The sequence below is a fragment of the Haemaphysalis longicornis genome, unplaced genomic scaffold, assembly GCF_048455015.1.
Source record: "Haemaphysalis longicornis isolate Haplotype H1 unplaced genomic scaffold, Haemaphysalis longicornis Haplotype H1 scaffold_173, whole genome shotgun sequence".
In the NCBI taxonomy this organism is placed as follows: Eukaryota; Metazoa; Arthropoda; class Arachnida; order Ixodida; family Ixodidae; genus Haemaphysalis; species Haemaphysalis longicornis.
In genome coordinates, this window is record NW_027526278.1 from 86,248 (window position 1) to 154,440 (window position 68,193).

Here is a 68,193-nt window from a genome sequence, read left to right on the forward strand (position 1 = left end):
CAGCAGCAAGCAGCAACATCAGCAGCAGCAGCAGCAGCAGCAGCAAGCAGCAGCAGCAGCAGCCGCAGCAAGCAGCAGCAGCAGCTGCAGCAGCAAGCAGCAGCCGCAGCAAGCAGCAGCAGCAGCAGCAGCAAGCAGTAGCAGGAGCAGCAGCAAGCAGCAGCAGAAGCAGCAGCAAGCAGCAGCAGCAGCAGCAAGCAGCAGCAGCCGGAGCAAGCTGCAGCAGCAGCAGCAGCAGCAGTAGCACGAGCAGCAAGCAGCAGCAGCAGCAGCAGTAGCAAGCAGCAGCAGCAGCAACACGCAGCAGCAGCAGCAGAAAGCACCAGCATTAGCAGCAGCCGCAGCAAGCAGCAGCAGCAGCAGAGCAGCAGCAAGCAGTAGCAGGAGCAGCAGCAAGCAGCAGCAGCAGCAGCAAGCAGCAGCAGCTGCAGCAGCAAGCAGCAGCCGCAGCAAGCAGCAGCAGCAGCAGCAGCAAGCAGTAGCAGGAGCAGCAGCAAACAGCAGCAGCAGCAGCAGCTAGCAGCAGCAGCAGCAGCAGTAGCAAGCAGCAGCAGCAGCAGCGGCAAGCAGCAGCAGCAGCAGCAGCAGCAGCCGCAGCAAGCAGCAGCAGCAGCTGCAGCAGCAAGCAGCAGCAGCAGCAGCAAGCAGTAGCAGGAGCAGCAGCAAGCAGCAGCAGAAGCAGCAGCCGCAGCAAGCAGCAGCAGCCGCAGCAAGCAGCAGCAGCAGCAAGCAGCAGCAGCAGCAGCAAGCAGTAGCAGGAGCAGCAGCAAACAGCAGCAGCAGCAGCAGCTAGCAGCAGCAGCAGCAGCAAGCAGCAGCAGCAGCAGCAGTAGCAAGCAGCAGCAGCAGCAGCAGCAGCAGCAGCTAGCAGCAGCAGCAGCAGCAGCAGCAAGCAGCAGCAGCAGCAGCAGCAGCAGCAAGCAGCAGTAGCAGCAGCAGCAGCAGCAGCAAGCAGCAGTAGCAGCAGCAGCAGCAGCAGCTAGCAGAAGCAGCAGCACCAAGCAGCAGCAGCAGCAGCAGCAGCAGCAAGCAGCAGCAGCAGCAGCAAGCAGCAGCAGCAGCAGCAGTAGCAAGCAGCAGCAGCAGCAGCAGTAGCAAGCAGCAGCAGCAGCAGCAGCAAGCAGCAGCAGCAGCAGCAGCAGAAGCAGCAAGAAGAAGCAGCAGCAGCAGGAGAAAGCAGCAGCAGCTAGCAGCAGCAGCAGTAGCAGCAGCAGCAAGCAGCAGCAGCACCAGCAGCAAGCAGCAGCAGCAGCAGCAGCATGCAGCAGCAGCAGCAGCAGCAGCAGCAAGAAGCTGCAGCAGCAGCAGCAGCAGCAGCAGCAGCAAGCAGCAAGCAGCAGCAGCAAGCAGCAGCAGCAAGCAGCAGAAGCAGCAGCACCAGCAGCAAGCAGCAACAGCAGCAGCAAGCAGCAGCAGCAGCAGCAACAAGCAGCAGCAGCAGCAGCAGCAGCAAGCAGCAGTTGCAGCAAGCAGCAGAAGCAGCAGCAGCAGCGCCAGCAGCAAGCAGCAAGCAGCAAGCAGCAGCAGCAGCAGCAGCAAGCAGCAGTAGCTGCAGAAGCAGGCAGCAGCCGCAGCAAGCAGCAGCAGCAGCAGCAGCAGCAGCAAGCAGTAGCAGGAGCAGCAACAAGCAGCAGCAGCAGCAGCAGCAGCAGCAGCAAGCAGCAGCATCAGAGAGCAACAGCAGCCGCAGCAGCAACAAGCAGCAGCAAGCAGCAGCAGCAGTGTAACGTTTCCCTTTATTGGGTCGAGTTCACTGAGTATTTGACATTGCTCACAGACCAGGTGACAAGCTACCGGACGCCGATGCCATGTCACGACTCCACATAACTGCCCCATGTGATGATCACCACGTGAGCGCGCTCTGGGAGCGCGCTATGGGATGGCACAGAGACGATGTCGCTGAAAGATGGTCGTTTACAGGTACCGAAGACTAGTGTACCGAAAATCTTGGCTCTTTACCACGATTCACCTCATTCTGGCGGACATGACGGATTTTGGCGCACATACTGGAAAATCAAGCAAAGATTTCATTGGAACACCATGAAGCAAGACATCTCTGAATACGTACGGACCTGTCACCAGTGTCAAATCTGCAAAGCCAAGTTCAAACCCAGAGGTAGTGCAATGATCATCGCAGAACATTCCAAAGAACCATTCGCAACGATCCACCTTGATTTCGCGGAGCTCAGGAAAAAAGGCGAGGGGAGAGGCAGCACGCAAGCGTTCCTACTGGCAATTGATGAGCGCACGCGAATGGTCGCGTGTAAAGCCGGAAAGGAAGATGCAAGGAGCGTCATCTCTCTCTTGAACCGGGATATGTTTAAAGACACCAAAACAATTGTGGCCGACAACGGACCAGCCTTTCGGAGCGAGCAGTTGAAGAATTGGGCTCTCCAGCGCAATGTGAAGCTATGTTTCTCAGCGCCGTACCACCCTGAAGCCAACGGTTTAGCTGAGAGAGCTATACGTGACATCAAGCAGTTCATTTCCCTCTATCCAGATTTCAAAGGGGGCTGGAAATGTGCTCTAGAAGCCGCTGTTGCACACCACAACCACTCGCACACAGCCGCTTTAGGATGCAGTCCATACTTTGCATATCATGGGAAATCTGAGTGGCTGCATGCCGATAACCTCCTGGGGATTACCGATTCAATAGTGCTCCGTGAACAAGAAAGGTCCCAGAGAGAAAATGAAAGGTACCGGATCGCAATGAAGAAGCATTACGACCGTCTTCACACGGGCAAGGTTCCGAACATTAACGTTGGGGATTACTTCCTTGTCCGGAAAGGCTTGCAGGGTTCCAAGGCTCCTTTTTCAGGGCCCTACATGGTTGTGAAGACTGCTCGCAAACAAGGAATTTTGAAGTACATATGCTACAATGGACCTAATAACATCGTGGAAGCTGCGTCTATGTGCAACGTAGTGCCGTATCAACCCAGGAGGGTTGACAACAGAGGGGCGGCCTGTGTAACAGGAATAGGAAGAGGTCGACGAGGAGCCGGGCAGCAGCCGGAAGAGGAAGAAGAAGAGGAGGTGAAAGGACAGGGACCGGACTGTTGTTTGACTACTCAGTGAATTCTACCCAATAAAGGGAACGCTCAACGGGGTTCAAGTCGAATGCGCGGATGAAGCTGGCTCGCCAGTCGTCCCAGGGCTTGTCAGCGTTCCCTGCCATCCGCAATTCATACCACTTCTTCGCGTTCCCCGAAAGGTATACTCGTAGGTTATTTATCCGATCAGTCTGTTATCCAGTGATTGTTGGAGCACGCGTATTCGTAGAACTGAATCCATGCTGCTGGACTTGACGTGGTACCATCAAAACAATCAGGCTTAACTTCCTGTCTGTACCGGGACGGATCATGACTCAATTCCATGAAAGACATAAATTGCTGTTGCTGCTGAAGTTGTTGTTCTTGCAAACGCACAATGTGTTCCATGATACGCGTGAGTCCCTCTGGTTGGTCTGACCTTGCGTTCACTGATTCACTTGGCTTAATCACCCAAGCTTGAAAATCAGCGGCGCGCATGTTCACCTTGATGTTACTCTTCAACGCTAACTCGTCTAGCGTCAGTTTAGCTTTCGTGGCAAGGAAAGATATGAAGTCAGGTGTGCTGACCTTTTCTGGGAGGATCACGGTCGAATCATCCCCGTCCTCTTGGTAACCGTTGACCACCAGACGACCATCTTCACGCTGGGTCAGATTGAACAACACCCACATTGTCCGGAATAGTCGGCTGCGCCAAATGTAACGTTTCCCTTAATTGGGTCGAGTTCACTGAGTAGTCAAACAAACAGTAGTAGTTTGACAACAGTCAAACAATAGTCAAACCAGCAGCAGCAGCAGCAGCAAGCAGCAGCAGCAGCAGCAGCAACAAGCAGCAGCAGCAGCAAGCACCAGCAGCAGCAGCAGCAAGCAGCAGCAGCAGCAGCAGCAACAAGCAGCAGCAGCAAGCAGCAGCAGCAGGAAGAAGCAGCAGCAGCACCAACGAGCAGCAGCAGCAGCCGCAAGCACGAGCAGCAGCAACAGCAAGCAGCAGCAGCAGCAACAAGCAGCAGCAGCAGCAGCCGCAGCAATCAGCAGCAGCAGCAGCAAGCAGCAGCAGCAGCAGAAGCAGCAACCAACAGCAGCAGCAGAAGCAGCAAAAAGCAGCAGCAGCAGCAGCAAGCAGCAGCTGCAGCAGCAGCAACAAGTAGCAGCAGCAACAGCAAGCAGCAGCAGCAGCAAGCAGCAGCAGCAGCAGCAGCAAGCAGCCGCAGCAACAAGCAGCAGCAGCAGCAGCAGCAGTAAGAAGCAGCTGCAGCAGCAAGCAGCAACAGAAACAAGCAACAGCAGCAGCAGCAAGCACCAGCAGCAGCAACACCAAACAGCAGCAGCAGCAACAAGCAGCAGCAGCAGCAGCAGCAGCAGCAAGCAGCAGCAGCAGCAGTAGCAAGCAGCAGCAACAGCAAGCAGCAGCAGCAGCAACCAGCAAGCAGCAGCAGCAGCAAGCAGCAGGAGCAGCAGCAGCAGCAAGCAGGAGCATCACCAAGCAACAGCAACAAGCAGCAGCAGCAGCTGTAGCAATCAGCAGCAGCAGCGGCAAGCAGCAGCAGCAACAGCAAGCAGCAGCAGCAGCAAGCAACAGCAGCAGCAGCAACAAGCAGCACCAGAAGCAGCAACAGCAAGCAGCAGCAGCAGCAAGCCACAGCAGCAGCAGCAGCAACAAGCAGCAGCAGCAGCAAGCAGCAGCTGCAGCAGCAGCACCAAGCAGCAGCAGCAGCAGCAAGCAGCAGCAGCAGCAGCAAGCAGCAACAAGCAGCAGCAGCAGCAAGCAGCAGCAGCAGCAGCAGGAAGCACCAGCAGCAGCAGCAGCAAGCAGCACCAGCAGCAGCAGCAGCAGAAGCAGCAGCAAGCACCAGCAGCAGCAGCAGCAGCAGCAGCAGGAAGCACCAGCAGCAGCAGCAGCAAGCACCAGCAGCAGCAAGCACCAGCAGCAGCAACAGCAAGCAGCAGCAGCAGCAGCAAGCAGGAGCAGCAGCAGCAAGCAGCAGCAGCAGCAAGCAGCAGAAGCAACAAGCAGCAGCTGCAGCAAGCACAGCAGCAGCAGCAAGCAGCACCAGCAGCAGCAGCAACAAGCATCAGCAGCAGCAGCAGCAAGCAGCAGCAGCAGCAGCAAGCAGCAGCATCAGAGAGCAACAGCTGCAGCAGCAGCAACAAGCAGCAGCAGCAGCAGCAAGCAGCAGCAGCAGCAGCTGTAGCAATCAGCAGCAGCGGCAACCAGCAGCAGCAAGCAGCAGCAGCAGCAGCAGCAGCAGCAACCAGCAGCAGCAAGCAGCAGCATCAGCAAGCAACAGCAACAAGCAGCAGCAGCAGCCGCAGCAAGCAGCAGCAGCAGCAGCAACAGCAAGCAGCAGCAGCAAGCAACAGCAGCAAGAAGCAGCAGCAGCAGCAAGCAGCATCTGCAGCAGCAGCAGTAGCAAGCAGCAGCAGCCGCAGCACTCAGAGCAGCAGCAGCAGCAGCAGCAAGCAGCAGCAGCAGCAGCAGCAGCAGCAGCAGCAGCAGCAACAAGCAGCAGCAGCAGCATCAAGAAGCAGCAGGAGCAAGCAGCAGCAGCAACAGCAGCAGCAGCAAAAGGCAGATAGAAGCAAGCAGTAGCAGCAGCAGCAAGTGGTGGAGTTTTGTCAGCGTCTCAAAGGGAAGGGCTAATCACTCTCATGTGCAAGGATGAGTCGAGGAGCTCCAATCTGCGAGCCTGGCGCCCCATCACGCTGCTCAATTGCGATTTCAAGTTAATTGCCAAGTGCCTTGCCACAAGACTCACTGCTGACAGATGCAAAAGTCGGTCCGTACCAGGCGTGCTGCGTGCCATTTCGTTCGGCGCAGCTGCACGGCTTTGCTCTCAGAGACTTGCTAGAATGGGCCAATAATAAAAATCTTTCCGGTTTGCTTTGTAGCTTTGATCAGGAGAAGGCTTTCGATAGTGTTAGCCACGAGTATATTTTCCAAACTCTTGCCAAGGCGGGCCTAGCAGATAACTTTCAGAAAATGGTTCTCGCTTTATATAATGGGCCAACATCCGCACTTTCCATCCACGGCCGTGTCTCAGATAGTTTTTCAATTAATCGTGGGGTAAGGCAGGGTGGTCCTCTTAGCACTGTCCTGTATGTTTTGGCTATTGAACCGCTTCTACAGAGACTCGCGTCCGATCCACGCATAGGTAATTTTCCGCTGCCGCCGGGTGCCCCGCGCGTCCCCATTTTCGCCTACGCTGATGACCTGCCGATCGTCGTTCCAGACGGGAGCTCTCTTTGCTTCACGCTGGACGTGATCTAAGGGTACGGCCGGGCCAGTGGGGCGCGGCTCAACACCGCCAAGTGTTCGGTGATGTACCTTCGGGATGCACCACCGCAACCAAAACATGGGCTGCCGGTGGCTTCGGAAGTTAAGATCCTTGGTTATCGCTTCGCCGCTTCTGGTCCCGCCCCCAGCAACTGGCATGGCGCGTTAACGAAACTACAAATGAAGGCTCGTAATTCTGAAACCCTGCGCTGCCCAGTGACTGCTCGCGCCACGATCGCGCGGACTTTGCTGTTTACGCTGTTAAGCTACATCGCCTCAGTCATGACCGTGCCCGCGCGAACCAAACTTGAGGCGGAGCGCATCGTGTTTCGTTTCCTCTGGGGCGGCAAGCCGGACAGGGTCAAGAGGCAGATAGTACAGCTGCCCAGAAGCAAGGGAGGCCTCGGCCTCACCGATGTGGGAGTTCTAGCGACATCACTGCACGTGAAGTGGACGCAGGTGGCACTGGGCTGTGACATTCCACTTACCAGTTGTCTCGCGTCCTATTTTCTTAGCACTCGTCTTGGTTTGTTTATGAAGAGCTCCATGCGCAATAACGTCGTTCGTGCTGGTACCCCTTCGCTGTTTTATAACGGGGCAGCTAATGCCCTGTTTCGCCTACAGCAAGCGGTTCCCGATATCAACGTTTTCGCGTCGCCGCTGAAGGACCTGGCAGAGATACTGTCCCCCGGGTCTAGGAGAACTCGTCAAAAGTGAACTCGTCGCAGCCAACTCGTCATAGGCGAACTCGTCACATAGGGCAAGTCGTCATAGGCCATCTCGCACTAGGAAAACTCGTAACCTAGGGCAACTGGACACTCGGCCAACTCGTCACAATTTACGTTTAGAAGCTTGTATAATTCTCACCTTAGGCGTAAACATTCTTACACTCCTCCTTCTATTCACCACCCTTAATGTTTCCTTTGTCGCCTTCGAGGAACGCGCCAGCCCGACAGCGTATCTTACTTTTTTCTCTGTGGGCAGCTAATTACGTGAGTCTTTTATATTAGATTTAGTTTGCCCGCTCTGTTTTTTCTAATACGTTTTTCTTATTTTTGGTAATTAAGTGACGGCGCTGTATTGGGATTTGCGATTTCGTTCTGTGTTTTCGCTTTTTAGTATTTTGATCTTTTGTTTTCATTCCTGTTGACAAACGATGACTGTCAAGCTGGGTAACTTTCGTTTTGTTAGTCTTCAAATCACATATATATGGGAGCGAAAGTCAAGACTCGACCTAAAAGTTGCCCCCCACCCCGCAAACACACACACACACTCACACAAAAAAGTGTGACGAATATTTTTTAGAAGGAGAAGAAAAGCAAAAGCAGAAACCAGAAGTTGTGCTGAAACCGAAAAGCCAATTTCAAGCACCACCTGCAAACACACAAGAGGCCAACATTTTACCCTATTTATAGATATATACACAAGCAGGCAAGAAGCTTCTAAATATACCTCAAAAAAAGAAAAGAAAGAAAAGAAAACGCAAAAGAAAGAAAAAGTCGACCCCCCCCCCCCCCACAGAAAAAGTGTGACGAATATTTTTTGGAAAGAGAAAAAAAAACCTGAAAAGAAAGCCCTACCCAGTAAAAAGGTGTGAATTTTTTTGGCCACAAGAAGGGAAATAAGAAGGGGACAGAGGAACATGTGTTAAAATAGAAAAACCATTTCAACCACCACCTGCCAACTAACAAAAGTAGAGGACCCCCCCGAACTCTGAAGAGGTCAACCTGGGAGTAAATATAAGATAGATGTCACTAACTTCCTCTCCCCATTTCCTCGACATTGGCCAAAAATGGAACCGCGAGACGACTTTTCCTAGCACGAGAAGGTCAGTGCTACCACTTTTCCTAGTACGGGATCCCCTAGAACGAGATGCCCTCTTTGACCAGTTTCCCTATGACCAGTTTTCCTAAGACGAGTTGGCTGCGACGAGTGGGCCGGTTCCCCTGTCCCCCAGCCTCCCGTCTCACTTGAAGCAGTACACGCTTGTAAACTGGAATCCAAAATGGAAATTAATTCTGGCAGATTTTCTAGAACCCCGCAGGGCATCTTTCCAATGGCTTTTGGCGCGCGGGAGCCTCTTTTTCTACACCAGGCGCACTCGTGCACCTGTGGGATTGGTTCTGGCGCAACGCAGGGCACTTTGTTCTGTGGGGCGGCCGAGTCCACGATGCACATCTTTTTGGAGTGCGGAATTCCGCAGGCGCTCCTACGCAAAGTAGCCCAAATATTTGATGTTTCTGGTATCCCATACGAGACAGTGCGGTTCCTAAACCCACTCCCGCGCGCAGCAATCAATCAGTTCGTCTTGCTCTTGGTAGAATGTTCATATCAAGTATGGCTGGCCCGCTGCGCTGTCACTCACTTTGAGCGGCGACCAGGCCTCCATGAAGTACTTGCAAAAGTGCGGAAAGAGGTCTGGTTTCACCTGCAAAGAAAACAGCGGCGGCTTGGGGCCCAGGGCTTCATCTCCACTTGGTGTTCACCGGCAGTTTTTTTCGAGGAGGCTGGGGGAAAAATTTCTGTAACATTTTAATGCTTCTCCTTTCTTGCAGATTGACCCCATGTAAGTATCGCGGTAGTAATGTTTTTCCCCTTTCGTACAGAAATGAAGAGACGGCAGACCATCGCCCCCCTATGCCCAGGGGTAAGGGCCGCCACTCAGAAAAAAAATATACTCCCCTTCGGGGGGGCGCCTACACTGAGTTGTGTAGTAGTTGAGTGATGATGGTTGGCTGGGTTCTGTAGCCCTGGGGTGCGGCACTCATGTGCCAAACCCTCCACCATCTGACAATGGTAGGCAAAGCACAGAAGAACGTGCGCGCCACGGACAAGAAGAAGAAGAAGCGCCGCAGGAAGGAGAGCTTCTCCATCTACATCTACAAGGTGCTCAAGCAAGTGCACCCCGACACTGGCATTTCCAGCAAGGCCATGTCCATCATGAACAGCTTCGTGAGCGACATCTTCGACCGCATCGCGGCCGAGTCCTCGCGCCTGGCACACTACAACAAGCGATCCACCATCACGAGCAGCGAGATTCAGACCGCCGTGCGCCTGCTGCTGCTGGGCGAACTTGCCAAGCACGCCGTCTCCGAGGGAACAAAGGCTGTCACCAAGTACACCAGCTCCAAGTAGGCCTTCGGAGGAGCCCCCAATCAACCAAAAACGGCCCTTATTGGGGCCAACCAATTGCGTGCAGTAGCTGGAGATGATGCTGCTGCCACCAGCCACCCACCCTGCTCTGTTCTCTCTTGGAAAATAGCTGCTGCTGCTGTTATTCTCTTGTCAGCATCGCATTTCGGGCCGCTGTTGACATGGCCGACATACCAGCTGTGCAATGATGGCAAAAAAAAAAGTAAAAGTCAGCATCAAAAAAAAAGAAAAATAAGCACACACGCACACACATACATACAAACCCATCCTGCTGGGAGCAGTAGCTTCACTCTGTGTTGTCAAATTGATGCACAGATTTCGTAGGCTAGTAGGAAACCTCGCGATTCAAGCTTTATTTATTTCTTGCGAGGGACTGTATACCCTCAGGGTGGCAAGGTTCAAGATTTAACAGCAGGGATAAGTTTTATTCCTGCAAGCACTGGTACAAGTGTTTGTATGGTTTTGGTGAAAAAGAAGCAAACTGAATCAATATTCTAACATTTGGCTCGAGTTTTGTGACCGAAAAGAAAAAAAAAACGATGTCCAGATACCGACCACCGTTTTCCAAATGCAATGCTGCTGTTTTGGAATTGCTGCTTGAAAAACTCGTGTAGCGAGTGTTGTAACGAACCAGGCAAGCTTCTCGCTTATCTGTTGAGGTTCCCCACGAAAGGAAAGCATCAGAGAAATTACTGAGTGGTTCAGTTTAAAAGGAAGAAAAAAATAGACTGGTGATAACAGAAACATCAGTTGCGCCAGCGACCTGCGTGAATCCATTTTCGCAGCAACAACCGCTTTCGGCGTCCCCACTAGACGCCGCGAGCACTCTATCGCTGCAGCCGCCTCACTGGCTAGTCCCCTAGCCAATCAGGCCTTGCGGAACCTGATGGGGGGTTCCCCCTCCTTCAGTTCGCCTCCGCTCGTCTGTCGTGCGTACGGTCGGTTGTTTTCTTTCATCGTCGTCGCGCTCGCTACTACCGCACTCGTCATGTCTGGTCGCGGCAAGGCATGCGGGCGCGTGTGAGCGTGAGATGTTCGGAGTTGTGAACTAATCCATGCTTGTGCTTTGAGCTTGCTTTTCAGCCTCCATTCTTGGATAGGATACAGCAAGTCTGAAGTCGACTCGGTGAGTCTTGGGGGTCTGTTGTTGTTTTGTGTGGTTCTCTGTCAGGCTAGCGTAGATAGGAGTGTTTCCTTATCTGTTCGCGGGCCGCGATGGCGAGCCAAGGTGCGCGGCTGCGGCCGTATACGTTTTTTGCGCGACTCCCACGTGGAGTGACGAATGTTGAGCTGGTGAAGCTGCTCGTGCAGCGCTTCACAAAGAATGAGTTGAGCGGCGTGCAGGATTTTTCGGCAGGCAGGTTCGAGGTTGTCTTTAAGACAAAGGACGCGGTTGATCGCTTTCTTGCCGATCCCGTCGTTGAGGTGCGAGGTGAGCAGGTTCGGTTTGAGTATCGAGGGTCGCGAGTGAAGATTGTGAGGGTATACAACTACCCTCTCGAAGAGCAGGACGAAGAACTGAGGCGCGTGTTAGGCGGGTACGGAACCGTGCACGCCATGCAGCGCGAGACGATCACAGGCTTCGCGGATTTCCTGTCAGGGACGAGGCGCGTGCGCATGGACATGGTTCGCCCTGTCCCAAACCTGGTGAAGATCCTGGATCGCTACGTCGCGCGTTTCGAGTACGAAGGCGTGGTGCATCAGTGCGTCCGCTGTGGTTGCACAGGCCACTACACGGCCGCATGTACTACGCCCAAGTGCTCGCGCTGCGAGCAGTTTGGGCACGAATCGTGCGAGGCACCGTGCCCGCAGTGCCAGGGCGACCACGCGCGGTATCAGTGCCGTGTCCGCTCGTTCGCGGTCGCAGGGCGGGCAGCCGCTACTACGACTGAAAACGCGGTACAGGTCGAGGAGAAGCGCGCCGACAACGAAATCGCGAGCGCAGACGCCGCGCGCGACGACAGCGTGGAAGCGGGAAACCACGTGGCGCCCGAGGGTGACGAACACGCCGCGCCGAAGGGCGATGACCCCACACCGGCGCCGGTGCCCGCGGAGGCCGCTGACGCGGCCGCGAAGACGGCAGCGCCATCTCTCGCCCCCGCCGCGGAACCTGATGCGGCCGCGAAGACGGCGGCGGCATCTCTCTCCCCCGCCGCGGACCCTGAAGCGGCGAAGTGCGAGGTGGTGGCGCCGCTCGTCGGCACCCCAGTAAAGAAGAAAAACAGGCGCAAGGGGAAGCGCAAGTTGTTTCAGGAGCGCAAAGAGGCAGGTTCAAGGAGGGGGCTGCGCAAGGCTTCGGAAAGTGAAGTCGAGCCCGATGCTGCGAGCCCTGTTCGCAGGCGCACAGTGTCTCCTGGCGCAGAGCCTAGCAGCATGGATGACGCTGAATTTAGCAGCACCGATGACGAACCCGAGATGGATGCGAGCGCGACGAAGTAGGGCAGTATATTAGAGTGCATCTCCTGCTGAACCATGTTTAAAACCCGTCAGTCCGCTTTTCTTCTTTTTGCCACTGTTTGTGCACTATTCGGCCGTAAACTGAACCCCCTAACCACTTTAAACATGGGCTACTCCCTCACCATTGCAACCTTTAACTGCCGCGGACTGACGAAGCCTTTTAAGCAGGCTGAAGTAATCGAGTTAGCCCGCTCAAAGCACATTGATATGTTGGTTCTACAGGAGACCTACATCCACCGAGTAGGGCAGATTAGGCAGTTCGACAGCAATTTCGGCACCAGATCTCTCTGGAGTTTCGGAGGGACGGGCTCTCGTGGCGTTGGAATTGTTCTAATGCCACAATACAAGGGCTCGATCCTACGTCACTCCCGTGACTCTGACGGTCGTGTGCTCTCGATCGACCTAGACTGCGGCACGCGCATCGTAAATATTTACGCCCCGAATAGCAGGCCGGCTCTACCGCAAAGAGAGTTCTTTAAGACGCTTGATTCCGAGCTCGTAGGCCCATCGCGACTCGTTCTCGTGGGCGACTTTAACTGCACGCTTCTCGCGTCCGATCGCGTTACGCGCGGAAGGGCGAACAACACTGGAGACCGGCGGGGGGTGCAGAGAACTTCGCGTGTTGGTTGACGAGCTAGGACTGGTTGATGCCTGGTCTTTACTTCGGCCGGGCCAGTCAGGAATGACTTGGACCGGCCGGGGCTCGCGGAGCAGGATAGACCGGTTCTACGTTTCTCCGTCGCTGATCCCGCGTCTCCATTCCACTTAGAAGATGGCCTCTGCACTCTCCGATCACGAGCTTGTTGCGTTGCGCTTCGCGGATTCGGACTTCGTGCCATCCTCGCGAGGGCCTTGGCGTCTGAACCCGCGACTGCTCGAAAACTCGTGCGTTATGGCACAGGTAGAACACCTCGTGCCCAGAGGGCGTCGGGCTTCGATGCAGAGCGGTGGGATGACTTTAAAAATGAAGTGCGCGAGTGCCTCAGGGCGTGGGGCAAGCGGCTGGCACAGGAGGAGCGCGCGGCGATTCAAGTCGTGTCAGACGCGATCCTCCTGCTCTCGTCGCCTGTTTCCTGCGGCCCTGGGGTAGCCGCTGCACTTGGTGAGCTTCGAAGAGAGCATCGCCGCCTCCTTCGTATCCGATGGGATGGCCTACGCGCTATCGCTCGCGCCGAACGTTGGGACTTAGAGACATGGTGTTCTCGCAACATTTTGAGGCGTAGGTAAGCGCGATCGTCCACTTCGCTTTCGTCCGTCATCGATCCCCACTCAGGCACCGTTGTGAGCACACCAGTCGCGGTCTTGGACGCAGCGCGCCGGTTTTACATTGACCTGTACAGAGCCGAGGCAACAACACCCGAACTGCCCCCTCGAAGGGCCGCAGGAACCACCCGCCGTGAGTGATGACCCAATCACCGAGGGCGAACTGCTCGAGGCACTTAAGAAATCGAAACGCAACCGCAGCCCAGGTTCGGATGGCCTACCTCCGGAATTCTACCTGAAGTTTTGGAAGCAGTTGGGGCAGCCTTTCACAGCCCTCGTAAACAGGCTGCTCAGTTGTGGGATTCTGTCAGCATCTCAAAGGGAAGGGCTGATCACTCTCCTGTGCAAGGACGAGGCGAGAAGCTCCGACCTGCGAGTCTGGCGCCCCATCACGCTGCTGAACTGTGATTATAAGCTGATTGCGAAGTGCCTCGCCTCAAGGCTGACTGATCACTTAAGCAGCATCGTAGGTCCGTACCAGGCGTGCTGCGTGCCCTTTCGCTCGACGCAGCTGCACGGTTTCGCTATTACGGACTTGTTAGACTGGGCAGACATTAGAGGCATTCAGGGGCTGCTTTGCAGCTTCGATCAAGAAAAGGCATTTGATGTAGTTGGCCATTCGTATATTTTCCAGACTTTGGCTAAGGCGGGTTTAACCCTCAACTTCCAGAACATGGTTCGTGTACTCTACAATGGGCCCACTTCCGCGCTTCTAATTCACGGCCGCGTCTCAGATAGCTTCTCTGTTGAGCGCGGGGTCAGGCAGGGCTGTCCTCTCAGCCCTGTCCTGTATGTACTCGCTATCGAGCCACTCCTACAGCGGCTCGCGTCTGATCCGCGCATTGGTAGTATTCCGTTGCCGCCGGGTGCCCCGCGTGTTCCCATCTTCGCCTACGCCGATGATCTGACGATCGTCGTGCCAGACGAGAGCTCTCTCTGCTCCGCGCTGGCCGTGATCGATCGGTATGGCCAGGCAAGTGGCGCGCGGCTCAACAAAGCTAAATGCTCGGTGATGTACCTTCGGGACGCACCACCGCAGCCCAAACACCGCCTCCCGGTGGCCTCGGAGACTAAGGTCTTCGGGTTTTGTTTCTCCGCGACTGGTCCATCCCCTAGTAACTGGAATTCCGCCATGACTAAGCTCCAAGTAAAAGCGCATGATTATGACTCGCTCCGCTGTCCAGTCACTGCCCGCGCCACGATCGTGCCGACTTTGCTGTTCTCGCTGTTGAGTTACGTCGCCTCTATCATAGCCGTGCCTGCGCGAACCAAACTTGAGGCGGAGCGCATCGTGTTCCGTTTCCTCTGGGGCGGCAAGCCAGACAAGGTCAAGAGGCAGATCGTGCAACTGCCCAAGAGCAAGGGGGGCCTAGGCCTCACCGATGTGGGAGTGTTGGCGAGAGCATTGCATGTGAAGTGGACACGGGCGGCGCTGGATTGCGACATTCCTTTAACCAGCTGCTTCGCGTCCTATTTTCTAAGCACCCGGCTACGTCTGTTCGCGCGAAGTTCCGTCCGCAATAACGTCGCCCGCGCGGGCACGCCATCGTTGTTTTACACAGGTGCGGCCAACGCCCTGTTCGACCTGCAGCAAATAACTCCAGATATAGACTTGTTCGCGACTCCATTGAAAGTGTTGGCGGAAATGCTGTCCCCCAGCCTCCCGCCGCATCTACAGCAGTATTCACTCACACGTCAGAAACCCAGTTGGCATTTCATATTGGCACAGTTCTTAGAGCCCAGTAGAGCAACTTTCCAGTGGCTGTTTGCGCGCGGGAACCTTGCTATCATTCCCACACGGAGGCAGTTTCCTGTGGGGTTGGTTCCAGCGCTCCGTAGGGCCTCTTGTTGGTTCTGCAGGGCGCCCGAGCCCACGGCGCATATCTTCCGCGATTGCGCACTCCCGCAGGCACTCCTTCGAAAATTGGCACAGTTGTTTGACATCCCTGGCATCCCGTATGAAACTCTGAGGTTTCTCAATCCGCTCCCGCGCGCAGCAGTAAACCAGTTCGTTTTGGTCCTCGTGGAGTGTTCCTATCAGGTTTGGGTGGCCCGCTGCGCTGCCGCTTACTCTGAGCAGCGGCCAGGCCTCCACGAAGTGCTTCCAAAAGTGTGGAAGGAGGTCTGGTTCCACCTGAAAAGAGAGCAGCGCAGGCTTGGGCCCCAGGGCTTCGCATTCACCTGGTGTATTCCAGCAGTAATCTTAGAGGAGGATGGTGGTGGTGTAAGGTGGTGTACTAATGGTTTTCTTTGTTTTTCAGGCTGGCTAACGTTCTTTCCTTCCTACGTAGCCATGGGCATTCACACCGCCACCCTTGCGCCCAGGGGGAAGGGCCGCCACTCTAAATCAAAAGATTCCCCCTCGCTCCGGGGGGCGAGTGGCGTTATCGGAGTTGAATGATGATGGTTGGTTGAGTTTTGCTGCTCCGGGGTGCGGCACATTGGTGCCAATCCCCCAACCATCTGACAACGGTAGGGACTCGGAAAAGGTGGAGCGAAGCGTCACCGCAAGGTTCTGCGAGACAACATCCAGGGCATCACCAAGCCAGCGATCCGTCGTCTTGCGCGCCGAGGCGGCGTCAAGCGCATCTCGGGACTCATCTATGAAGAGACCCGCGGTGTCCTCAAGGTGTTCCTCGAGAATGTCATCCGCGATGCTGTGACGTACACGGAGCACGCCAAGCGCAAGACCGTCACCGCCATGAACGTCGTGTACGCGCTCAAGAGGCAGGGCCGCACCCTGTACGGCTTCGGCGGCTGATTCTCTCCTGCTCGCTTCGTCTTGCCACCGCGAGGAAAGAAAGAGATCCCAAAACGGCTCTTCTAAGAGCCACATCTCACCCTACAGTGGGTGCTGCTTGACTGCTGCGCCGCGTGCCCAATCTTGTTCTCTTTGGTGTATGTGGGTGCCATCTGTGCTGCGTTTACGTGTCTGGTGCGAGCCGTTTCCTTCTCAACGTGTTCTGCAATGGCGTCAGTTGGGTGAGTGTTTATACCAGCGCTTTCTGCATCTGCAGCCGCTGTTTTTTGTCCCACCAATGTGCAGTGGCCGATTCGCTTTCTTGTCGCTGTGTACGCCACTGCCATCGATGTTCAAAGCGGGCGCCAGGGAAGTGCATTGTGGGGGATCGCAGATGGGCAAGGGCGAGCGCACCTCTCTCCCTCTGGGATGCGGAGCAAGCTTTGGCTTGTTCTCGCGTGCTACTGAAACCGAAACCGCGTTTCTCTCCTGCTTGTTGTTTCTTTCGCCATTCTCTGCTGCCAAGAGTAGGATTGGGAGCTTTCCGATGTCGCGTGTTACAAGGTGTAGGCATAATTCGTTTCTCCTTTTTCATGAGATGGCTTGGCATTTCTGTAGGCAGATTTTTTTAACCTTGACACGGCAGCAGCCCATGATGTCTACGGTGTGAGGAGCACATTTGCCATTTTAGCTTTAGGTTGTGGCTAATCACTTTTATTTGAACAGGAGCTCGGATTACTGCTGTGTGAGTTCAAATAAAATTGAACAAAAGATAGCTGTTGGTCGCCCACTTCAATTTTCTTGAACTTCTATTTATATATAATTGCCTACCGAGTGTTAGGTAGACATACGCTACGTGAAAAATATTACAGTGCCACAAGGCAGGCACCCACTACTGCCTGGGAAGTGGCCAATTTCGGCGTCATTTACCTGAAGAAATACTTGCTTGAGCACACAGGTCATTTTGCTGCTGAAATTAAACCTACTGTACATCTTGCTGAAAAAATTGTGTGGCTGACAGAAAATTATTTGTTTTGTTACGGCTTGTCAAACTTGGCTCCGAGACCAATTTTTTGCCAACTGTGTGGCTAAATGGTAGGAGCAGTGCAACTCAAGTTACAACCTTAATATTTAACCACAGCTTCCCATTAAAGTTATGCATAAGTGATTTGCATGGTATATTTATGTAAAATAAGGCCCAGTACATGTACTGGCGAACGTCTGGGAAGCATTTCTGCAAAATCCAAAATGCTTTTTTCTTGTTATGCAAGTTCTTTGACTTTGCGTGCGTCCCAATGTTTGTAATCGGGTTTTATACTATGAAATTCAGTGCGTCTGTGTGAGCAGTGTAAGCGTCAAAATTCGGTAAAAATTCGAAGGTTGTAACTTGTCCTACTATTTTGGGGCAAAGTTGGGAGCACATAGGCCTCTGAGCCAAGTTTGCCATTTTCTAATGGCCACTCTGAATTTTTGTCACGCAGCCAGACATGTTTTTCTGTTGGTATAGTAGGCGTAGTTTGGCCACAAAAATTACCAATTGCCTCTGATGAGTATTTGTGTAGATAAACAGCACTACATTTGGCCCTGGTGAGCGTTCGCATGCCATTCTGTGCTCATTACATGAATACAGAGCTCTGTCCTTGCCCTTTGCTGTCTGCTAGTGTTTATATTGTGTGTTAAGTGTCTTGTCTGTTGAAGTTTTTTAAAATTTCCATGCATTAAAGAAAAAAAATAAAAAGAGGCTCATCCTATATGCACTCGTAAGCTAGGCATTGCACTCAAACGTTATGCTTCCCTTTTTGGTTTCCACCACTCGCACGACCCAGGTTCGAATCCCGCAGGAGACGTTTTGTTTTTTTTTTTTTTTCATTCCGTGGTTCACCTCGCCAACATTTATTTTTATCGCGCCTGGTATCTGTTTATGGCAGATACCAGGATTATAGACAGAATTCAGGTGGCTTTGAGCCAGCTATCTCTTTGTGCCTGTCAGATCGTTTCGTGCCATCCCCTAGTTTGCTTTGCAAAGGCTAGCTATGGTGCTATGGCGCGACGATTTGCTACCTCTCCACAGCCTGAGAAGCATTTGTAAACAAGTGAGAACGCGCAAGAATGACGAAAAACGTATCTTGGACGCCCCCTAAATGATTTACTAAACGGTGCACACGCCAGCGGCGCATGTTTTCCAATTTTACAACTCCTGTTTTCTCGATTAAAGCGTGTTTCGACTGGCTGGGCTTTAATTAACGACCCCTCAGGGCGCCGCAAAAGTCACTGGGCGCGCTTCGTCCGTGCAGGCAGATCAAGGCTCTTTCGCAGCCAGCTCCAAAACCAAGACCGTCAGGCCAACTAAAATTGCACTGAAACGTTTGCCAGGGCCTCTACTGTACTGTCGCTGCTCGTTCGGGACTCTCACTTGTACGGAAAGGGCTGTTAAAAGGGTTACAACCCGCGCGGTAGGCCTCGCGCCGACCATTTCGGTCGCGCCGCGTCGGAGTTTTGGCGCTGGCATCGCCACCGTTCGTCAAACGAAAACGAAAATTGCACCATCGCGTAGCTCAAAGAATAAGCTTTCCAACAAGTGGTCTCACGACGCCGTGAGAACGTTTTTCGGCCCGCCAGCGAGCGGTGGAGGAGCGAGAACCACGCCTGGGACACTGAAAAGTCGCGTTCGACATGTTAATCGGCTTGCAGCTGAACTTTCCTTATCCTCACGTGAAATTCATGCATAGCATCGTGTTTCTGTGGCTCGCAGTAAAAAAAACGTTAGCTCAGCATGGCGAGACGATTTGCTACCTCTCCACAGCCTGAGAAGCATTTGTAAACAAGTCAGAACGCGCAAGAATGACGAAAAACGTATCTTGGACGCCCCCTAAATGATTTACTAAACGGCGCACACGCCAGTGGCGCATGTTTTGGAATTCTACAACTCCTGTTCTCTCGATTGAACCGCCTTTCGACGATCCTAGGCCTTAATTAAGTACACCAGAGCGAGCGCAAATGCACCGTGAACGATATATGAAGGACATGCTTGGAAAGCGAAACCGAAACAGAATCGGAACCATAGGGAATGTGGCGCGAAAAGCGCGCCTGGAAAGCAACATAATGAATTCTCAAAAAAAAGGCCAACACGCTGATGATGATCGTGTGTTCGCGCATTCTAGCGGGGGTTTAGTGAAGCAGTGTTTGATTTCATTACGAATATGCCAAGTAGATGGCGCCGCGCACTGCACCCATTTTTTATGTTTTTATGATTTTGTTGGTTGTGATTTATTGATTTCGTTTTTGTATTTTCATTCTTTTGCTTTTTATGCTGAATTTGTGCTTTCTTGTTCGTATTTTCAAACCTTTGCTTTTTTTGCTGAATTTGTGCTTTTTTGTTCGTATTTTCATTCCTTTGCTTTTTGTGCTGAATTTGTGCTTTTTTTATTGTATTTTCATTATTTAGGTTTGCGCGCGCGCTTTGCGTGGCAATATTCCACATATAGTTTCAAAAATTTCTGCGCGGCCCCTGCTGAGGTTTGGTTGACCAAGCCGCTCCTGCGGCCCCCCCCACTCACACACACACACAAAAAGAAAAAAACACACACAAAAAAAAAGAGAAAAAAAAACACACACACACACTAAATTAACCAAGCCGCCCCTTCCCTCCCCCGCACGCACAAAAAAAAAACACGCACACTGTACTTCGCGCCTAGCAGTGTATCCTCAGCTTAGCAAGTGCAACTCACAGCTATACCACTGAGCTTAACAACACTTAATTTAAGCTAGCGCCAATTATTATTTCTAAATTAAGATAACCAGACCTGTCCAAATTAGGCTGAAATTCGGATGCTGCAGATGCCTCCTCCAATAGCCCCTGTTCAGTTGCAACACAGTGCTCAATTAAAATTAATTGCTGCTACAAGACGACCCTGGCCTGATTATTTGAGTAACAATACGATACGAGCTCTCAAACTGCAACAATTTAACAGCAGAGAACCGTTATGCTCCAGTACAGATTGTTTAACTTCTTGACAAGTATGCAAAATGAGCTCATTTTAAAGGAGCAGTACCAACACCCGCGCCCTGCCGACTGCACGAGCACCACGTGCAAGCGACTGAACAGGGGGCTATTTTTCCTGACCTACACACGCAGCAAACATGTCTCAAACTGCACTGAAAGAAACACAAACAGCAGCAGCACCCACAACACTCAGGTCACTCACCATCCTCTTCGCTGGCAAAAGCAGCAGCTCGATACAAGTGAACGAACAATAGTGCGTCTTTGCGTTACACTGTGGTGCGCCGCGAAGATGAACTTTGGGACACTCGCAAGCCCGCGTTTAAACAAGTAGCAGCAGCAGCAGGCGTCGTCAAAATTCACTATCGCGAGGCACCCATAAGAGAAACATTTTGGCAGCCCCCATGTTTTCGTTTTGTTTTTATTTCCGACGAACGTACCTGCGTGCGGGAGCAACCATACGCACGCGCCAGCTTCGTCCGCCCCCAGGTCGGAAAGCTGCTGCTGCAGCAGCAGCGCCTGCACGAGAGAGACCAACACTTATTGTACTAATTAGCAGGAGGAGTGTGTTGGACAACAAACGCAGCACCGCGCGGCGCACGCAATTCGGCCCACATTTGCAAGATAATCACAGCCTCCTTCTTCTCTCCTCTGATAGATAACAACACTGTCATGCCGTTCGAGCATCTCAATAAAACATCAACGCTTTGCAATGAAGACTCCGTCACATTAAAGACTGCGTTAGCACTGTGACATAAGGCCTCGTGCTGCACACGAAATTACCAACACATTTTGCAAAACGCGCCCAAAATGCGGCCACCACAAGCGGCGTTTTTTTTTTCTGCTATTCAAATTTCCATTGTTTGAAGCACCTGCCCGCATTTCTTTTTGTAGCGCCCCGTTCGCACACGTGCGCTATCTGTCAAGATGAAAGCATAATGATAAGGAAACAGCCGCTAGATACTTTAAATTACACAAACAACAGCAACGAGCCACCGCGTTTCAAATTATAGCGCGCTAGAGCTGCCCCGTTAAGGAGCTGTGAAAATAGCACTGTCACATGAGTTCTTAAGCAGTGTCACCATAATAGGCTGCCGAAGCATAAGAAATGACTTACCGGCACCGTCGGCAGCACACACGGAGACCTAGCTCGCACCTCGCGTTACGCACGTCCGACTCCTCCGAAGGTTGGCGCCCAAAAGACAATGCGACATCTGTTCGCTGGACAGCACGGAAACGCCCGCACGCGATTGGCTGGAGACGGAGCGCGCTTCTGATTGGTTGCGCCGCAAGCGCCTCTTCCCCTCTTTTCGCTCCAAGAATGCTGGAATCTGCACTTTTTTTCCGTGCCCCAAATTTGCGCCCCTACAGTTACCGAACGAAAAGAGCTATCGATTTCATTCAAACGCTGTGTTGTTGCGCGCAACGTTTTCTCTTATCTGTCCAAAAATGGTAAACCTGGCCCAAACTGCGGTCCGGCTATGACGCGAAATGTCCGACTGACCATAAACGAGCGGTCCGGCGGCCAGTCGTGTTTTTCCACCGTTCCCCACTTTTGTTTTCACTGACTTACGATGTAATTTTCTCTCCCCTTCAGTTTATATTAGAATAGGCCGCGCCCCGTGGCAAGCCCTTCTCAGGGCTCATTAGGGAGGGCTCTCTCTTCCCCATACCTCTTTAATAGTTTACCACTACTCTCATCACTTTCGCACTCACCATGCTCCTTCCAACCTCCTAACACCCCATGGCAAACTCTGTCCCCCCACCAACTCCCCGTTCCCAACCTGTCCGCACTCCTATCCGCACTTCCGCACTATATCACCTGCCTACCTCTTAGCAATTGAGTGTGGAATGAGAGCGCTCAGCTCTATGAAAAGGGCCGCGCCGCAGGCTAGCGATGGTGACGGCGAGACGACCCAGGATTCCGTCTCGCCGTCTTCCTCGTCATCCGCCTCATCTAGCAGCAGCAGTGACTCCAACAGCAGCTCTGGTGAGTGCTCGCCCCCCGTTTCACCCCCACAGCGCCCCTCGCGAACGACACTTGACCATGATCGCCTCAGAACCCGAGGGCACAGCGCCGATAGCCCACTACAGCGAATCGCCTTCTGCCGCCGCGCTTGGACCCAACATCGCGAGCTAACGGCCTGCACGATTCCCAAACGGCCCGCTGCGACGCAGGAACTACCCCCCACCCCCCCCCCGCTCTTTCGCCTACGAAAAAGCGTACGCCAGGGACGCGTCCCCATAACACCGAAATTGCGCCGTCCAGCAGCACGACGCAAGCGCAACCAACCCCCCCCCTGAGACGCCTCGAAGGTCCCGGCCATTTTCTCACCAGCCTCCCGCAGGAAAAGAGTCGCTCGCGGCCATTTCTGAGGGCCCCCCGTCCCCCGCAAGTGGCAGCGAAGCAGATCTGGCAGCCGAAAGGAATGCAGAAGGCCCCCAGCCCCCGGACGTTGGCAGGGCATCACTTGGGGACCGACGATCCCAGCGAGAGCCGCGGCGATGGGGCGGAGGGTGTCCCCCTGGCCGCTACAGACGATCGCGAGGCAGCCCCAAACGGCACCTCTGGGCGGCTGCAGGAGAACACGAGAGCAGCGCCCGCTTCCCAGAACGTGTGCCTTCCTCCCCCCCCCCTAAGACGACGAAAACAGCGCGCGGCCCCCCGAGCGCGAACTCCAGCACCTCCTCCCCTGCCAACTTCGAGAGCAACGAGAGTCCCAGCCGCCCCCACGCGGATGACGCGGCCGACGAGCGCCTCCCTCCCCCGCTAAGACGACGCAAACAACGCGCGGCCCCCCGAACGCGACCTCCAGCTCCTCCTCCCCTGCCAACTCCGAGAGCAAGGAGAATCCCAGCCTCCCCGATGCGGCTGGGATTCTCCTTGCGGCGCCCTTCGGCGATGCGGCGCCCTGCTCGGGCTTCGCTCCCTCGGGGGTGTGCTCGTGCAGCCTTACCCCGCCTCGAAAGAGGGGCGCACGCGCGCGGTCCTGCGGGGCATAGACGCCGCTGGAGAGGCCGAGGAGCTGATCGCCCGAATAAAAACGCCGGTGCCCATCATCGGGGGGTCGCGGAAGGGACAGCTGCTCTTCATAACTTTTCTGGGCCGCCAGCCACCCACCCACGTGCACTTATCGCACATCCGTGTACCGGTTGAGATACTCACAGCACGAAACCTCCAATGCGGGCACTGTTACCGCTTCGGTCACATCCGGACGGCCTGCAGGAGCGCGGCTCGCTGCGCCAGGTGCGCTGCCGCCCACCCCACGCAAGACTGCGCGGCCCCAGGGCTCCGCTGCTGCAATTGCGGGGGGACCCACTGGGCTACGGCCACAAGCTGTCCCGCGCGCCTTACCGTGACAAACATGACGCTGACACCCCCCCCCCCCCCAGAGCAAACGACCCTCCCGCCCCCCCCCCCAGCCGTGAGGGAACGGCCTGCTAGCCCCCGTCGCCGGAGGGACCAACCTATGCAAGCCGACTACGAGCGCCAGCCCCCTCGGCTGCGCTACTGGACGAGGCGCGCAAGACCATCAAACACCTCACCAGCTACATTGAACACCTTGAACATGGGAAGTAGCGACCCCAAACCAAACACCCACGCCCAAGCAAATCAAGACCCTCCACCCTCCAGTGGAATTGCAATTCCCTCCGCAGACGCCACGACGACCTCTACGCGCGGGTCCTGCAACACCCTTACGACATCTTGTGCCTCCAGGAGACAGACACCCTTCCAGAGGAATGCCGACTGCCTGGTTACGTCGCCTACCATTGCGCGACAAAATGCTCCGAGCCGCACTGCCCGCTCACGCGTTGCGACAACACCGCGCACGCCCCCGGCCGCACGAGAGCAGCCTTATACATAAAAAAGTCCATCCCGCCCGCTCGGGTCGACCTTGGCGGCCCCCGGAGCGATCACCTCGAATGCGTGGCCGTCATGACGCGCATGGGGAACGCCGAGACGACGGTGGTGAGTGCCTACGTGCCACCCAACCGGGACTCGGACCCTGCCGAGCTGTGCTCCCAGGCTGCTCTCTGCACGCGTGATAAGATCGTGTGCGGCGATTTAATAGCACACCACGCCAGCTGGGGGAGCAGGCGTGCCAATAAGCGCGGCACTCAGCTTATTGACGCAATTACCACCTGCGGGCTCGCCCCCATCAACACCGGGGAAACAACTTTCGCAAAGCGCAACAACCGACAGTCTTGCATCGACGTCACCTTCACGTCAGAACACCTCAAGTACTCCTGGAGGCCGCAGGCCAGCACGTGGTGCTCGGACCACAAGCCCATTGTAATTGAGCCCGAGAGCAGCGGCGCCGCACTTGGCCGCGTTTACTCAGTGACTCACTGGGACCGCTTCTGCGAGCTGCTCACCGAATCTCAGCAGGATGACTTCCTCGGCGCACTCGAGCGGTCCCTCAAAGCGGCCACAACAATGGCCCACGCAGCCCCCTTCCAGCCGGCCCCGGACCTGAAGCTCATCAACCTGCGCGCCGCGAAACAGCGAGCGCAACGCCAGGCCCTCCGCTCCGGCGCGCAAGGTGAATGGACACTCTACAACCGCATCGACGCTGCACTTCGCCGCCACGCGAAAAAGCTACGGCGAGAAAGCTGGGTCTCCATCTGCGCTTCTCTCGAGAGCGCAGCGGGCACGGCGAGAGCGTGGCGGCTCCTACGCGCCCTCACCCAGCCCCCCTCGCCGGCAAGCTCCCCCTCCTCTCGCTGGCCATCGCCCAGAAGAAGCCACTCGCCGAGGTAGCCGAGGCCTTCGCCCCGCACGTCACCTCCTCCTACCCCCGGCCCCCGTCGGCCGCGCGCCGCCGATTGTAAACAAACCATCCCTCTCGGCTCCCGACGCGCGCGCGGCCGAGGTCATGAATGAACCTTTCACGGCGCAGGAGCTAGAGCGTGCGCTGGCGAAGGCGTAGCGAAAGAGCGCCCCGGGCCCCGACGGGATAACCTTCCAGGCCCTTAGAAACCGGAATCAAGACCAGCGCGCAAGTCTATTGGCCTATTTCAACATGTTGTGGGAGTGGGCCACGCTGCCCGATTCACTCACCCTGGCGTACGTCTGCCCCATCCTAAGGCGCGGCAAGCCACCAGCCGAGCTCGGCTCCTACCGGCCCATCTCCCTGACCTCTGCAGTAGGGAAACTGCTGGAAATGGTGGTGCTGGCAAGGCTGGAATGGCTCGCGGGGGAGAATAAATGGAGCCCCGAGCAGCAAGTCGGCATCAAACGGGGACGTAGCACGGCGGACTGCAGCGCGGACGTCGTCTCCACGTTCGAGCAGGCCAAGGGGAGCAAACACACCATGTTTTTGGTCCTGCTCGACGTGGAAAAAGCCTTCGACGCCCTCCCCCACACGACGATCCATGCCGCGCTTGACTGCTGCCGAGTGACGGGGCGGATGCGCGCGTACCTGGATGCCTTTCTGGGCAACCGCCACCTCCAGGTGCGCGTGGGGAAAACACTTAGCTCGGCCCGCCCCGTCACAGCAGGCGTACCCCAGGGCAGCGTTTTGTCCCCCTTCATTTTTAACCGCGCCCTCGCAACCTTCCCTACTGCATTCCCCCCCTCCGACTCCATCCCGACCCACATGATGCTTAATGCCGACGACATAGCCATCTGGAACTCCGCCCACACGGGCAGGCGGGAGGCTGCCCGCCAAGCCATCCAGGTGGCCCTGAACATCGTCGGCAGACAGCTCGAAGACCTTAGCCTGCGGGTATCGCCCACCAAAACTGTGGCCCTCACCTACCACCCCACGGCAGGAATGGCGAAACGAACCCCAGAGCTCTCACTGAATGGCATAACCCTGCCGTGGAAAAAGAAAGTGGTATACTTGGGATCCACACTCGACAACATGCTCTGCTGGCGGCCCCACCTCAAATCTGCCCGGGCCATGGCCGCCACGGCTCTGCAAGCCATAAAGAAAATCATGGCAGGTGGGCGTGGCTGCACCCCGGAACTAGCCGTGCGCATCTACACGGCCACTGGCGTCAGCCGTATACTGTACGCGCTCCCGCAGGCCAAGTTAACCCCTGCTACCTGGAGGAAGCTCGAGCTACAACACCGCGCGGCCCTGTGCCTCTGCCTCGGCCTCCCCAACCACTCCCGCATCGTTGAGACCCTCGCCGAGGCCCGATCGTGGCCCCTGCAGTCCCTAGCTATGCCCTACGGACTGAACTTCATAGCGCGTCTGAAACTCGCCCCAGACGGCCACACCCTCGTCGAGCGGTTCCGCCAGCTACCCCACTCGCAAGTCTTCCAGCTCCTCAACACCTACGAAGAGCTCGTGGGTTCAGACCCGCCGCCCATAGACCCGCCCCCCCACCGCAGCGCGACGCGGGTGCGCGCATCACCACCACGGTCCCCGGCGTCAGGAGCAAGCGCCTCACCCCCCCCCCTGCGCATTACAACAGGAAGAAGCGTGCCTGCTGCACGAGCGCTACGCAGGCGCAGTCAAACTGTACACAGACGGATCCGTGCTGCCCGGCCCCCCAGGCTCCGCCGCCGCCGCTTGCGCGGCCCCCGAGCTAGACCTGACGGTGCAGGGCCGACTCAGCGTTTGCCTCCAGCTCAACAACAGCCGAGCTGGTAGGCCTGCACCTGGCGGCGGACGCCCTGACGGAACGCCGCGACATCAACCAGGCTGTTATCCTCTGCGACAGCCGGGCGGCCCTCCTGCGCCTGCAAAACCCAAACAAACACGGGCCGCTTGTGCGGCAGCTCGCCAAGAAACTGCGCGACCTCCATTCAGAGGGGAGGCGCGTCTCGCTCCACTGGGTGCCGGCTCACGTGGGACTGGCGGGCAACGAACTCGCGGACTCGCTCGCCAAGGCGGCCCACTCGGCGGACACGGCCGTCTTCGAAGCGGCGACCAAGGGCGATGAGGCGCGCCACTGGATTGCGAAGCATGCGGGCCTTCAACATCCGCACCCGCGACTGGTCGACGGAAGATCACCGGGGCGCATCCCGAGCTGCACTTTCGGCCGCGCGGACTGCAGCCTACTCCTACGCCTCCGCACGCGCAGCGCTTTTTCCACGGCCCGCCGCTTCTTCTTCGCACGGGCCGCCTCCCCCAACTGCCAGCACTGCGGCGAACTGGACAATACTGAGCATGCCCTACTTCGCTGCAGCCACCACCACGCCGAGCGGGCCAAGATGCTGCAACGCTATGCTGCCCTCGGAGTTGCGTGCAGCACGCGGGAGGAGCTACTCTTCCCCTCGGCCACCCGTAGACGGGGCGCGGCACTCACCGCACTGCTGCAGCACCTGCATTCTACCGGCCTGGCCAAGCAGCTCTAAAGTCCAACGCCCCCGCTGCGGTCGCTCTCCTTCCCCCTTCTCTTTCCTCCTCCTCCTGCCCCCCCCCCCCCCCCCCGCCTCCGTTCTGGCGCTCATGTGCGCGGCTCCCCGTGGTCGCCGCCGCACGAACTCTGAGCCCCCTGCGGCGAGCGGGGCCTCCTCCTCACGGCCAAGAAGAAGCCTCAAAAACTCTCCTGGCCCAGTGCTCGCAACGCAACGTGTGTGTGTGTGTGTGTGAGTGACACGGTGCGGACGAGCAGGAATGTGCCCATACGCCTCCCAGTACCCCCAGCATGCCACAAAACTATCCTGTGCCGCAAACACCCCGCACACACTGCCAGAACGTCCCATCCTGAACTCAGCAAACAGTTTGCATGCGGCGCGCGCATTTTTAACCAAATATCTAATGTTACCAGTATCAATGTCAACCTGTTCGTATGCTGTACCTTTGCCCTCAACCTATATTAATCATGTATCCCCAATCCATCGTGCCCAGTATTTACCCCCGCAAGCCCCTTATTACGCCCCCTGTAACCCGCTTATCAGCTATCCCTACATATATCCGCCACCACTCATATCCTGCTGCCCCTTATCATGTACCCCTATAACTTGCCATACGTGTTTTTTTCTTTTTTTTATTTTCTTCTATAGTGTCAGACATTCTTTGCACTGCTGCCCTCGCGCCCCCCCGCACTTGTTGTTATTGCTGTCTGTTGCCCCCAGTACTGCTACCTTCGCGTCTCTCACATTCGTTGTTGATGCCGTCCTTTTTTTTTCCTTTATTGACCTCCCCCACCATGTCGCACTCTGCTCCCGTGCGCCTCGCCGCAGCCCCTGCTGCACTACTCGCAGTGTTAGTCGCTCGTTTATGATGCTGCCGTCGCGTCCCCCCCACACCTGTTGTTGTTATGGTCTACACTGTCGCTTTCGCGTCTCTCGCATCATTCGCTGATGTCATCTGCTAATTTTGTTGTGACCCTCTGTTATTCTATTCTGTATTCCCGCCTGCCTTGCTGTACTGCGACGTTTACATGTGTGTGATTCTTGGCATCTGCTCACTCACCTTCTGCCTAAATCCTTCCCCCCCCTTTACCTACTCTTTCGACTCTCCCACCCTCCTCGCTTCCGTTCGGCCGGTTGAGGTGTCCGCGAAACGCCAGACAGTTACCCGCCTCTTTCCCCCTCCCCCCCAACAACCACTTCCTCCTCCTCCGACAACTTTGGTCGCCACGTAAATTCGCATCGCCACAGTTTCCTAACAAAAAGAGCTATCAATTCGATTCAAATTTTGCGTTGTTGCGCCTTGTGTTTTCTCTTACCTGAGCAAAAATGGTGAACGTGGTGCAAATTGCGGCCTGGCTACGACGCAAAATATTTTGCTTACCATGCAGATTTTGCGAACGAAATAAGCTATCGATTTCATTTAAAGCATGCCCTCTTGCGCAATACGTCTATTCTTACCTGCGAAAAATTCACACACCTGGTGCGAACCACAGTTGGGCTGCAGAAGGAAACGTGGGGCACACCATAACCGATCTTGGGGCCCACCACTGCGCGCCCCTTGCAAGGTGCTGGTTTGAAAAACAAAACCATTTGATAACTTTGCATTAGCAACCTTCGATTGGCCCTGTGAAGGTGACGCGGGCTCCCTGTTCGTATATTTTGCTGTTCGCGGGGGCCCGACGCCGCGCTCCGCGTCGTCGCCACACGACAGCGGTTTGCGCCGACTTACGAAACGACGCGCGGGCCTTGGAAAGCCGTTTTCGGCTTCAAACTGAGATTTCTTTATTGTTCGCGTAAAATTCACGCGTACCATCGTGTTTCTGCGGCTCGTTGTAAAACAACAAAAAAAAGCAAAAAAAAACGTATAGCTCAGCACGGTGAGACGCTTTTCCGCCTGTCCACAGGACGAGAAGCATTTGTAAACATAGCGAAACACGCAAGAATGACGAAAAACGTGTCTTGGACGCCCCGTAACTTATCAACTGAGCGACGCTCGCGCAAGCGGCGCATGTTTTCCGATTCTACAACTCCTGTTATCTCGATTGAACCGTGTTTCTAGTGTCTGGGCTTTGATTAACGACCCCTCAGGGCACCGCAAAAGACCCTGGGCGCGCTTGGTTTGCGCTGGCAGATCAAGGCTCTTTCGCGGCCAGCTCCAAAACCAAGGGGGTCAGGCGACCTAAAATCGCACTGAAACGTTTGCCGGGGCCTCTACTTTACTGTCGCTGCTCGTTCGGGCCTCCCACTCGTACGGAAAGGGCTCGCACAAGAATTACAACCCGAGCGGTAGGCCTCGCGCCGACCACTTCGGCCGCGCCGCGTCGAAGTTCTGGCGCTGGCATCGTAACCCTTCGACGCACTAAAACGATAATTGCACCATCGCGTAGCTCTAAGAATAAGCTTTCCAACGAGTGGTCTCACGACGCCGTGAGGACGTTTTTCGGCCCGCCAGCGAGATGCGGAGGAGCGAGAACCTCGCCTGGTACACTGAAAAGTCATTCGCCATGTTAATCGGCTTGCAGCTGAAATTTCCTTACTCTCACGTGAAATTCACGCATACCATCGTGTTTCTGTGGCTCGGAGGAACCAGAAAAAAAATTCTAAGCTCAGCACGGTGAGACGATGTCCTACCTCTCCACAGCCCGGGCAGCATTTGTAAACAAAGCGAAACGGGCAAAATTGACGAAAAACGTGTCTTGGACGCCTCGTAGCCTATCAACTAAACGGCGCACACGCCGGCGGCGCATGTTTTCCAATTTTACAACTCCTGTTCTCTCGAGTGAACCATGTTTCGATTGCCTGGGCTTTGATTAACGACACCTAAGGGCGCCGCAAAAGACCCCGGGCGCGCTTTGTCCGCGCTGGCAGATCAAGGCTCTTTCGCTGCCAGCTCCCAAACGAAGAGGGCCAGGCCAACTAAAATTGCACCGAAACGTTTGCCAGGGCCTCTACTTTATTGTCGCTGCTCGTTTGGGCCTCTCAGTTGTACGGAAATGGCTTGTAAAAGGGCTACAACCCGAGCGGTAGGCCTCGCGACGACCATTTCGGTCGCGCCGCGTCGGAGTTTTGGCGCTAGCATCGGCATCGTTCGTCGCACGAAAACGAAAATTGCACCATCGCATAGCGCGGAGAATAAGCTTTCTAACGAGTGGTCTCACGACGCGATGAGAACGTTTTGCGGCCCGCCAGCGAGCGGCGCAGGAGCGAGAACCACGCCTCCCTACTGAAAAAAATCAAACGATATATGAACGATAACTCGTATACGAGATTATGGGATCGTAAGGTGAATGATATCATAGGCTTCAACGACATCATTGAGATATCGTAGTAGCACATCGTAGTAGCTCATCGTAGTAGCTCATCGTATACGTTGGATCATACAAGTCGGATCGTTGCAAGCGATGTCGTTCGAGTTTATCGTACAGATTTTGCTGGGGCGAGCGACAATATGTATTCGATGTGTGCGTGTAATACAAGCGTTAAATGCGCTGGTGTTGATATTGTGCTGTGAGTGTGCTTAGATCCTTGCACAGTAGAATACGCAAAAGAATAATTGGAAGCTGCTGCCTTCTCCCTTTTATTTCATGTCCCGCAGCAGGTTGGCCACATATCCGTTAAATGCTTTCAGCCGCTTCTCCGTGGTAGCTTCACTGTTCCGGTGTTTCATGAAGTAACCATGGGCACCTGCACAAAATGGAAAAAGAGAGGGAGCAGAGAACATGTGTTTAGAGGGTGCACGTGAACCTTTTGGGTGTGTCTGACCCATTAATCAAGCGATATTACATACATGCTCAGTTAGTTGTACCACCTGTGAAGACTTTCCATGGTCAAATGAGGCTACTCTTCACAACTGCAGAAGCTGTGCTTGCTCACAATGCTATGACTATGACCACCAAACATCGTTGGCCCACACTTAAATGCAAGATTCGTCACATGTGGAGATGTGTCCCTTATTATTGTGCTAGTGCAGTGGAGAAAGGTGTGGGGAGGGGCACCTAAGAAAAGCCATGTTTCCCTTAAGCTTCATGAGCTTGAGCTCACAGCATGGCTGCAGGCTGACGCTAAGGTCCGAGGCGCAAGCCTATACCAGCACATCTTATATTGAGCACGGACCACCACTTGGACATGGCACTTGCCTCACGAGTTTATGTGGATGCTATGTTGTGAGAACAGTGCATTCGCAATATTGTTTATTTTGCCCCTATCCCTGATCTTTAATAATGTGCAAGAATTCGTAACTACAATATAACAATTGAATCAAATAATGCAATATTTCATTTCAACTCAAACCGAATAAGACCTGGTGAAATGTAACAGCGCAATAAACGGCGAGGGACACAGAAGAAAATTCACAAGACGGGCGCTTCTGTGTCCCTCGTTGTTTATTGCGCTATTACATTTCATCATGAATTTGTACCAACTCACCCAAATTTCCATTTTGTTCGAATAAAACCATTTGAAAATTACGAGCGAGGTCTCTCCACTTGGGCTTTCCTGCACTGCTTGAGTGACAAACAGTGAAACGCTGATGGAGCATTTGATAACCACCTCTCATCTCCTTAGTATTATTGGGCCAGCTCTGCCCCTCTGGCCATAACGCAATTCATGAAAACAGCAACAGTGAAATAATGGGGGGCAAAACCAACATGAATCAGAGGCAAGGGCCCGATATATGAGCCTAATGTCTGCAGCGACTTCTCGCTGGAATAAGTTGAACGAGTATTTGATGACACTAGATGGTGGCTGAAACAAACCATTGCAGTCTCGAAGACATCAAATAACTTTGCATTTAAAATAAGCATCTATTGCGGGGAATTCGTCACAGCTCTCAAAAATAAATGAATTGCATCGCATATGACCCTCCTTCTCATGAAAATTTGGATCGTGTTAAAGCTTACAATCGATAGCTAAATGTACTGTTGTTCTAGGACACCTGCTTCAAGTGTTCGTGGCAAGAGCCGAAGGACTGTATGGAGAATGTTTTATGACATGTAACGTGCGCCAGTTGTTGCATCTCGAAAACTGTGTGGAAAATTTAGGACCGTTATCGGCTTTCTCCGTCTTTCCCTTTGAGACGGGAAATAGAAGAATTACAAAAATGGTGAAGGCAACAAAAGGAGCTCCTTATCAAATTGTGGAAAGAGTTGTTCATCAGGAGCTAGAGGTTATGCTTCATTCATCACCTCTAGCCTCAAATGTGCAGCTCTTCTGTGAGCAACAATTACGCAATGCTCTTACCACGAAGAAACACACAACGCAAATGGGTAAGTGCAAACAAACAACTATTTATTCTTTGGAACGCCTCCAACAGCTTTACAGAAAAGAGAAGAAACAAACACTAAAAAAAGGGTGGGGGGGGGGAAGGGGAGATTTAAGGCGAGAAATGAAACAACGAAATACAGAAATTTTGACTCTGAACTATTCAAGTTGAATGCGCAGAAGCCTAATCATCAGAATTTTCTGCGCACACCCGGATTTACAGGGGCCAGGGTGCATCTTTTAAAAGGACAGTTTTGCAACAACCTTAAGACTATGACGCGTGCTCACGTATTCTCCGAATGTGCCTGATCCCATGAAACAGGACTTCACAATTTTCCTTTTCTGCAGCTTGGGTGATCTGAACAAAACCTCGGTCTGCCCAAATAAAGCCTTCTATCCACACACTTTGCAGTGTGTGGCCAAGTTTCCAGGCCCGCTCGTCCGCTCACCTGTGTAGCGGGTGCTCCCTGAGCCTGGTGTTTACGCACCTGCCTGGGTGTCCCATCCAGCTTCTTTTGCAGTTCAAGGGGATGCGGTAGACAGCGCCGACCGAGCATTCAACAAATTTTGTTTTCTGCTTTGTGTCAAACTGATATTTTCACGCCGTGTTTCCATCCTGATTAACCCTCTTACAAAGCCCTTTAATTTGATGGGGGCTGAGAAAACGACTCCAGCTTCTCGCTTCGCTTTTAGCTTCTTTATCTTGTGTATGTAAAGGCTAACTTTCTTTCTCTGCTGTTCTTTGGGCCCTTGCTTGGCTTTACCCCCTTTAGCACTTCTAGGCAGTGGACACAAGAACTTGCGTGGGAAACCCACTAGACCTTAAGCGTGCCCACTGTTACAGTTACAGGACTTTTTTTAGGGCTTGGAGGAAACAGCCTGCAGCAATGCTTCTCTGTACTAGCTTCGGATGTCCAGAGTTAAAAGGAAGCGTAGGTAACCCCCTCCCCCCCCCCCGCTTCGATAAGACCCGCACGTGTTGGATGCTCCAAAATGGGTTTGAATGTCTAAATACCGCAGCCTATCGCTGTCAGGTGTCTCATGTTTGAACTGTAACCCCTCAAATGCAGTGTGAAAGTGCTCAAGTATGGCAAAAAGCTAGTAAAGAGAAGCATTGTTGCAGGCTGTTTCCTCCAAGCCCTAAAAAAAGTCCTGTAACTGTAACAGTGGGCACGCTTAAGGTCTAGTGGGTTTCCCACGCAAGTTCTTGTGTCCACTGCCTAGAAGTGCTAAAGGTGGTAAAGCCAAGCAAGGGCCCATAGAACAGCAGAGAAAGAAAGTTAGCCTGTACATACACAAGATAAAGAAGCTAAAAGCGAAGCGAGAACGTTTTCTCAGCCCCCATCAAATTAAAGGGCTTTGTAAGAGGGTTAATCAGGATGGAAACACGGCGTGAAAATATCAGTTTGACACAAAGCAGAAAACAAAATTTGTTGAATGCTCGGTCGGCGCTGTCTACCGCATCCCCTTGAACTGCAAAAGAAGCTGGATGGAACACCCAGGCAGGTGCGTAAACACCAGGCTCAGGGAGCACCCGCTACACAGGTGAGCGGACGAGCGGGCCCGGAAACTTGGCCACACACTGCAAAGTGTGTGGATAGAAGGCTTTATTTGGGCAGACCGAGGTTTTGTTCAGATCACCCAAGCTGCAGAAAAGGAAAATTGTGAAGTCCTGTTTCATGGGATCAGGCACATTCGGAGAATACGTGAGCACGCGTCATAGTCTTAAGGTTGTTGCAAAACTGTCCTTTTAAAAGATGCACCCTGGCCCCTGTAAATCCGGGTGTGCGCAGAAAATTCTGATGATTAGGCTTCTGCGCATTCCCATGAAACACAAGTTGTCTTGAAGACGTCTTGAAACAGCCTGAAACAGCTACAATCGTCTACCTCTACGTGAAGACATCTTGCAAACGTTTACCGCTAGCAGTTTCGAGAAGTTTACTTGTAAACGTGTAAAAGATGTCTTGCTGAGAACAACACAAGCATATGCTACACCAAGAGGTTTTAAAAACGTCGCTTGAGAGAGGTTTATCTGGAGACATGGTAAAGAAGTGTTACCCGAGCCTATTTGTTTGTTACGCGTCTTGAAACTTTGAAAACCACTCATGATAAATTTACTAGAAATGCTTTCCTTGACATTTGTGCTTAAATACGTCTGAACACGCCCCATCTCAAAACAAATTTAAACACACACATGCTCTACACTTCTATAGTAAAAAATCCTGACATCCATTCAGCAAGAAATCACCTCCATTTTTTATCTCTACTATGCTTTTTTAAAAACATCCAAGCCAGATTCTTTTTGTGATCCATTTTACCCGCCGTGGATCTTCAAATCTGCCGATTCAATGAAATCACTGCGGCTATTTTTTAGGTTTAGGCCTCGATTGTTGTAAATATTGTGCTGCTAAAACCACATTACTTTTATTTGCGCTATCTCTGGTCCTCCTCGCAATTCATGAATTGCACCGTATGCGGTACTGCGAGGGCTGGGCGTGGAGGCTGGGGCATTCAGGTGGCATGGCGAGGCGAATGGGAGTTATTTAAAGGAACGCATTTATTTGAACATTATACAACACGATTGACCACACCGGAGGCGGGCACAAATGAAGCACAAACAAGCAAGCATGTCCCAGACCTCGAATGGGCCTGGAGCTGCGTGGCGTGATGGCACTGAAGGTGATGCTAGTGATCCCCCAATGACTACAGCACATGTGGCTGGCTGCTCGCACCCCGCCCCACCAGTTTGGTTGACCACGTCTCGTGGACAGTAATATCCGCACATTGTCCACAACAGGCACAACACTCATACACGCGGGGGAAACACTGCCGCACGCTCCACTCGTGCACCAAGTCATCTAGGTGGCTAGACAGCCAATAAGCGCATTGTACTGTTTAAGCTGTGGCTGTACTGACTGCAGAGGTGAGTCTACACTGTCCTGCTTCCTTGCACTGGCAGTTTCATGCACACTGAAGCATGGTAAGGGCCTTAGCCTTGGCTTCGAGGTTCGTGAAAGGCGTGCCAGTTGTCCTTGGACAGGAGGTTGCCGACACCCTCTCAAACAGTCTCATGGAGCTGCATGTGGCACACAGTATGCCACAATTGCTACGCAGGAAGTCCTTGCTCGTCTTGTAGCCAAATGCTGAATGGTCGGTGCTGCTGCAAAAACTTTCAGACATGGGCTTTTGTCCAGCTGAAGTACATCGATGCCATTCACGAAGTGGTCAGCCAGGTGCGGCACAAGTTGTCCTTAATCTCTTATGGTACCACAGATGGCTCGAGTTGGGCGTTGGCTGCTGCACAGCTCGCGCCTGGTTGGCGCTGTTGACGGGCTTGGAACCTGTAGGTGGCTGGCTCACGAGCATTCTTCCCTTTTTCTGTCCATGGACAAAGTTTTCGGCATGCTGGGCTTGCTGTTGGCTGGGCTGAAAGTAGTTGGCAGGTGGTTCACCGACGGTATGACCTCTTTCTGGCTGTTGAAGGAATTCTGTATGTGCTTGACTTCCTTTGTGAGAACTGGCCTGACAGAACTTGGTTTCGCCACCCACCCGTGTCGAGCATACGGCATCCGGGAGGCTCAGAAGGAAGCGGAGGGGCCACAGACGTCATACTGTTTGAATGGAAGCTCCTAGCCTTTACTCGTTTTGAATTCGCACAGAAGCTGTAGAGTTAGCGGCTGCTTGGCTGCGATGAGCAAGGCACGGATGATGGCTTTGATTGTAGCTCATTACATTCCCCTTTAAAGCCATGGTTCATTAGGGCCCCCGAGTTTTCAGGAACTGCTTGCCTTCTCCATCGTACCGGTATGAGCGCCGACTGTAGGGCAACACGCTAGCAGGTAAACACGGAGCTTCCTATCAATGATATGGTCAAGATCATCGCTGTGGCAAGCAAAAACAGCTCTGTGTTCGGCCAATATACCTTTTATAACTGCGTGCTGGCTGGGAGTGGGCTGGCGCGAACACCGCGTCGGATGCGACGGTGTCATGCGACAGGTGCACTTCGTGAGGGCAATGTTTGGGCTACTAACACTTGCCATGGCGGCTGCTCTGGCAAAGGCAACGGATCATGTTGCAGGCAGTCTTTGGCACTGTGTCTGGCAAGGTTAAGTACCGTGGCTGGGTCTAGCGTCAAAGGCACCGCGGCGGACGAGGCAGAAGCCTTCGGTTCAACCGGGGGGTTAGCTTCATGCTGCTGCCGAATGTCGACTTCCAGTCGCCGAATTATCTCTTCTTTGAAACCGGCTGTGTCCAGCTGTCGCCGTGCCAATTCTTTCCGTATGAGGTCGCGACATTGTCACTGAGACGAGCCGCTCCCACACAATGCCCGGCATGATATGCCGCCGAGCCGGATACACGCAGGCGGTCACACACAAAACACAATCTTGCTGGAGCGTCCGCCAGCAAGCAAGCGCAGACGCGCACAAGGAGGCAAGCGAGTGAACGGTGCAAAACGCTTGGGCGAGGAAGACAAAATGGCGCACTGGTCCAACGGCGAAGGCCGGCTTAGTTACAGCGTTGGCGTACCTGCGTGGCTGCGTGGTTGCACATAGGCTCGGGCATCGACTGCGCAAGATGTGAGGGCTGGCGTGAAGGCTGGAGCATTGAAGAGGCATGGCGAGGCGAATCGGACTGCAATGTTTTGTGCAACTGTGGAGTTGAACCTGGTTGAACCACGCGCACTAACGAGCGCGTCCCAGACCTCGCTTGGGCTGGAGCTGCGCTGCGTCGGCGTAATAGCACTAAAGGTGGCGCTAGTGATTAGCTAGTGATTATGGCCTAGGCTGGCGTTCACAATTCACACATCAAGCAGCATCTTCCGGAGCTAAAAAAATGAACAGCTATGCACCCAACTGGGAATATTTGGGATAGCGAAAGTTATTTTCTACCAAAAAGGCTCGCTAGCGTTCAGCGAAGCAGACGACCCTATTCCACCTTTCTGGAAAATAACTCGTTGCTTCCTTGCTCCACACGGTGCCGAAGATAGGCAGAGTGCCCGATAACGCATGGGCAAAGTACCGAAGACTTAAAGAAGCATTTTGACAGGCGCAACTCCAATTGATTCAATCCAAAATTGTAGAACCGAACCGCTGCAAACTTCAAAAAGCGCGCGCTGAGTGCTCACTCAAAAAAAAAGATAAAAAGCCGTTAAACATTGTAATAAAGGAGTAATTTGTTGCATTTAAAAAAAACTTGGCTTATAAAACGTTTTTTGCTTTTTATTAAGCGAAAATATTTTACTTTTTAGTTTATGCATTTGTGGTAGTAGTTTTCAGGTTTTCAGCACCACCAGGGGTTCCTCTGTCGCTTCAATTCAAATTTCAAACATAACAACCGTTGGTCGCGTTTGTCGTTCCTAAAAGTTGCTCTTGCGTTTGTAAGGTTGTTTGCGCAAAAAAAAAATGCTTTTGAGAGAGTAAATAGGTAAATGGTGTTTTAAATGCATCTCCAAAATACCTTGCTCAAGCCTTTGTATGCGTGAAGACTGCCACGGTTCCCCAAGCGTCCGGAAACGACTCGGCACGAACAAAGGTGAGTAGCTACTAGCGTGATAAGTAGTAGCAGAGTTTCTTGCGGTCGTCGTTAATGAGCTATCACTGCACAGTACCGTAGTTTGGCGAATTCTGTGCGCAGCACACGCCGGTGCCCAGCACCACAATTTGTGAAGAAGTACACGCTTGGGCTTGCAAACTTTTGGCATTACCTTTCTCGTTAAAACTGTTGAAATGGTACAAGCAGTACAACGAATGCACAGGCTATCAGCCGAGCTCGCGCTGAGCCTTTATGGACTAGTGATGCACAAAACTTTCATAAATTTCGGTGATGTCACAGCACAACGATGGAGTGCAATGTAAATACCCTATTAAGGCAAAATGGGGGGGGAAGCAACTGTACTTTTTTTTTATAGTTGGCGCCTTTCATGCTGTAACCCCGTTTTTCTTGTTTTTCGCTCACATTCTCAGATTATATATGACGCACTGGCCGAGAAGAAATAATAGTAAAAGAAAGCGTCTGAGAACACGTTGACGAGACAGAGTTGTAGTTTCTTCCAGGCTCCACTCATTGTCTGTTGTCACTGCTACCAAGATGACACTAACAAAAAAAAAAGCAAGAAGTTTGCAGTAAGTCCGCATGTACGCAATGTTTCTCACAGATTCCGGAAAATAGCCAGTAGATAACGCATGTGACTACAGAGACTGAATCAGAAATCGTTTGTAGGGTCCCTTTGATGTGATAAAATCCTACATAGGTCAGTGCGTTTAAGAGCACAGTTTAGCGTATGGACATTACAAATACTAGACAGTTGTTGCGCATTATGGTGCGTCCGCAAACTAAAACTCAACAATACAATAATCCTACTCATAACTCCAAAGAAAACAATGGAAATGACGGAGGAATATTCGTTATTCTGAACACAAATTGTTCGAGTTAATACACCATCTGTTTCCAAAAACCCGTATGAAATGCATGTCGGGCGATTTTGTAATCTGGACCAAAAATAAAGCTGGAGTGGGGCCAATTTAAGACAATTTGCATTGCCACTGGCCGTAACCTTATCTCCATGCTGCATTTATTGTTGATGTGATCAGTTGTCTTGAGATATTCATGATGGGCATGTTTAGTAAATTTCTGTCTGAGCTAAAAATGAAGCTAATAGACTGCACATTTGCCTTACTACTTGTTCCATTTTAGTTGTCTCCTGTCACATAAAACAGTATGACAAAAGGAGAATGGCATATTATCTAGCTGCAAACGTGTGTTTATGGAGAAAGTTTGCAATGGTATTGCTAGTGTCTGACATATTTTAGTTTTCTTCTGCTAACTCACATTTGAGTTATGAGTAGTACCAGACCTTCCCAAAATATTGTGTGCATGTTCAAGGCACTGCCCTAGAGTTTTATTCATTCCAAGCCTTTCACTGTAGCAGGTTTGAGATTTTTTGAATAAGATAAGCTCATTCACAGGCAAAGGCCGGTGAATGAGCTTTTGACTTCTTTTTTGTCCTTGTGCAGTAGGATATTTTCATGTTTGAGTAGTAAAACCCCTCTGCATCCTTGTTTACCTCGAGATAAGTTTTGCTTACCTTAAGTTTCAAACTGCTTTAATTCTCAGTGCTTTAGTTGTGTACACTTTATAATCTCGCATTTTTGTCGGCATCTGGTCGGTGCGTTCAGGGCGCCTTTTCAAGCCCTGGATGTCAACAAAGCTGCCAAGGAGGTGTCGCTGATCAACCTGTCCATGTGTGAGTAGGCCAAGCCGCGCTTGCACAGGGTCAATTAGGACGTTTCTCATTTACAGAAGGTAACCACTTTTTGTGTATAGCTGATGTTGCAATTGGAATTTTCCTTGCAGACCCATGATGTGTTTACAGTGCAATTAACCGGTTATTCTGGGTGCATCAGGTTTTGGCAGGATGTGGTATGCACTTTGTGTGCAATAAATGAGAGAGAAGCTGTGCAATTTGTGCTCACTGCCCTTCATGTTACCGCTTTGCATAGAGCTGCCCTTGTGTCTAGTTTTCTTGTCTTCAGGTTTCACCTAGGAATATTTATAACTACGTTCATTGGGTTGTCCTGGGTTGTTATATGTACTCTAGAGTGGCTCAAAGGGGCGTCAAAATGATGTTAGGGCAGGAGATGACAAAGGCTTCAATTTCAGCGTCGTACCTGGGAGATCAAGTGGTTGCTGTTTAGCCAGCTGCAGGGCAATTCGACGGGCTTGCAAACCTCAGAGCTTTGTCACTTGTGGCTTAGCAATGTTTATCACACCGTTATATCCTATTTCCTAAGGTAAATGCGTGTTTTCCCCTTCCGAACTGCTATTTGCACCTATTGGTCCAGTAATCATAAAATGTCCCAGGTGGTGGCCTCTGGATGGGAGGGCCCTGGTTGGTCTCCTGCTCTGCTGGCCGAGGTGCAACTAGAAATCCTGGGCAAGCGCAGCAAACAACGGACGGCCCTACTGTGGGCAGCTCAGCTGGCCTGGGCCATCGTCCGAGATGACCTGAAGGGCCACACCCTGGCCTATTCGGGCGGCTCTGTGCGGCAGCGACAGGGCTCGGCCTCAGCAGGCGCCATGCTAGGGGAGGTCACCCGGCAGGCGCTGCTGTAGTGTGCTGTATCCTCAGCCACAGCCGAGCTGGTGGGTGTCAGCCTGGACCTGACCCCAGCGCTGTGCCCTGCAATGCTACTCCCGGGTTGCCCTGCTGCGCATCCGGAGGGCGACTTGTGCTCACTCGGGGTGCATGGAGTGCTGTATCGGGGCGCCTGGCTGCGGCCGCAGTGGGAGCCCAGACACAGGGAGCTCAAGGGCAACGAACCAGTGATGTGATATCTGCGCCGAACCGTGCCGAAAGGTAAATCCTGCTACATCCTTCTTCATTTCAAGCAATCTGCGCCAATCTTGTGCCGAAGCTTCGTTTCGCCGGGTTTCCGCAATGTGTTGGCTCTGGTGGGAGGAGTCCTTTACGCCACGGGCGTTGAAGGCATCTTTTACGTAAAATGAAGTGGAAGGAAGTTTTTACATAAAATGTGCTGAGTGCCTTCTGCACGACTGCCTTTCATTTTGCAGAGCCTGCGCTTAAGCCCACAGCTGAGGAAAGAAAAGTCCTCTAGAGCTCATTTTAGGGTGCTGCAAGTGATCTAACCGATGAATTGACTTTGATGGATGAATACATGCTCGTCCAGCTTGAAGATGTTGATCAGATCTGTCTACACGAATTAACGAGTATTGGCAGCAGAGTTTTGAGAAGAAGGAGGCTAACAACAAAACCAAATTCCCTCTCTTGGCTTGGCTAGTTAAGGCATTGCTGTGCATTCCACATAGAAAAGCGGTTGGGGAAATGGGCTTCAATAAGAACTGCCGGCACCTTAATGAAAGGGCTCAGTGTGTGATACAAACTGTTCATGGCATCAGGCACATTGTTTCGTTCTTCAAGCGCTTTGACGGAGATGCAAGTCACTTCAATGTGACACCAGAGGTTTTGAGAGCAGTACAAACATCGAGCAAAGACTGCCAAGAGCGCATTGCGGCTGAAAAGCTCAGGCAGCTAAGCAGTGGTGTCTTGACCCAGCCAAGGCTGGTCCTAGTCATGATGCCCGAGACAGGCTCCAGCAAGAAGTGGAGACCACAAAAATAACATGGTGGTGAATACGGAGCATCTAATTAGCCTCGAAATAAAGTCCAAGAGCTTCAGGTATGTCGAAAGTGGGCAGTCTCTTTTACCTGAGGGTAAAGCTAGAATGGTGGCAGCACTGGACAAAATGGCACAAAAAACAACTTTGGACCTGTCACGATAGTTCTACTTTCATGCATATTTAATCAGAGAAACGTGGGTTTAGCGCAAGTGTCTGTTTTGTTTCGTTACATTTTCTGCTTACTTAAACAAGCTCAAAAGTGTTTTTAGGGAATCTTGTCATACTGTGTTTTATTGCCATGTAGTCGTTTTAGCTTCAGGATGTTGTTTTCGTGTACATCAAACTGTCCACTAAGTGACTGTGTTTCGTTCATTCTGGTTTCATGAAAAGTTCTGTAGCCTACCGAATTGAATGCTACCCCGATAGTCGTTTTTTAAATGAAAGTCAAGTTCCTTCATGATCTGTTGGCTCATGTGGTGTATGTACACATCGCATGAACTCTTTTGGTGCTTGTCCTGAGGCATTTCATAGTCACTGCTAAAAGACGTCTGTGCGGCAGAAACTCGTCTGTACCGAAGGCATTTTACTTGTTTAAACATTTCTGTGTGCCCAGGATGCTGCTTTTGGGGCTCCTCTTAGTTGTTTTCCTCCCCTTCCAGCAGCTCTCAGCCGTCCTGTGCCCCATGTGGGTTCCAAGCAGAGAAACACCACCTGGAGGTGGCTGACAGCCCTGCCTGCTGGCCATGGAGAGTGGCCAGATTTAACAACAGGGAGGCGAGCTGCTGGCCGCACGGCGGAATCTTCGGCTGCTGGACCAGCTGCTGTTGCTGCCGGGCTGTGCCAGGGAGCAGGACAAAGTCCACAAGGTCCTGGGCTCCTACCTGGATGCCTCAGGAGTCATCCCCACGCCTCGCCTCCCAGCCCGGTTGATTTGGAACAACATTGAGGAACTGAGGGTTTGTTTGATTGTTATCTTCTCTTGTGCATGTGTGTGTGCGTCTTTTTTAATACCCCTTTTTAAGCGTCACTGAAGTGATTTGTAAATATTGCAGGAATACTAGTGCGAATTGTAGTCTGGAGTCTCTAGGCCATATTTTCACCACTCGCGGCATTTACGTGAATTTATTCGGTAGAAATAATCAATTCAAAAATGCGGCCTTCCTCCGCATCCTTCTTGCTGATTTCCTGACATTTTGTGTGACATCAAAACAAGATGGTTTGGCTGCACTACTGTGCGGCTCGCCGACCCTCCGACAGAGTCAGTCGGTCCAGCGTATAGTCTTCTGGCCGCCAGCGGGCCGTCTTAATTTGTTTGCTCAGTTGAAACTAAGCCATGACCTGTTTGTGCCTGGAAATATCTGCCTTTAGTTTGTTAGTTTGTAGACTGTATTCTGTTTTAACTCACTCCACACATGCGACGCTCCGCTGACTGGTACGCTAGTGAAAAAAATCAAAGGCCAATTGAAGGTGGGAGAAGCTTTATCAAAGTTAATAAATGTACAAAAAAGAAAACTGCACATAAAACAAGGACACAAGAGAAGACAAATAGACACATAGGGTGCAGACTAGCAAGTGATTTTTTATTTTAGTGAAAAACACATCATGAAGGAAACTGCGGTAACCTAGGGCACAGAACAAAGGTAAACAACCAAACCCACAGCCAAAAGACTGAGCGCAACACGGGGGGCAAAAAACCCTACACTAGGCATGTGCAATCGCTTCGCACATAAACAAACAAGGTGAGGGCCGGGGTAGTCCAAGGACACTAAAAATCACCCCCAATAGTCCCGTTACGATACGCGATCTCGGTGCTTAGTAGGGACACTGACGGTGAACTGACGCAATCTTCGGCTTGATTTTCAGAATCGCGTACGCTTCAAAAATTTCCTTGTTGCACGCACCCCTGTAACGCTTTGTCACTTTGCATGCTTTGAGGCGTGGCGCACAGCCTTTGCAGTCTTTACAGTTGGTGGCCAGGTTGCTGCCGGTAAAAGTGCGGAGGCTGTCGGCGTGTACCCTCAGTAAATCATTAATGCATCGGCCCATTTGGCCAATGTACGATCACCCACAAGACAAGGGTGTTTCGTAGACGACGCAGCTTGACAGTTAAAAAAGCAAGGCTAAAACGGGGGCTAGTTGGTTATACATCTTCTTAAACCGCGCTGTTCGAAAACTTAGACAAGGGAAGAGCACACAAGGACGGGGCAAAGCGCGAGTCCCGTCCTTGTGTGCTCTTCCCTTGTCTAAGTTTTAAAACCGCGCGGTTCAAGAAGAGTTAACAAAGCGCTTCTCGTGTCTTTTCCGGCACCCCGCATGTCTATTTTCTTCAGAGTTTACACGCTTACACAACTTGTGTAGCTTGTTAGGTGCCGAAAAAACAACACGAACCCCCACCTTTTCCGTAGCTTTCTTGATCCTGTACCCAACATTGTGGACGTAAGATAAAAAGGCCATCTTGTCGCCCTTGTCCCGTTCGCACCTCGTCTTCTTGGGGCGTGACTCGACAAGAAGCTTCTTGCCAACTGCCAAGATAAGGTCGCAAGGAAACCCTGCTTCCTTCAGTCGCTCCACCTGTGAACAGAAACTTGCCTCAGCTTGGTGTGTGCACGAGCGCTGCAGCGCATTCCCGAGAGCTGACGTGAAGTGAAGCAGTCCTTTTTGGATCGAGGGGAATAGATCCAACACACATGTTCACAGTTCACCTTGGGCTCCATATCCAAAAACTGCATCAATCCCCCGACCGGTGCTTCTATTGTTTACGAAAAGACATTGAGGGTGGAGCGAAAGAGTTCAAAACACTTCTTCAACTTGATGTGTAGTGCCCTCTGGATTGTGCTGCTACAGCACTAGGAAGTCATCAACGAAGCAGAAAATCTTAATGACGTTAATGCAGAGCAACGGAAGCAACTGACGAAGTTGTCGAAACGTGCGAGTAGGAGGTGACTGAATATTGGGGCAAGACACGACCCTATACATACGCTGTCCTTAGGAACATAGGGACGACTACACACCCCTTGAATTGGCTCAGCTGGTTGGGCCGCTGGCACCGTCGCAGAGTCACAACCGCCAGTTGTGCCGAATCTTTCATACGGAGGCCCGAAGGATTTGGCACAACCGGCGGTTGTGACTCTGCGACGGTGCCAGCGGCCCAACCAGAGCTGAGCCAATTCAAGGGGTGTGCAGTCGTTCCTATGTTCCTAAGGACAGCGTACGTATAGGGTCGTGTCTTGCCCCAATATTCAGTGACCTCGTACTCGCACGTTTCGACAACTTCGTCAGTTGCTTCCGTTGCTCTGCACTAACGTCATTAAGATTTTCCGCTTCGTTGACGACTTCCTAGTGCTGTAGCAGCTCAATTCAGAGGGCACTACACATCAAGTTGAAGAAGTGTTTTGAACTCTTTCGTTCCACCCTCAATGTCTTTTCGTAAACAATAGAAGCACCGGTCGGGGGATTGATGCAGTTTTTGGATATGGAGCCCAAGGTGAACTGTGACCATGTGTGTTGGATCTATTCCCCTCATTCCAAAAAGGACTGCTTCACTTCACGTCAGCTCTCGGGAATGCGCTGCAACGCTCGTGCACACACCAAGCTGAGGCGAGTTTCTGTTCACAGGTGGAGCGACTGAAGGAAGCAGGGTTTCCTTGCGACCTTATCCTGGCAGTTGGCGAGAAGCTTCTTGTCGAGTCACGCACCAAGAAGACGACGTGTGAACGGGGCAAGGGCGGCAAGATGGCCGTTTTACCTTATGTTCATAATGTTGGGCACAGGATCAAGAAAGCTAGGGAAAAGGTGGGGGTTAGTGTTGTTTTTTCGGCACTTAACAAGCTACACAAGTTGTGTAAGCATGTAAACACCGAAGAAAATAGACATGCGGGGTGCTGGAAAAGACATGAGAAGTGCTTTTTTAACTTTCAAGCATGCGTCGTCTACAAAACCCCCTTGTCCAGTGGATGATCGCACATTGGCTAAACGGGCCGATGCATTAATGATCGACTGAGGGTACACGCCGACAGCCTCCGCACTTTTACTGGCAGCAACCTGGCCACTCACTGTAAAGAACTGCAAAGGCTGTGCGCCACGCCTCGAAGCACGCGAATTTACAAAGCATTACAGGGGTGCGCGCAGAAAGGAGATTTTTGCAGTACGCGATTCTGAAAAAAAGGCGAAGATTGCGTTTCGTGACTGGACTTTTGGGTGTGATTTGGTTGTTCATCTTAGTCCTGTGCCCTAGGTTATCGCACATGTGTAGATCGCAGTTTCCTTCATGATGTGTTTTTCACTCAAATAAAAAATCACTTGCTAGTCTGCGCCCTGTGTGTCTAGTCGTCTTCTCTTGTGTCCTCGTTTTAATCGCAGTTTTCTTTTTCGGAATGTACCAACTAGCCCAAGCTTGCATTCTATTCTACTTAATATAGGTACTAAGAAAATAAGGTCAACTGAAACTTACCATACAGGGAAAAATCAGGGTGCATGAAGCGCTTTTTTTGTGCTGGGTGAACTAGCACAGCAGTCACCAGCACGATCACACATCTATGAACGCTTTTCTGCTAAAGGAATGCAGTCACTAAAGGTGAGGTATTTGTGAAAATTTGAGGGATGCTTACTGCAGAAGCGCTATTCAAGAAATAGTTGTCTGGGCTGCTTGGAATGCCGAACCTAGATAAAAATGTGAACTGGGTATACATTATATACATTATACTTATGCCCTTGCCAACACTGGCTTATGGCGGAGTGATTTGGAGCACTAGGTATATTGTTATGCAATTCGCAAGCTCAAATCCCATAGCACTAAGTGGTTTATTTGTTTTTGGGCGGTATTTTCTATACTAAATTCACAATTTTGGCGCTGTTTCTGTAAATCTGGCAAAACTTTGTCGTTTCTGTAAACCTAGCAAAACTTAAGGGTGTGCAAATTATGCGAGTAAATACGGTATTTTACAGAACCGAAACAAACTGGTTTGAATTCTAATCTTGGACATTGTCCAATTACGTAGTAACTTGTATGAACGTCACTGCTTTAGTTGCTGTGGCTGCCTAAGACCGCGCATGGCAGTTTTTCTCCTTTCAGGCCTCATAAAATAAATACCGCCTTATCGACAGGATAAACGATGAAAAGTGTGTTTATTTGAGCCATTATACGCAGTTCAAACAAAAAAGACAGGAGCTTGACAAATTCACTTCGGTGTCCTTTTAATACCCTACAACCCGCCGTGCGTGGCTAAGGCGTTCAGCTGAGCCTGAGGTCGCAGGTTCGCTTCTCAATTGTGGCGGCCGCTTTTCTGATGGAGGTCGAAAGCAAAAACGCCCTTGTGCTCGAGATCCCGTGCAGGTGGTCAAAATGTTAATCTGGGGCCCTCCACTATGGCGCACCTCATCGCCTGTGTAGCGTCGACGTGTAAAACATAATACCCCCTCGTGCCTTTGTCTCCTCTCTATCTGCCTGTCATGCCCTCCCCCACTCCCCACACGAGTGGACATACTGGTGTCCATCCCTAGGTGTGACAATTTACAGCTGCTGGTGCACATTCCTTACTGCCTTCCTGGAAATTCATTCATTTTGGTAAAGGATAAAAATTACTGCAGCCTTAATTCTTATACTTGCTTTCTGGCACCTATACCCATCAATAATACAGTCGAACCCCACTACAACGAACTCCGCTTCAACGAAATTTCCGTTTCGACGAAAAATTTCCGATTCCCCATCAGTTAGCCAGAGAAGTCAGTGCAACACAGTCCTCGCCCCAACGAACCATTTGTCTAGCTTGCTTTCGCATCAACGAAATTTAATAAGTAGCTGTCGGTCTGATACCTTTCACTGCTCACTACTGGTACACATTGTAAGTGACACAGTGCCTTGTGTTCTACCCAGGCATCCTGCTGGCACGGACAACACTGCTGGAGGCAAGAAGCAAGGACACTCAGCTTCATGGGAACAAGCCAGACTGCTGATGACTGCCACATGAAGCTATCATCCCTGTTTACAAGTATATAGCGGGTTGACGGTTACCTTTTTTTGTGAGAGCTTTCTCCTGTAATTCCTTCTACTTTAATGCATATACCTAATGTTGCACTACAAATAAAGCTTGGTTTTCAAAAGATTACAGGTTGATTTATCATTTTGTACACAGGACACAAAACATGTGAAATGAGACCTAGTTGGCATGAAACAACTCTATTCTTAAGAGTTTATGCGAATACCCCCTATTTATGTTGTGCTAACATCACCTTCAGTTGTGCTGCCCGCTTGATGCTTTCTCTGTTCACACAGGCCGGTTGTGGATGTTGCTGCCAGCTGTCAACAATTAACACACCCAGTGGTTGCTTCCAGAACACTCGGCAATGACCAGCCCTTCTCCGATTAAGTATCTTTTAAACTGCGTGCCAGTTTAAGCAAAGATATTTATTCGGAGAACAGCGGGCAGTCGAGTCGGTGTTCCAAAAGCAGCTGCTGGGTGCGTCAGTTGTGGGGACAGCTCGTAGCGATATTTCAGGCTAGCCTGTGTGTACAGAGAAAGAATTTAGTGGGTGCCACGAAGGAGCCTAATTCCTGATACCTCTTAAAAAGGTCTTAAAACTCCTTGAAAAGAAGTTGTATAGACGTCAACAAGAAGGTGCTGAGACATCCTACAGGAAGTCCTGTAGATGTCTTGCAAGCACCCAGATAGACGGCTATAAGCGTCGCGTTAGCACAGCTACAAGACTTCTTCAGGACGGCTTTTATAAATAACTTCTTCGCCAAGATGTCTCTAAGCAGTTCGAATCGTCTTGTGTAGATGTCTTTTAGATTTACAATAGCCCTTTTTGCGTTTCATGGGTTCAACTTGAATAGTTCAGAGTCAAAATTTCTGTATTTTGTTGTTTCATTTCTCGCCTTAAATCTCCCCCTCCCCGCCCCCCCACCCTTTTTTTAGTGTTTGTTTCTTCCCTTTTCTGTAAAGCTGTTGGAGGCGTTCCAAAGAACAAATAGTTGCTTGTTTGCACTTACCCATTTGCGTTGTGTGTTTCTTTGTCTCCATCCTTGTATCGTAAGCCTAAGCAGCGCATTAATCTAACCCAAGCGTGATATGAACAACTAGCCCAGAGAAGTGCTTTCATCAGTTTGAAAGCATCGATGGTGGTTGTCGAAAAAGATTGTGTGATAAACTGCAACATCGTCTGCGACGAGATGTGCACGGGAAGATATGCAACATGGTAGATGATAAAAATAGATTTAAAACGTAGAGGACCAAGCACACTGCCTTGGACGACACCAAATTAATGGGGGCAAAATAAGTAGAGGTATTAGCAGACGTTAACTTGAAGGGGCATTAAATAGGCTTCCGAAGGTAGTGGTTTCAAATACAAAATTGCTAGACAACATGTTCACGACAACGTATACCAAATATAATACCTCTGCGTAAAGCGAATGCTGCACAAAAGTGCAAGAAAGGTCTTCGCTTCTTTCCTTGTTTACCTGTCAATCCTTGTCGCCATTCTCACACACTCTGACGTAACTTTGCGACTCTGACGCAACCTTCACGGCAAAGCTGGTGCTGAACACTACAGCGTTGCTTTTGGCGGGTTTCCTAAAATCTGCAGTTAATCAGCGTTCCCAGCTGCGGTGGAAATGCGGGTGCATGGTTCGGCGGTTCCGCCGAACGGCACTACAGCACAGCTATCTTTGGAAAAACAAATGTCGATCGTCGCCATCCGTTACACGACCTTAGCTGAGTTTGTGGATATAGTGCATTGTTTGCAAATTATGAATAACACCGAAAAACACGGAGAGTCTCTGCAGGTGGAATCGCCGCTACAAGCGTGACCGCGGCAAGCATCTGCCTGCACGGTCGACAAGGACCCCGCTATGCAGTGTATCAGTGTATACGTGATATGGCATGAACCGCAGCAGTTAAAACTTGTCACTGCCCGCCAGAGGGGGACTATTGCTGGAAATCAGTTTACAAATGCATGAAAGGGGGAAATAGTGCAGTGAAAGATTGCGCTGGTAATCGTCATCAGCTCAGCTTCGTAAAGTGGTGACTGAATAACTGCGGCGATGCTAAGCCTTTTCTGCGCAAGTTAGAGTGACCTGCTCGCTGCAACAGCGCCACCTGCAAGAAATGCTAGCGAACCGCCAATCGTAGGTGGAAATCTTCAATTACAGTCACCAGCGAACATGTGTTTGGGACCCCCCTATCTGGCCGTCAAACACTCATTTCCCCCATTCTACAACTGACGTACCGACGCAACCACGGCAGTGCGAGCGGCCCGCCTGCTTACTGCCCCACTCAGCTCAGCGCAGCCAGCAGTGGGCAGAGCATACACGTCGCCTGCTAAAAAAGAAAAGCGTGACAAGCAGAGTCAATGGCTGTGTGTACCTCGAAACTGTAATGTCTCTAGGTGGTCTTGTGCATGTCAGTGATGTCATAGCATTCACACCGATTAAGAGGTGCGAGGACAGGGTGAAAGCTCCAGGCCTTATTGCCAACCCTTTTTATTGAACAATAACTAAGCTAATGCTTAACACTTTTAAACCATTTTTTGCGGGATGCTGTTCCTTCAGCGAACAACACGTAAAATCGCTACATTTGGAACCCTGTTTAGGGCCCCTTTAATATAACAAGGAAGAAAATCCGTGATCCAAATGAGGACATTAGGGTGAAGTCTGAAAAGTAGTCTGCGGTGTGTAATGCGATCAAATGCGTTAGAAAAATTGAGATAAACTGCAGGAGTGTGTAAACCTGCGTCAACGGATGAATGTAGACCCTGAAGAATCCCAGAAAGTTGCGTTTTACGAGAGTAACCCTTGTGAGTTACTCTTAACCCCATGCTGATATTAAAATATGATGATGTAATTTAATAAGTACTTAGTGACTTGAGAGAGAATGAAATGCTCCACAACCTTGCATATGGTGCTTGTTAGGGAAATTGGCCTGTAGTTTAATGGTGAAGCACGGTACCCAGATGGAAAGGTTGGTACTACCTCGGGTATCTACCCATCACTGAGAATAGCGCCTGTCGAGACACTGAAAATAGCGCCATCAGAATTCTACATTGTGGATTGTACTTTTCAGTACATTGTAAATAATACCAGTAGGATCTGAAGTAGGTGGAATTTTAAGCCTACCTAAAATAGAAAGTAGTTCCAAGTAAGTTTGTATGAGTTCTTCAAGCCTTATAGAAAGATTTTATGATGATGATGGTGTTTAGGTTTTAATGGCGAAAGGCCAACTAAGGGCGAAGAGCGCCAAACAAAAGTCGTGTTATGAGAGCGACATGGAAGTAAAAGTAAAACATTTCCGTAAAAATAAACAAATTAAGACAACATAATTAAGATGAGTGGTGTAAAGGGCCAGGTTGTCAAGATGCATGATAAGAAATGAGATGTAAAAATTTTACGTCGGTAAGAAACTCGAAAACACATTTGAGTGAAAACATGGGCTTGTCTCCTAAGAAGTATGACGGGTGTTGTAGAATATGTCGTGTGTATAGTTGTTGGAAGTGTTTGCATTGTGTTATGTCAAGTGCCTTGCATTGAATGAGTATGTGGATTACGGATAGGCCCTCTCCACACCCGCTGCATATGTATAGAAACATTTTAAAAGGATTGCCTGGCTTGATTCCATGCGAATGAACCCTTTAAAACAAAGTTCGGTTTCTCTTCCTGCGCCTCCAGATTCTCTTGAATATCCCCACTAACCAATAACATGCTTAAAATGCACAGCACTGCTTCACGAAAATGTTTCCAATAACCAGAGGCTAGAACGCTGCTAACAGGTATACATCATGACAATGGAAGTTTGCACAACGTGCAATAACTAACCTGCAAGTACATAATCGATGGGTGCGCTGAATGGCAGCAGTGCCTGGGGCCGAGGAAATGACGTGCGTTTGAAGGGGTGTGCCGAGTGACTTGGTGCCAGGTGACAGACAAAGGAATGGCTTTTCCTGGTGGCGAAGCATACAGAGCACCAAGGGAAGGCCGGCCGCAGCTTAGGTCCAGCAGGTGGTTGGCCAGGGGAGGCCCTGGCAAAGCCTTGGGAACTGGACTGACAGGCAGCCGACCCAGGACAGCCAGCAGCAGCACCTGAAGGTACACGATCTGTGAGTGCACAGACAGTAGTTGAAATACAAGAGAAGGCCACGCAAAGATCAAATGCTTACATCAAGTGGATTTGTAATCGCTTAAGGACATTCACCATCAAGGCAATAATAAGAACATTCCAGCAACATCCAAAGTGAAATTTAGGTCACATTAAGGATGTGTTTATTAGACACGCCAGTAATGCGATTGGGGTATTCATGATATATCCAAAGCTTACCGCTACGCTAATTTGCATTGAACGCATGCTAGCAGCTTATCTGGGTCCATAGCTTTCAATAGGGACTAGTGTGTGCTTGTTGAGGATCCTCTATTGCATTGCCTAGCTTGTCTTTGCAAGTTCGATTCTCCAATATAAATCGAGTTGAGAGTGCGGGCCTACAGTTTCCTTGTTAGTCTCTGTATGCTCTTCAATTTCGGGATATTAGGATGTTGACACCTTGCTTAACTTTCATCACTAATTTACAACAATGCAGATGCCTCTGATACCGAGCCCCACAGTTCCCGCGAGCTGCTCCTACGGAATCAAGTGCCCGCTTTTTCGCATGTACACTACTTCCAGGGCATCTCCTGTCCACGTTACTTCATCGTATACCGCAGGCATTCACGAATGTGTACTGATCACAGCGTTGTGCCGCTCACGCGAAATTTCGACGGGATCTGCAGTCGCGAAGGCAGATTTTGGTAGACACATAACGCAAAAACGCATAGGTTTTAAAGAACCTCGCGTGATGTGATCATGTCAAATAATTAGCAGCCCTCTACTACAGCGCGAGCGTCGTAGTTAAGGTCTAGCTTACGCGTAATTTGATGCTGACTGCCGCGGAAACCGTGGACAGGTAAATCCAGGTCGCCCAGAAAGTACGCAAGTCCCCTAGGATTTAAGAGAAAATGAGATGGGGGTTTAGTGAACCGCTGACCCATAAACACCAGAACCCGTTCCAAACAAGTACAGATTTATAAAACATGCCTACTTACCCTAGCAGGAACGATGTTTCCTACGTAAAATCCTTCTTCACTGCCGTCCTCACTTTGCGAACACCAATACACTCTGTTCGGAAGCAATGCCATCCACTTTTGACGCGCAGTCTTTTGAGGCGGGCGGCGATGATCGTTCTTCCAGTGCCCATGTTTTCAACACATGCGTAGGTTGGAAGGACTGACATCGCGCAATAAAACTTCTATAAGTTTGATTTCAGCTGGAAATCTGCAGATAAAACTGATGCAAACAGCACAGCACAAACGCGGGATCCTCACAAACGCACACACAATGTGAGACATAGTTGCCAGGCTGCAATAGCAGCACCTCTTTGACGAAAGTTGTGTTAGCACGAGAATATTGGCAATAATCTTTTCGTTTCTGAAAGCTATAACAAGTTTATATCTTCAAATTGAGGTTTTCATACGCAGAAGTACATAGTAATGAAAAACTCTGACACATTTACATTGATGTTAAAGTAGTTTCGATAGTTTTGACGGCCTTTATTCTGGTCAATTCTCAGCGGTTTCTTTTCCTTTTTTAGAGAAATAGACGGAACAAATCGCCAACCTTGACGTGATTGGAAGCAGGAAACAAGCGCTTACCCTTGTAAAAAAAAAAGCTATTAAATTCCTCACGGACAAAAAAAAAATCTTTCCCGAGATTTGAACTTGCGACTATCAAAACGCTAGACGAGCATTCTACCACGGCACTATCCTAGCAAGAGGCTTCGATGGGCTAAAAATGTAGTATAATTACCAAAGTGTCAATAGATATTGTTGCTTGTTTCTTGTTTTGACCGTTGTTTAGACATTTCGGCAGTTATAGCGCTTGCTTCTCTCGCACCGATCTTGCTGACAAGGCCAACTACGCTAGTGTTACAAGCCATATAGCCAAAGCTCCCTTATTTGACCCAACAAAGCTATCTCAGATCATCCCCGATCTCTTCCATGCAAGCGACGGTAGCCACGAATGAAGTGAAATACGCCGCTAGTTTGGTAACGCTTGTTTGTCACGCACCGATCTTGCAGACAAGCCACATCACGCTAATACGACAATTAATGACAGCAAACCTGTTGTGTAAAACGACTGCTGACAGCAGCGAAAATCTCTGAAGTAGTTAGAGTACGTGGGCATAGCTCAAGGCGCAACATGAGAAAGCAACCGAAGCGACGAACGACGCGAAAACCGTGATGGGTACAGCAAACAGGTACAGTGTGCGGTAGCGACGAGCGAAAAGAATATTACAGGCCGCTCCCAGCGGCCCGTGTGAAAATAGAAGATAGAATCCCTGCCTACACGCCCTAAAATACATCTGCACAGCCGATTGAGTTTGTCGCTAAAGAAAAGCAACCAAGGCTGCCGCAATAAACTGCGCTTGCCTTGGTGTGAGCCAAAGCATGTCTTGACATCGTTGTTTGGTAGGGCTTCTGACTGTTATTAAAAAAGGAAAAATACAGTGTGGACAGGCAGCTAGGGCACAAATGTGTACGTCTAGCGTCTGTCATGCACTGTTTTGGAGGATACGGCGCAACGTGCTGTTATACAGAAACAAATACTTCACAGTGAACAGTTTTGCTGTACATGGTACGTTTCACTGAAAAAAAAAATGCTGAAGCCCCAGCTTGTTATGTGCTTTTATGGATTAAGCATGTCCCATCAGCAGCTGTTTTCAAATACTCTAATTCCTATTGGAGCATTGTAAAGTTTAAACAGGGATTTCTTCAATGCCCCCTCCCCACTCAAAATCCCCCCAACACCCCATGAGGAGAATTCGGACAACCCCCCAAAAGCAAAATTCTGGATGAACCCTTGTTTGTGCTCAACTTGTGCATCTTCCAGTAAGATCCTTACAAACATTCCCTGAAGGAACAAGGGGTGTCAATTTCACTGAAAATGATAAATGGTGCTTTTTAGTTTTGGTCGGTTGTCAACATATAACGTCCTCAATAAGCACGCACTGGGGTTGCCCCCAAAACCGGTGCAACGCCCAGTGCCAGGTGACAATGTGCACCCGGCATGGAGCGTTGATCGAGGACAAACTGAGCAATTCTACCCAAGCACCATCTCTTAAGCTAAGAAAGCAACGCATAAAAATGTTCACAAGTGGCAATACAGCAGCATAACGTGACACAGCGCTACTAGAAAGTAATATTTATTGAAGGGCAATGATTATGTGTACATTAAACCCATATCCGTCACACATGCGCAACAATGCACTTTCACCGCTTCAACTAAACAGCTACATACAAGCTGATTCTCATCTTCGTTAAAGCCATGATACGAGTGCCTGTTTCTGTCCACCCTTCCGCTTGATGGTCTAGGCACCGCAGTGACTGTTCATGAAAATTCAATCGAACGAAGCGGATGCAAATCTCCAACTGGCTGGCAATTCATGCAGCCTTCTTTGCAGTACACGAAGTTCATGTCTTCATTTACAATCTCTGGCCGTTGTTGCCTCCGTGCGGAGCCCGTCGCATCATTGCCTAATGATTTCGCAAGCAAGTCATCCTTGTCAGCAACAACGTACAGCTCTGTCCACCTTCACACAAGTGCACCGATGCGCCATCACCACCGTCGCTGCAGCAGACGGTGGAGGAAGCCGCTTCTCCAGCGTTGTTCGCAATGTATCTTGTGATTGCATCCCGGAGCCCCGTCGACTCCCTCAGTGTGTGGCGCGACGGTGTGGCCCGGTTTATGGAGGACAGGTGGTGCACACCAGCGCAGTTGATCAAGGATGAAGAGGCGCACCGGTGCGCCCCGGTGTGACTGGTGCAGTTTATCGAAGATGCTATTAGTAGAAATCACTGTGTTTTTACGTGTCATATTTAAATGTCACCTAATAATGCTGTCAGTTCACTTTGCAACAGGGTTGAAGAGCTGTGTGTTTAGATCGCCCAGTCCAATTTAGGGTTATTGAATGGTTGGCTGAACACAGTCGACCAAATAGTCCGAGTACCTGTTCAACCCTTGGGCAGCCATAAAAATGCCTTCTGGTGTGTATGTAGGGGGGATATAGGTAACAGATTGAAGAAGCAGAGGGAGAGGGCATGAATTAAAACGTAACACACACACAATATTGACTAAGAAACAAAAAGATGTCAAAAGCACCGAAATTTTGAAGCATTAAGGCTAACACGGTGGGCAGCAAGCACAGCAACACTCGCAAAATCGTATTGATCCATGATCATATTGATCCAACACTTGATCGTATTGAACCATGACCCATGATGTATCTTTTTGTATCTTTTGCATCTGATGTATCTTTTTTTTTGTTCTTGCTGATTTACAGCTGTGTGCAGTATTATATTCTTGCCCCTCCTGCTGAGGCCCTTAAATGGGCCTGCAGTATTCTGTGAATAAGTAAATAAATAAATAAATAAAAGACATTGTACACAGAAATTACTTTCAAGAGATACGACAGAAAAAAAGAGGTGTGGGGACTCTACGGCGCCATTCACCAGAAATCTGTATGCAGTTGTCAACGGGTACAGCAATACCGCAAAAGAGAACGTGCCTAAGAAACATATCCACCGTTCTGTCTAGCCATGCACACCACCGGGTTGACAAACGCTCTGTGAGAACAAAACTATGAAAATGACTATGACTAAGAGATGCAACAGGAAAAAAATAGAATGGGAGGGAAGGGGGGGGGAGGTTGTACCGTGCCATTTACAAGCAGGCTGTACCAGTTGCTGACAAGCACAGATGAACACATGGCCAAGAACAAAAAACAAGAGGGCAATAGGAACTTAAGCACTGCAATTTACTACAAAGCCCGCATTGCGAAGAGCCAACAAGGTTATCCATGAAGATGAAAAAGTGCGGTCGCTCAGTATCTTTAATTTTTGTTAATATAGCAAAAAAATGCTGTATTCAATGACCCTACTTTGCACATAGTCAATTCTCATTGTTGCAAACTTGACAGGACATTGGAAGTTTGTTGAATGGGCAGAAATCATCATAAATATCACTCTGGCAAAGACAAAAGTGCATGTTATGTTTGGACATAGATTTTAATGACATTTTTTAGCATTTTGAAGTCTAAACTACACAAAACAAACTGAAAACCGAGGTGAAAAGTCCACAACTAGTTAATTCGTCTTCTACTGCTGACCAGAACTTTCAGGGCCTATATAACAAGACTGGTCATTTTCAACAAATTGGGTCACGTCAAAAATGACAGTTTTGAAAATGAACAAACTTAATACGGTCTTTGAATACTGAGTAGGGCTAACAACAATGCTCTACACTAACATTTTGCTTTATTTCGAACGTTGGTTTAGTAGCAAAACATTCTTTTTTGAGGTCTTGACATTCTTAAATTAAATTTTCAACTGTTTAGTGATATTTGGACACATATTTTTAGCAGGTGGTAATGAAGAAGCAGATATTTTCTAGTGTGGACAAGTGCAATTTATGAATTAACTGAATGACCGAGTTTGAATTATGCACCCGTAGAAACATTACAGAACAACAGGTTAAAGAATTTGAATTTTGTGTAAGTAAACTTGAGAGTGCAAAGAGTCAGCGTTTGTATTGTACTTTATTTTGTACTGTACCTTGTACTTTTTTCCAGTGCTGACAAGGCAGAATATATGTTGTCTGCAATATGTTACAGAAACCACAGGGCACAATGGGCTAATTTGTGCGATATGTAACACGTCGTAAGACTACCTTGAAGACATACTGCAGAAATTGTACGACTCACCGTTGAAATCTTCATATCATGAAGATGTCGATCTTTTCTTGAGATGTCGTTCCGCTCTCTGCGATAACAGACCTTTATGATATCGTAGCACATCGACATGTCGAAGAAGGCCTTCCGATGTCAAAGACATGTCGTTGAAGTCATTGCGACATCGGACCTTTACGATGTCAGAGGACAACGATAAGTCATTGAAATCCTTACGATGTCAATGACATGTCATAAAGCTTCTTCGACATCGTATTGAAATCTCTGCGATATCGAAGACATGTCGTTGAAATGTTTATGATATCATTCATGTCGTATGGATATCGTTGCCATATTTTCAGTAGGGCTGGGACACTGAAAAGTCGCGTTCGCCATGTTAATCGGCTTGCAGCTGACATTTCCTTATTCTCACGTGAAATTCACGCATGCCATCGTGTTGCTGTGGCTCGCAGTAAAAAAAAACATTAGTTCAGCATTGTGAGACGATTTGCTACCTCACCACAGCCCGAGAAGCATTTGTAAACAAAGCGAAACACGCGAGAATGACGAAAACGTAGCTTGGATGCTCCTTAAATGATTTACTAAACGGCGCACACGCCAGCGGTGCATGTTTTCCAATTCTACAACTCCTGTTCTCTCGATTGAACCATGTTTCGATTGCCTGGGGTTTGATTAACGACCCCTAAGGGCGCCACAAAAGACCCCTGGCGCGCTTGGTTCCCGCGGGCAGATCAAGGCTCTTTTGCTGCCAGCTCCCAAACCAAGAGGGCCAGGCCAACACAAATTGCACCGAAACGTTTGCCAGGGCCTCTACTTTATTGTCGCTGCTCGTTCGGGCCTCTCAGTCGTACGGAAGTGGCTTGTAAAAGGGCTACAACCCGAGCGGTCGGCCTCGCGCCGACCTTTTCTTCCGCGCCGCGTCGGAATTTTGGCGCTGGCATCTTCACCGTTCGTCGCACGAAAAGGGGCATTGCACCATCGCGTAGCTCGACGAATAACCTTTCCAACGAGTGGTCTCACGACGCCGTGAGGACGTTTTTCGGCCCGCCAGCGAGCGGCGGAGGAGCAAAAACCACGCCTGGGACACTGAAAAGTCGCGTTCGCCATGTTAATCAGCTTGCAGCTGAAATTTCCTTATTCTCACGTGACATTCACGCATACTATCGTGTTTCTGTGGCTCGGAGGAACAAAAAAAGTCTAAGCTGAGCGATTTCCTACCTCTCCACAGCCCGACAAGCATTTGTAAACAAAGCGAAACGGGCGACATTAAAAAAATAACGTGTTCTGGACGCCCCGTAACCTATCAACTAAACGGCGCACACGCCAGTGGCGTAAGTTTTCGAATTCTACGACTCCTTTTCTCTGGATTGAACCCTGTTTCGATTGCCTGGGCTTTGATTAACGACCCCTCAGGGTGGCGCAAAAGAACCCGGGCGCGCTTCGTCCGCGCGGGCAGATCAAGATATTTTCGCAGCCAGCTCCAAAACCAAGATGGCCAGGCCAACTGTTGTCCGACAGATGGCAGCAGCGTGCGGGTATCTGTGGGCCACAGCCATGGCTGCTGCGGCAGCGAGGAGCGAAGCTGCAGTGCCTTTGGTTTTTCTTTGTTTGTTTGCTTGTTTTTACTGCTGTGTGTGTGTGTTTTCGCTGCAATCGTGCGATTAAGAATGCTTTGAGGAGGAGGACGCTAGATGGGTGTGGCGTGGCAAGCTTCCGTCGCCATGGCAAACTGTTGGTGTGGTCCCATCAGGACCGGGTGGCACCCGCCGCGGTGGCTCAGTGGCTAAGGCGTTGCGCTGCTGAGCACGAGGTCGCGGGTTCGATTCCCGGCCGCGGCGGCCGCTTTTCTGATGGAGGCGAAAAGCAAAAACGCCCGTGTGTACGAGATTTCGGCGCACGGTAAAGATCCCCAGGTGGTCAAAATTAATCCGGAGCCCTCCACTACGGCGCGCCTCATCGCCTGCGTTGCGTCGGCGCGTTAAACCCCTCAATCAATCAATCAAAGGACCGGGTGGTTAATTAAAAAAAAGAATGTGGCCGGATTCCGCAGAAGTCATTCACTTCTAGGAAGAAGCTCGCTTCTTGGGGGCTTTCTTGGTCGCTTTGGGCTTCTTGGGGCTCTTGGGAAGGCACGCCTTCTACTCTACCTTGGGCTTTTTCGCGGCCGCTTTCGTGGGGTTCTTCGCAACGGCAGCGGGGGCGCGCTTGGGCTTTGCCGTCCCGGTGGGCTTGTTGGTTCGCGGTTTCTTGGTGCCCGAAGGCTTCTTCTTGCCTGCCGCCGCCGCCGCTTTCTTCTTCTTCTCGCCGGCGGACGATGATTGTGCTGAAGCAGAGGAGGACAGCTTGAACGAGCCACTGGCGCCTTTACCCTTGGTCGGCACGAGCGCGCCGGACGCGACGGCAGACTTGAGATACTTGCGGATGAAGGGAGACAGTTTCTCGACGTCCACTTTGTAGGTACCAGCCATGTACTTCTTGATGGCTTGCAGGGACGAACCCCCGCGCTCTTTGAGGGCACCGATGGAGGCGGTGACCATGGCCGAAACCTTGGGTTGAGTAGGCGCTGATTTGGGCTTGCCCGATCCGCGGGGCGCAGCCTTCTTTTTGGGGCTCTTGGGAGCCGAAGACGCTGCCACCGTAGCGGCCGGCACTTGGCTGGTTTCTTCCGACATGTCTCTTCTCAACTCCGGAGCGACGACAGAAATGCGGCCCAAAACGGCTGGCTGCTACTGCAAAGAACACAACTCGCGAGGCAGATGAGCGGAACTCGCCCGTTGCGACTGCGTCGACAGCGCCGGCGGCGGCGGCGGAGGCGACGGCGCAGCGAGAGGGGCCTTCCCCCCCTTCCCGCCTGCTTCGCTCCACTCCGCACGGCTCATTTGTGCTTTTCGCGCGATGGTTTTTTGCTGCGAGAATGGCTGCGCTTGGCGCAAACGCCAAATAACAGGCGCGCTTCGAGCAAACACGTTCCCTCGAACATTTCGGTGCCCGAACCAAGTCTCTACGACTCTCCATTCACTAGCAGAGGCCTCCAAGAGCTGCCCCGAGCGAACGGACGGGCACCGCCAGCACAGGTTTTCGGCCTCCTCCGGGCTTGAACACCGCTCTAGCCCTGCTCCAAGGCTTGCAAATTGAGCCTACTGAGGGCTTTCACTTGGCATTTGCAAGTGAACAAGATCGAGTGGCGCATGGCGTTGAAATTCGTGGCTGAAGGAGACCAAAGAAGCACACTTGCGCTCGCACCACACGAACGCTTGCTTCGCGCGAAAATTCAGTAAACACTCGCGTGCAAGACGCCACGGTGACTAATTTCATTAGTCATTCCATTTAAATGGCCATTTCATTGTTCTCGTTGCCTTTGTTTATATTGTGTACAAGATGTAACAAGCCTGTTTTGGAGCCCTCCTGCGAGATGACACAACCGCTTTGAAAACAGCAGCCCTGTTAGTAGCAAAATATATACGAACCGGGAGCCCGCGTAACCTTCACAGGGCCAATCCAAGGTCGATGAATGCAAAGTTATCAAGCGGTTTTGTTTTTCAAGCTAGCACCTTGCAAGGCGCGCAGTTCTGGGCCCCAAGATAGATTATGGTGTGCCCCACGTTTCCTTCTGCAGCCCGACTGTGGTTCGCACCAGGTGTGTGAAGAGGGCACGCTTTAAATGAAATCGATAGCTTATTAAGTTCGCAAAATCTGCATGGTAAGCAAAATATTTTGCGTGGTTGCCAGGCCGAAATTTGCACCACGTTCACCATTTTTGCTCAGGTAAGAGAAAACACAAGGCGCAATAAGGCGAAATTTGAATGGAATTGATAGCTCTTATTGTTCGGAAACTGTGGGGAGGCGAATTTACGTGGCGACGAAAATTGTTGGAGGAGGAGGAAGTGATTGTTGGGGGAGGAGGGGGAAAGAGGCCGGTAACTGTCTGGCGTTTCGCCGACACCTCAACCGGCCGAACGGAAGCGAGGAGGGTGGGAGAGTCGAAAGAGTAGGTAAAGGGGAGGAAGGATGTAGGGAGAAGGTGAGAGAGCAGATGTCAGGAATCGTACACACGTAAATGTCGCAGTACAGCAGGGCAAGCGGGAATACAGAATAGAATAACAGGGGATCACAACAACATTAGCGGAAGGCATCGGCAACAGATGCAAGGAACGCGATGGCAACAGTGTAGACCAAACCAACAATAGGTGTGGGGGAACGCGACGGCAGCCTTATGGACGGGCGACTAACATTGCGGGTAGTGCAGCAGAGGCTGCAGAGATGCGCACGGGAGAAGGTGCGACATGGGGGGGGCGGTCGGTAAAGGAAATAAACAGCAAAGAAGCAAAAAAAAAGGACGGCATAAACAACAAATGTGAGAGACGCGAAGGTGGTAGTACTGGGGACACCAGACAGCAATCACAACAAGTGCGGGGGGGCGCGACGACAGCAGTGCAAAGAACGACCGACACTGTAGAAGAAAAAGGAGAAAAAACAAAGAAAAAACACGTATAGCGAGTTACAGGGGTACATGTTAAGGGGCAGCAGGATATGAGTGGGGGCGGATATATGTAGGGATAGCTGGTAAGCGGGTTACAGGGGGCGTAATAAGGGGCTAGCGGGGGTAAATATTGGTACGAAGGATTAGGGATACATGATTGATATAGGTTGATGGCAAAGGTACAGCATGCGAACGGGTTCACATTGATACTGGTAACATTGGACATTAGGTTAAAAATGTGCGCGCCGCATGCAAACTGTTTGCAGAGTTCCGGATGGGACGTTATGGCAGTGTGTGCGGGTGTCTGCGGCACAGGATAGTTTTGGGGCAGGCTGGGGGTGCTGGGAGGCGTATGGGCACATTCCTGCTCGTCCGCACCGTGTCACTCACACACACACACACACACGTTGCGTTGCGAGCACTGGGCCAGGAGAGTTTTTGAGGCTTCTTCTTGGCCATGAGGAGGAGGCCCCGCTCGCCGCAGGGGGCTCAGAGTTCGTGCGGCGGCGAGCCCGAGGGGCCGCGCACAGTAGCGCCGGAACGTGCGGCGGCGACCACGGGGAGCCGCGCACATGAGCGCCGGAACGGAGGCGGGGGGGGGATGAGGAGGAAAGAGAAGGGGGAAGGAGAGCGACGGCAGCGGGGGCGTTGGCCTTTAGAGCTGCTTGGCTAGGCCAGTAGAATGCAGGTACTGCAGCAGTGCGGTGAGTGCCGCGCCCCGTCTACGGGTGGCCGAGGGGAAGAGAAGCTCCTCCCGCGTGCTGCACGCTACTCCGAGGGCAGCGTAACGTTGCAACATCTTGGCTCGCTCGGCGCGGTGGTGGCTGCAGCGAAGTAAGGCATGTTCGGTATTGTCCAGTTCGCCGCAGTGCTGGCAGTTGGTGAGGCGGCCCGTCCGAAGAAGAAGCGGCGGGCCGTGGAAAAGGCGCTGCGCGTGCGGAGGCGTAGGAGTAGGCGTCAGTCCACGCGGCCAAAGTGCGGCTCGGGATGCGCCCCGGTGATCTTCCGTCGGCCAGTCGCGGGTGCGGATGTTGAAGGCCCGCATGCTTCGCAATCCAGTGGCGCGCCTCGTCACCCTTGGTGGCTGCTTCGAAGACGGCCGTGTCCGCCGAGTGGGCCGCCTTGGCGAGCGAGTCGGCGAGTTCGTTGCCTGCCAGTCCCACGTGAGCCGGCACCCAGTGGAGCGAGACGCGTCTCCGCTCTGTATGGAGGTCGCGTAGTTTCTTGGCGAGCTGCCGCACGAGCGGCCCATGTTTTTTTGGGTTTTGCAGGCGCATGAGTGCCGCCCGGCTGTCGCAGAGGATAACAGCCTGGTTGATGTCGCGGCGTTCCGTCAGGGCGTCCGCCGCCAGGTGCAGGCCTACCAGCTCGGCTGTTGTTGAGCTGGAGGCAAAGCTGAGTCGGCGTTGCACCGTCTGGTCTAGCTCGGGGGCCGTGCAAGCGGCGGCGGCGGAGCGTGGGGGGCCGGGCAGCGCGGAGCCGTTTGTGTACAGTTTGACTGCGCCTGCGTAGCGCTCGTGCAGCAGGCACGCGACTTCCTGCTGTAGTGCGCAGGGGGGGGGTGGCGCGCTTGCTCCTGACGCCGGGGACCGTGGTGGTGATGTGCACACCCGCGTCGCGCTGCGGTGGGGAGGCGGGTCTATGGGCGGCGGGTCTGAACCCACGAGCTCTTCGTAGGTGTTGAGGAGCTGGTAGGCTTGCGAGTGGGGACGCTGGCGGAACCGCTCGAGGAGGGTGTGGCCGTCTGGAGCGAGTTTCAGACGCGCTATGAAGTTCAGTCCGTAGCGCGTAGCGAGGGACTGCAGGGGCCACGATACGGCCTCGGCGAGGGTTTCGATGATGCGTCAGTGGTTGGGGAGGCCGAGGCAGAGGCGCAGGGCCGCGCGGTGTTGAAGCTCGAGCCTCCTCCAGGTAGCAGGGGTTAACTTGGCCTGCGGGAGCGCGTACAGCACACGGCTGACGCCAGTGGCCGTGTAGATACGCGCGGCTAGTTCTGGGGTGCAGCCACGCCCACCTGCTATGATTTTCTTTATGGCTTTCAGTGCCGTGGCGGCCATGGCCTGGGCGGCTTTCAGGTGGGGCCGCCAGCAAAGCCTGTTGTCGAGTGTGGCCCCCAAGTACACCACCTTCTTTTTCCAGGGCAGGGTTACGCCATTCAGTGAGAGCTCTGGGGTTCGCTTCGCCATTCCTGCCGTGGGGTGGTATGTGAGGGCCACAGTTTTGGTGGGCGATACCCGCAGGCCAAGGTCTTCGAGCTGTCTGCCGACGATGTTAAGGGCCACCTGGATGGCTTCGCAAGCATCCTCCCGCCTGCCCGTGTGGGCGGAGTTCCAGATGGCTATATCGTCGGCATAAAGCATCATGTGGGTGGGGATGGGGTCGGAGGGGGGTGTGCAGTAGGGAGAATTGAGAGGGCGAGGTTAAAAAGCCGCCCGCATCTTCCCACGGGGGAAACTCGAGTAAATGCGTCGCATCTACTCGAGTCAAGCAAAGCGTCACGTCAAGCGAAAGCCAAGCAAAGACGCCCTTGACTGAATTCCGAACGCGCGCTCCGCCGCTTCTATACGTTGAGGGGACTGCGTAAGCCGGTCCCAGTCGACGACGTTGGCGTACTTGTAAAGCGGCGTGGACTCTAGGTGTCTGAGTAAGCGTGGATGTTGCTTCGCCGGAGAACCGGCACAGCGGTTATATGCGCAGCGCGCCCGAAGGAGAGGAAACCGCGGAAGAGAGAGTACTGCACATGCGCCGGCCCCAGCGCGTCTGCCGCGGCTATACGCAACGTGCCGCGGCTATGACGCAACACAATCCACTTTAATCCAATCCAATCCAATCTAAGCTAAGCCAATCCAATCGAATCCAATCCAATGCCCCTCGGGAGAGAGTGTTCGAATCCAATCCAATGCCCCTCGCGAGAGAGTGTTCGCTATCGCCTCGACTTGACGCGCATGCGCAGTGAGCATGCGGACTACGGACGCCAACGCGGGTGACATCGTGAGTTACTGAAATGCTCTGCATTTAAAATGAAGGGGGACAACACGCTGCCCTGGGGTACGCCTGCCGTGACGGGGCGGGCCGAGCTTAGAGTTTTTCCCACGCGCACCTGGAGGTGGCGATTGCCTAGGAAGGCATCCAGGTATACGCGCATCCGCCCCGTCACTCGGCAGCGGTCAAGAGCGGCATGGATCGTCGTGTGGGGGAGGGCGTTGAAGGCTTTTTCCACGTCGAGCAGGACCAAAAACATGGTGTGTTTGCTTCCCTTGGTCTGCTCGAACGTGGAAACGACGTCCGCGATGCCGTCTGCCGTGCTACGTCCCCTTTTGAAGCCGACTTGCTGCTCGGGGCTCCATTTATTCTCCCCCGCGAGCCACTCCAGCCTTGCCAGCACCATCATTTCCAGCAGTTTCCCTACTGCAGAGGTCAGGGAGATGGGCCGGTAGGAGCCGAGCTCGGATGGTGGCTTGCCGTGCTTGAGGATGGGGCAGACGTACGCCAGGGTGAGTGAATCGGGCAGCGTGCCCCACTCCCACAACATGTTGTAATAGGCCAAAAGTCTTGCGCGCTGGTCTTCATTTAGGTTTCTAAGGGCCTGGAAAGTTATCCCGCCGGGGCCCGGGGCGCTCTTTCGCTTCGCCCTCCCCAGCGCACGCTCTAGCTCCTGCGCCGTGAAACGTTCATTCATGGCCTCGGCCGCGCGCGCGTCGGGGGCCGAGAGGGATGGTTTGTTTACATTCGGCGGCGCGCGGCCGACGGGGGCCGGGGGAAGGAGGAGTTGACGTGCGCGGCGAAGGCCTCGGCCACCTCGGCGAGTGGCGTCTTCTGGGCGATGGCCAGCGAGAGGAGGGGGAGCTTGCCGGGCGAGGGGGGCTGGGTGAGGGCGCGTAGGAGCCGCCACGCTCTCGCCGTGCCCGCGGCGCTTTCGAGGGAAGCGCAGATGGAGATCCACCTCTCTCGCCGTAGCTTCTTTGCGTGGCGGCGTAGTACGGCGTCGATGCGGTTGTAAAGTGTCCATTCACCTTGCGCGCCGGAGCGGAGGGCCTGGCGTTGCGCTCGCTGTCTCGCGGCGCGCAGGTTGAGGAGCTTCAAGTCCGGGGCCGGCTGGAAGGGGGCTGCGTGGGCCGTTGTTGTGGCCGCTTTGAGGGACCGCTCGAAAGCGCCGAGGAAGTCATCCTGTTGTGATTCGGAGAGCAGTTCGGGGAAGCGGTCCCAGTGGGTCACTGAGAAAACGCGGCCGCGTGCGACGCCGCTGCTCTCGGGCTCAATTCCAATGGGCTTGTGGTCCGAGCCCCACGTGCTGGCCTGCGGCCTCCAGGAGTACTTGAGGTGTTCAGACGTGAAAGTGACGTCGATGCAAGACTGCCGGTTGTTGCGCTTTGCCAATGTTGTTTCCCCGGTGTTGATGGGGGCCAGCCCGCAGGTGGTAATTGAGTCAATAAGCTGAGTGCCGCGCTTATTGGCACGCCTGCTCCCCCAGCTGGCGTGGTGTGCATTGAAATCGCCGCACACGATCTTATCACGCGTGCAGAGAGCAGCCAGGGAGCACAGCTCGGCAGGGTCCCAGTCCCAGTTGGGTGGCACGTAGGCACTCACCACCGTCGTCTCGGCTTTCCCCATGCGCGTCGTGACGGCCACGCATTCGAGGTGATCGCTCCGGGGGCCGCCAAGATCGACCCGAGCGTGCGGGATGGACTTTTTATGTATAAGGCTGCTCTCGTGCGGCCGGGGGCGTGCGCGGTGTTGTCGCAACGCGTGAGCGGGCAGTGCGGCTCGGCGCATTTTGTTGCGCAATGGTGGACGACATAACTGGGCAGTCGGCATTCCTCAGGTACGGTGTCTGTCTCCTGGAGGCACAAGATGTCGTAAGGGTGTTGCAAGACCCGCGCGTAGAGGTCGTCGTGGCGCCTGCGGAGGGAGTTGCAATTCCACTGGAGGATGGAGGGTCTTGATTTGGCTTGGGCGCGGGTGTTTGGTTTTGGGTCGGTACTTCCCATGTTCAAGGTGTTCAATGTAGCTGGTGAGGTGTTTGATGGTCATGCGCGCTTCATCCAGTAGCGCAGCCGAGGAGGCTGGCGGTCGTAGCCGGCTTGCATAGGTTGGTCTCTCCGGCGACGGGGGGCTAGCAGGCCGTTCCCTCACGGCTGGGGGGGCGGGAGGTTGCGTTTGCGCTGGGGGGGTGTCAGCGTCGTTTTTGTCACGGTTAGGCGCGCGGGACAGCTTGTGGCTGTACCCCGTGGGTCCCCCCCGCAGTTGCAGCAGCGGAGCCCTGGGGCCGCGCAGTCTTGCGTGGGGTGGGCGCCAGCGCACCTGGCGAAGCGAGCCGTACTCCTGCAGGCCGTCTGGATGTGTCCGAAGCGGTAACAGTGCCCGCATTGGAGGTTACGTGCTGTAAGTATCTCCACCGGGACACGGATGTGTTATAAGGGCACGTGGGTGGGTGGCTGACGGCCCAGAAAAGTTAAGAGCAGCTGTCCCTTCCGCGACCCCCCGATGATGGGCACCGGTGTTTTAAGTGCGAATGCACTTTATAAGCGACCCCGAACCATCCACCGCCGGCGGCGGCGGCGGCGTCGGCGTCCGCAGTGCTCCTCTATATTTAAAAAAGAAACAGCATCCGGCGCCAGGTTTCGATCCGAGGACTTTGCGGCCGCAGCGCGACGCTCTACCGACCAAGCCACGGAGGCGACGCTGATATCAGTGTTAGTGACGCGCCTTATATCTTTAACGCATTCAAATAACGTCGTCAGCGGCGTGCGTTGGCGACTCAGCGGCGTTATAGCGGTTTGATAACTGCGTGGTGTACACGTGATACTACAAACCCGATGGAAGAGATGGAAGAGAAGGCGGGAGGCGGTGGGCTTCGGGGGCCGAGCGCAAGCGCCGCAAGCGGGCCGACAACCATGCATTCGCACTTTCACATTCTCCCCCTCGGGGAAATGCGGGGGAATTTTTTATTCTGGCGATCAGCTCCTCGGCCTCTCCAGCGGCATCTATGCCCCGCAAGACCGCGCGCGTGCGTCCCTCTTTTGAGGCGGGGTAAGGCTGCACAGGCACACCCCCGAGGAAACGAAGCCCGAGCACTGCGCGGCGGGTGTCTTCGCGTGCTGTGTCCACCGCCACCAGGTTGAGCCGCGTGTTTATGCGTATTTCGCCCAGGCCCCGGAGGTGTTTGAGCTCCTCGCTGAGGTCACAGTGACTCAAGTGGCGCAGGCTTGCGCCTTGGGTGGTGGGCTTGAGGAGCACTGTAACCTGCGGGGCGAGTCTGCCGGCGGCGCTCGCTCGCTGGGAGTCGGTTTGTTTACCTCCTGCTCGGGG

General features: G+C 52.2%; 4 protein-coding genes and 1 long non-coding RNA gene across 9 annotated transcripts; 3 read left to right on the top strand and 2 right to left on the bottom strand.

Annotated features, from left to right (window-relative positions):
* The first annotated feature begins 9,115 nt into the window (after positions 1–9,115).
* Positions 9,116–9,468, top strand: LOC144166466 (histone H2B-like). Its single transcript, XM_077695978.1, has one exon. It carries the CDS (start codon positions 9,253–9,255, stop codon positions 9,454–9,456), a length of 204 nt encoding a protein of 67 aa, XP_077552104.1. The 5' UTR covers positions 9,116–9,252; the 3' UTR covers positions 9,457–9,468.
* A 4,858-nt stretch (positions 9,469–14,326) lies between these two features.
* LOC144166483 (histone H4-like) lies at positions 14,327–16,067 on the top strand. The gene is made up of 2 exons (XM_077695991.1): positions 14,327–14,578; positions 15,671–16,067. The coding sequence occupies exons 1-2, from the start codon at positions 14,327–14,329 to the stop codon at positions 15,953–15,955; spliced, it is 537 nt and encodes a 178-aa protein (XP_077552117.1). The 3' UTR covers positions 15,956–16,067.
* Positions 16,068–30,797: 14,730 nt separating this feature from the next.
* On the bottom strand, positions 30,798–54,321 carry LOC144166490 (uncharacterized). Of its 5 annotated transcripts, XR_013321686.1 has the most exons (4): positions 52,708–54,311; positions 52,530–52,603; positions 51,451–51,729; positions 30,798–30,933 (listed from the first exon to the last, which is right to left on the bottom strand). XR_013321686.1 is itself a non-coding variant. In XM_077696000.1 (3 exons), exons 1-3 carry the CDS (start codon positions 52,798–52,800, stop codon positions 30,913–30,915), a joined length of 393 nt encoding a protein of 130 aa, XP_077552126.1. In that variant the 5' UTR covers positions 52,801–54,321; the 3' UTR covers positions 30,798–30,912. The 5 variants fall into 5 exon arrangements, 4 of the variants coding, with proteins under 4 accessions (XP_077552126.1, XP_077552127.1, XP_077552125.1 ...); XM_077696000.1 differs by lacking the exon at positions 52,530–52,603 and having other exon boundaries at positions 52,708–54,321; XM_077696001.1 differs by lacking the exon at positions 52,530–52,603 and having other exon boundaries at positions 51,451–51,714; positions 52,708–54,319.
* On the top strand, positions 37,188–47,749 carry LOC144166491 (uncharacterized). The gene is made up of 5 exons (XR_013321687.1): positions 37,188–38,040; positions 39,684–39,751; positions 40,369–40,864; positions 42,305–42,601; positions 47,518–47,749. It is a non-coding gene; the product is annotated as an uncharacterized LOC144166491 (long non-coding RNA).
* Positions 54,322–59,542: 5,221 nt separating the features above from the next.
* LOC144166489 (histone H1-like) lies at positions 59,543–60,125 on the bottom strand. The gene has a single exon (XM_077695996.1). It carries the CDS (start codon positions 60,074–60,076, stop codon positions 59,543–59,545), a length of 534 nt encoding a protein of 177 aa, XP_077552122.1. The 5' UTR covers positions 60,077–60,125.
* Between the last annotated feature and the right edge of the window lie 8,068 nt (positions 60,126–68,193).

What these genes read in the sequence shown, in the direction of transcription:
- LOC144166466 (XM_077695978.1), top strand. Translation starts at nt 9,253, where the DNA reads ATGTCCATCATGAACAGCTTCGTGAGCGACATCTTCGACCGCATCGCG.
- LOC144166490 (XM_077695997.1), bottom strand. Translation starts at nt 52,653, where the DNA reads ATGGGTCAGCGGTTCACTAAACCCCCATCTCATTTTCTCTTAAATCCT. An exon ending in CAGTCAGCATCAAATTACGC is followed by an intron (nt 51,730 to 52,529) that starts GTAAGCTAGACC and finishes GTGCACTCACAG; the next exon opens with ATCGTGTACCTTCAGGTGCT. An exon ending in CATCGATTATGTACTTGCAG is followed by an intron (nt 30,934 to 51,450) that starts GTTAGTTATTGC and finishes CATTTTGTGCAG; the next exon opens with GTGCCCATGGTTACTTCATG.
- LOC144166483 (XM_077695991.1), top strand. Translation starts at nt 14,327, where the DNA reads ATGACTAAGCTCCAAGTAAAAGCGCATGATTATGACTCGCTCCGCTGT. An exon ending in GGGGCCTAGGCCTCACCGAT is followed by an intron (nt 14,579 to 15,670) that starts GTGGGAGTGTTG and finishes TGACAACGGTAG; the next exon opens with GGACTCGGAAAAGGTGGAGC.
- LOC144166489 (XM_077695996.1), bottom strand. Translation starts at nt 60,076, where the DNA reads ATGTCGGAAGAAACCAGCCAAGTGCCGGCCGCTACGGTGGCAGCGTCT.